This window comes from Drosophila nasuta, chromosome X (genome assembly GCF_023558535.2).
Source record: "Drosophila nasuta strain 15112-1781.00 chromosome X, ASM2355853v1, whole genome shotgun sequence".
Classification (NCBI taxonomy): domain Eukaryota; kingdom Metazoa; phylum Arthropoda; class Insecta; order Diptera; family Drosophilidae; genus Drosophila; species Drosophila nasuta.
The window spans coordinates 30,898,152-30,960,455 of NC_083459.1; the positions used below are offsets into that span (position 1 = coordinate 30,898,152).

The 62,304-nt window shown below is 40.6% G+C and overlaps 10 protein-coding genes across 13 annotated transcripts; 4 read left to right on the top strand and 6 right to left on the bottom strand.

Annotated features, from left to right (window-relative positions):
* Positions 1-5,979: 5,979 nt before the first annotated feature.
* Positions 5,980-8,147, bottom strand: LOC132796779 (protein misato). The gene is made up of 3 exons (XM_060808058.1): positions 7,988-8,147; positions 7,186-7,915; positions 5,980-7,117 (listed from the first exon to the last, which is right to left on the bottom strand). The coding sequence occupies exons 1-3, from the start codon at positions 8,066-8,068 to the stop codon at positions 6,207-6,209; spliced, it is 1,722 nt and encodes a 573-aa protein (XP_060664041.1). The 5' UTR covers positions 8,069-8,147; the 3' UTR covers positions 5,980-6,206.
* A 215-nt stretch (positions 8,148-8,362) lies between these two features.
* On the bottom strand, positions 8,363-9,080 carry LOC132796781 (mpv17-like protein). The gene has a single exon (XM_060808060.1). The coding sequence runs from the start codon at positions 8,959-8,961 to the stop codon at positions 8,452-8,454; it is 510 nt and encodes a 169-aa protein (XP_060664043.1). The 5' UTR covers positions 8,962-9,080; the 3' UTR covers positions 8,363-8,451.
* A 268-nt stretch (positions 9,081-9,348) lies between these two features.
* On the top strand, positions 9,349-11,855 carry LOC132796780 (E3 ubiquitin ligase Rnf121). The gene is made up of 6 exons (XM_060808059.1): positions 9,349-9,719; positions 9,788-9,822; positions 9,946-10,242; positions 10,995-11,223; positions 11,290-11,525; positions 11,597-11,855. The coding sequence occupies exons 1-6, from the start codon at positions 9,672-9,674 to the stop codon at positions 11,715-11,717; spliced, it is 966 nt and encodes a 321-aa protein (XP_060664042.1). The 5' UTR covers positions 9,349-9,671; the 3' UTR covers positions 11,718-11,855.
* Positions 11,856-13,518: 1,663 nt separating this feature from the next.
* LOC132795843 (uncharacterized) lies at positions 13,519-18,337 on the top strand. 2 transcript variants are annotated; one of them, XM_060806751.1, is made up of 7 exons: positions 13,519-13,734; positions 13,804-13,907; positions 13,983-14,054; positions 15,320-15,959; positions 16,446-16,833; positions 17,561-17,768; positions 17,859-18,337. In XM_060806751.1, the coding sequence occupies exons 1-7, from the start codon at positions 13,644-13,646 to the stop codon at positions 18,048-18,050; spliced, it is 1,695 nt and encodes a 564-aa protein (XP_060662734.1). In that variant the 5' UTR covers positions 13,519-13,643; the 3' UTR covers positions 18,051-18,337. The 2 variants fall into 2 exon arrangements, with proteins under 2 accessions (XP_060662734.1, XP_060662735.1); XM_060806752.1 differs by lacking the exon at positions 13,519-13,734 and having other exon boundaries at positions 13,850-13,907; positions 13,993-14,054.
* Positions 18,338-19,395: 1,058 nt separating this feature from the next.
* LOC132796750 (bifunctional 3'-5' exonuclease/ATP-dependent helicase WRN-like) lies at positions 19,396-21,480 on the bottom strand. Its single transcript, XM_060808012.1, has one exon. It carries the CDS (start codon positions 21,478-21,480, stop codon positions 19,396-19,398), a length of 2,085 nt encoding a protein of 694 aa, XP_060663995.1.
* Positions 21,481-23,954: 2,474 nt separating this feature from the next.
* LOC132796783 (uncharacterized) lies at positions 23,955-25,284 on the top strand. The gene is made up of 2 exons (XM_060808063.1): positions 23,955-24,128; positions 24,915-25,284. The coding sequence occupies exons 1-2, from the start codon at positions 24,122-24,124 to the stop codon at positions 25,259-25,261; spliced, it is 354 nt and encodes a 117-aa protein (XP_060664046.1). The 5' UTR covers positions 23,955-24,121; the 3' UTR covers positions 25,262-25,284.
* Positions 25,285-26,211: 927 nt separating this feature from the next.
* Positions 26,212-46,965, bottom strand: LOC132796782 (E3 ubiquitin-protein ligase Ubr3). 2 transcript variants are annotated; one of them, XM_060808061.1, is made up of 12 exons: positions 46,622-46,965; positions 44,923-46,168; positions 41,848-42,584; positions 41,549-41,777; positions 41,059-41,471; positions 40,834-40,992; positions 30,526-33,513; positions 29,147-29,570; positions 28,329-29,065; positions 28,127-28,258; positions 27,227-27,366; positions 26,212-27,157 (listed from the first exon to the last, which is right to left on the bottom strand). In XM_060808061.1, the coding sequence occupies exons 2-12, from the start codon at positions 45,605-45,607 to the stop codon at positions 27,040-27,042; spliced, it is 6,762 nt and encodes a 2,253-aa protein (XP_060664044.1). In that variant the 5' UTR covers positions 45,608-46,168; positions 46,622-46,965; the 3' UTR covers positions 26,212-27,039. The 2 variants fall into 2 exon arrangements, with proteins under 2 accessions (XP_060664044.1, XP_060664045.1); XM_060808062.1 differs by lacking the exon at positions 46,622-46,965 and having other exon boundaries at positions 29,147-29,567.
* LOC132795698 (uncharacterized) lies at positions 33,924-39,439 on the top strand. Of its 2 annotated transcripts, none has more exons than XM_060806561.1 (5): positions 33,924-34,341; positions 34,432-34,791; positions 37,593-38,314; positions 38,414-38,803; positions 38,885-39,439. In XM_060806561.1, exons 1-5 carry the CDS (start codon positions 34,066-34,068, stop codon positions 39,177-39,179), a joined length of 2,043 nt encoding a protein of 680 aa, XP_060662544.1. In that variant the 5' UTR covers positions 33,924-34,065; the 3' UTR covers positions 39,180-39,439. The 2 variants fall into 2 exon arrangements, with proteins under 2 accessions (XP_060662544.1, XP_060662545.1); XM_060806562.1 differs by lacking the exons at positions 33,924-34,341; positions 34,432-34,791 and adding exons at positions 36,082-36,867; positions 36,922-37,086 and having other exon boundaries at positions 38,885-39,435.
* Positions 46,966-47,347: 382 nt separating the features above from the next.
* On the bottom strand, positions 47,348-48,438 carry LOC132796626 (small ribosomal subunit protein uS11A-like). The gene is made up of 3 exons (XM_060807868.1): positions 48,382-48,438; positions 47,829-48,086; positions 47,348-47,762 (listed from the first exon to the last, which is right to left on the bottom strand). The coding sequence occupies exons 2-3, from the start codon at positions 48,063-48,065 to the stop codon at positions 47,544-47,546; spliced, it is 456 nt and encodes a 151-aa protein (XP_060663851.1). The 5' UTR covers positions 48,066-48,086; positions 48,382-48,438; the 3' UTR covers positions 47,348-47,543.
* A 702-nt stretch (positions 48,439-49,140) lies between these two features.
* Positions 49,141-58,468, bottom strand: LOC132795345 (nuclear pore complex protein Nup205). The gene is made up of 11 exons (XM_060806006.1): positions 58,326-58,468; positions 58,100-58,245; positions 57,587-58,012; positions 56,966-57,528; positions 56,406-56,897; positions 54,205-55,711; positions 52,204-53,555; positions 49,948-51,012; positions 49,731-49,888; positions 49,488-49,667; positions 49,141-49,422 (listed from the first exon to the last, which is right to left on the bottom strand). Exons 1-11 carry the CDS (start codon positions 58,330-58,332, stop codon positions 49,223-49,225), a joined length of 6,096 nt encoding a protein of 2,031 aa, XP_060661989.1. The 5' UTR covers positions 58,333-58,468; the 3' UTR covers positions 49,141-49,222.
* Between the last annotated feature and the right edge of the window lie 3,836 nt (positions 58,469-62,304).

Consider the following 62,304-nt stretch of genomic DNA (forward strand, 5'->3'; position numbering starts at 1 on the left):
GAGCCAAGCCAAGCGTTGACACTGCCGACAGCTCGCTAAGGATATCGATCACAGACTTAATTGAATGCATTCGAAATCAGCGCGGCAGAACACGAACCGAAGTAAATTATATTAGCTTAAGCAGAATATAAACGTTCGGTTCGTTATTACAAATTTCCAAATATTTGTTATTATTAAAGATTGTACTTTTTTTTTTCAAAGAATTCAAGTCATTCTAGTCTATCTTTATGTTTGGGAACCCAGATTATTATGATTTGTAGCCCAATTGCTAGGGATGACTTTAAATAACCAAAATAGTCTTTAAAACGGCGTTAACTTTTTTCAATGCTAGCAAGAAAGGGTTTTTTTATTCACATTTAAAGTAGTAGAAGAGGCTGATGAAGAGTAACAATTGCCTATGCTTCTGTAGAAGTCTCAGCTGCCTCAGTGGTAGTAGTTGCAGCCTCGGTCGTGGTAGTCGCTTCCGTTGTGCTGGTGGTGCTGGTAGTACTGGTGGTGCTTGTGGTGCGACGGTGGTGGTGGGGTCTCCTCCATGGACGACCTCCTGGACGGCCACCTGGACCGCCTGGACCACCGGGACCACCTGGACCACCGGGACCACCGGGACCACCGGGACCGCCTGGACCGCGACGACCACCAAGAGGACCACCCTGTGGTGGGCCACGACCACCACGTCCGCCACGAGGACCTTGTGCGGCAGCCACGGCAACGAGAGCGAGCAGAGTAATCAAGACGATGGCACGCATTTTAAGAAAGCTTTTTCTTCAGATGTATTTCCAAGAGAAATCCAAAGACTGTTGTGATACCTAACTCAAAGCATACGGCCGCTATATATACCAACGATTTCATTGTTTTCTATGTTTAATAGAAAGCTAACTCGTTAATGCAGCTGTTCCAATGCTGGACTCTCAATGCTTAAGTAAATTGACGTCACACAATACATTTTTATTCAAATTTACAAATATTTGTATTTATTCACAAATAACAATTTTTAGTAAAAGCAAATAAAGTATTAATTTTTTAAGAATTGTGGGATTTGAAGCAAGTAAAAAAGCTACACACATTTGGAATGTAATAGACCGATTACTTTTGTCTTTTATTAAATTTATAAACAAAAGCTTTGACAAAAATAAAATGGTAAGAGTTGTGGAAAAAAGAATATATTCTTAGTCAAAAGAAAGTGACTGTGCCGAAAACAACATGAGACACAGCTTCTCAAAAGAGCAAGGCGTACTTGACTAGAAATTTTTATTAGAAATTTTTATTATTTTTATTAAATATACAGCAACAAAAAATAACAATAAATTATATTATGGGCGCAGGGTTGCCTGATAAAATTGTACAATATATCAGATATTAAATATCTGAGATATAAGTGCTCATAAGGACAGACAGACCGACGGACATGGCAATAGCAACTCTCCCATAGATGCTCACTTAGAATATATATATGATATACATACATATAAACCTTGTGGGTTCGGAGATGTGTCCTTCTCTCTGTTACGCGCGAGTTGAAAAATACGATCATAAACCGCCAAATATTTTTTTTTAAAGGCGATAATAACAATTCAAATCTGTATGTTGTATCCAATTTTAATAACTTCCACAATTTTTATCTGATCGCAATCGCAATCGCAATTTCAGAAATCATAAATACTATAGTTATTATTGTATACACCAAAATTCGCAGCTGTAGTTTTAAAATTACGCTTGCTATTCGATTTTTTTTATTTGCGGGGGCGAAAGTGGGCGTGGCAAAAATTTGAAACAAACTTGATTTGTGTGCAAACATAACAAATGCTGTCGAAAAAAAATTATAACCCTATCTCTTATAGTCTCTGAAATCCAGTGTTTCATACGGACGGACGGACAGACGGACATGGCTAGATCGTCTCGGCTGTTGACGCTGATCAAGAATATATATACTTTATAGAGTCGGAGATGCCTCCTTCTACCTGTTACATACATTTCCTGCCGGCACAAAGTTATAATACCCTTCTACCATATGGGTAACGGGTATAAAAATCAGCACCTCTAGAATTTTCAAAATATTCCCATTTTTATAAATATTAGTTTATAGACTAAAGTTATCCGTTTTCATATTTAATAAATCTCGTAAGTAAACTAATCCGATGTTGTGTACATTTTGTTAAAAAATAGATTCCCAATGATAAAACAAATAAAATAATATTTGTTCAGTTAATTTAAATATAAATAGAAAAAAAATTTGTAAGAAATTTAAAATTAGGCAACATTATGTTATTAAAAAGAACCAAAAATTGGATTTTACATAATGTCTCATAAAATCGGTCAACGACTTTCAAGGTTTCATAGATTGAAACCCAGCTAATTTGAAAAGCTTCTAATTTTTTTTTAAACCAACCTCAAGTTCTTATCGTTTGCAAAGGTCTGTCAGTAATTTACGATATTTCGGGATAAATAACAAACTTTATATATTGAATGCTAGATACGGCTATTTTTTTATTATTGTCATTTAAAGTAGGTGTTGAAAAGGCTGATGTATAGCAGGGCAATGTAGCGCAATAATCGTCTATGCCTCTGTGGAAGACTCAGCTGCCTCAGTGGTAGTAGTTGCAGCCTCGGTCGTGGTAGTCGCTTCCGTTGTGCTGGTGGTGCTGGTAGTGCTGGTGGTGCTTGTGGTGCGACGGTGGTGGTGGGGTCTCCTCCATGGACGACCTCCTGGACGGCCACCTGGACCACCTGGACCGCCTGGACCACCGGGACCACCGGGACCGCCGGGACCACCGGGACCGCCGGGACCACCGGGACCACGACGACCACCAAGAGGACCACCCTGCGGTGGGCCACGACCACCACGTCCGCCACGAGGACCTTGAGCGGCAGCCACGGCAACGAGAGCGAGCAGAGTAATCAGGACGATGGCACGCATTTTAAGAAAGTTTTTTCTTCCGATATATTTCCAAGAGAAATCCAAAAACTGTTGTGATACCTAACTCAAAGCATACGGCCGCTATATATACCAACGATTTCATTGTTTTTTATGTTTAATAGAAAGCTAAATCGTTAATGCAGCTGTTCCAATGCTGGACTCTCAATGCTTAAGTAAATTGACGTCACACAATACATTTTTATTCAAATTTACAAATATTTGTATTTATTCACAAATAAGAATTTTTAGTAAAAGCAAATAGTGTATTAATTTTTTAAGAATTAAGGGATTTGAAGCAAGTAAAAAAGCTACACACATTTGGAATGTAATAGACCGATTACTTTTATGTCTTTTATTAAATTTATAAACAAAAGCTTTGACAAAAATAAGATGGTATGAATTGTGGAAAAAAGAATATATTCTTAGTCAAAAGAAAATGACTGTACTGAAAACAACATGAGACTTCGCTTCTCAAAAGAGCAAGGCGTACTTGACTTGAAATTTCTATTATAAAAAGAAAACTACATCAAATACAGCAACAAAAAATAATAAAATATATTATAGGCACAGGGTTGCCCGATAAAATTGTATAATATAGCAGATATTAAAAATCTGAGATATAAGTGGTCATAAGACAAGACAGACCGACGGACATGGGAATATCAACTTTGCCATTAATGCTCGCTTAGAATATATATATGATATACATACATATAAACCTTGTGGGATCGGAGATGTGTCCTTCTCTCTGTTACGCGCGATTTTGGCAAACTACACTTTTCTACTACTACATTTTTATTTTTTATAAGCCGCCAAATATTTCTTATTGAAGGGATTTAATCGACAATACAAATCTGAATGTTGTATCCACATACAAAAAAAACGAATTTTCAAAATATTCCCATTTTTATAAATATTAGTTTATAGACTAAAGTTATCCGTTATTATTTTTAACAAATCTTGTAAATAAACTACTCCGATGCTTTGTACATTTTGTGAACAAATAGATTCTAAATGATAAAACAAATAAAATAATATTTGTTCAGTTAATTTAAATATAAATAGAAAAAAAATTTGTAAGAAATTTAAAATTAGGCAACATTATGTTATTAAAAAGAACCAAAAATTGGATTTTACATTATGTCTCATAAAATCGGTCAACGTCTTTTAAGGGTTTCATAGATTGAAACCCAGCTAATTTGAAAAGCTACTAATTTTTTTTTAAACCAACCTCAAGTTATTATCGTTTGCAAGGGACTGTGAGTAATAATTACGATATTTCGGGATTAATAACAACAAACTTGATATATTGAATGCTAGCAAGATACGGCTATTTTTTTATTATTGTCATTTAAAGTAGGTGTTGAAAAGGCTGATGTATAGCAGGGAAATGTAGCGCAATAATCGTCTATGCCTCTGTGGAAGACTCAGCTGCCTCAGTGGTAGTAGTTGCAGCCTCGGTCGAGGTAGTAGCTTCCGTTGTGCTGGTGGTGCTGGTGGTGCTGGTAGTGCTGGTGGTGCTGGTGGTGCGGCGGTGGTGGTGTGGTCTCCTCCATGGGCCCCATGGACGACGACCTGGACGGCCACCGAAACCACCGAAACCACCTGGACCACCGAAACCACCTGGACCTCCGAAACCACCTGGACCACCGAAACCACCTGGTCCACCGAAACCACCTGGACCACCGCGACCACCGGGAGGACCGCCCTGTGGGCCACCCTGTGGTGGGCCACGACCACCACGTCCGCCACGAGGACCTTGAGCGGCAGCGACGGCAACGAGAGCGAGCAGAGTAATCAGGACGATGGCACGCATTTTAAGAAAGCTTGATTCTTAGATGTATTTCCAAGAGAAATCCAAAAACTGTTGTGATACCTAACACAAAGCATACGCCCGCTATATATACCAACGATTCCATTGTTTTCTATGCTTAACGGAAACTTACCTCGTCAATGCAGCTGTTTCAATGGTGGAAGCTGAACGCTAAAGTAAATTGACGTCACATCTTTGCCTTCTATTTTTTATTATTTTTGATGTTTTGGTAAATCCAAATAAAAGTCTGTCAAAGACCTTTGGTTAGAATCGAGTTGAAGAAACAATGATGAAAATAGTATGTTGTCTAAAATTAGATTTCGCATTCATACGAATAATTAACAATTGCAAATAAGGATTATAAAGCGGCACAAATAACGGTAAATTTGTGAAAAAAAAACACTAAATCACTTGCCATTCTCCTTGGCACTAGCTTTGAAAGCATGTAAACAAAAAAAAAATACATTGCAGCTTTCTCACATGCACTTATCGCGGCCGACGAAACAACAACATATGTACGCACTTATGCACAAACAACAAAAACAACACTTTCTATTACTTTCGCACACACAATGCATTTTTCACTTGCTTGCTGCACCACGAAAACAAAAAGTGAAAAAAAAGTGCACTCGTCTCTTTCTAATATTCACTTTGCTGCGTGAGCCGACGAAGCAGCCTTGCGCGCACACACACACACACACACTCGCGCACACGCACTTGTTGCTGCTTGCTTAGAACTTTTGCATTTTACGAAAATTGCATATCGTATACAAACACTATATTTGTGTTGTGATAATCACAAATACAATAATTAATTAACTACACATTTCGTCTTGCTTTGAAAATTTCTTCACGCGCAAAAACAATTTCAACACTTGGCCGCCATTAAAACGATCCTAACGGAAAGCACACACATACACTTGCACTTGTTGCTTTAGGCATTTGAAAATTGTGTTTTTTGCATTACGATTGCATTTTTGTGGCTACCCTTCAACTCCCGCATATAGCCAATCAATAATTTAATGGGAATTTACTACATTTAAGCCGTTAAATGTATTAAACAATTCGATTTAATAATTTTTTTCGCGCACTAGACGTTACGTCTCCGCCATTTAACGATCCTTTACTCAATTTGGCAATGTAATCGATATGTAAACGCTATTGTCGAAGAGTAAGCCTATCGATAATTAAGCTAAGGCTTAAATTAATATAGTATTAAAAAGAAGATACACTATAAATTATACACAATATATTTGTAACTTTTTATATTAATTTTCTCAATCGTTTTATTTTCCCCAATTGCTTTTTTATTGTTTTTTTACAAATGCGAGCAATTAACAGGCAGTCCTTTAACAGCACCGTTTACAGCACTGGCGTGGGCTAATAACAGAGGCACTTGCAGAGCTGTTAAGCTAACATAACATAGGAATGCACAATCTAAAAGTTGTCCGTGTGTATGTGTGTATTTGTGTTTGTGCCTTACAGGTAGTGTGAGTCCTCGTAATTGTCACGAAACTCAAGCAGCTTGTCCACCGCCGTCTCATACTCATCTCGTTCCAACGCCGCCTGGGAATAGCTCTGCAACTTGGCCAGCTGAACACGATGCGTCTGCGCATGCAACGCATCCAGATGTTCACCCAACTTTGAGGAATTCTGCAGCGCAGCCAATGCCGGCGCACTCGTGACACGCGTGCCCGACTCACGTTCACCCAATAAACGAAATCCGTTGCTTGAAATGTTCGCATCGAAGATTTCATAGGGGAACGGCAGCTGTGTCTTCAGCGGTAACGTTGTGGCCGTGGCATGCGACAAGCTGCCGTGATAGACACACTGATAGTAGAGCTGCAGCATTTGCGATACGCTGTCACAACGATACGCAGCCATGCGCAGCTGTTCACCCGCCTCCGCAACGGGACGTTTGAGGCGTGTCAAGGGAATGCCACGTGCGACAATCATTTGCAGCAGATGCGACGAGCCCGGCTCACAGCCAGGCGAGAGTTGTGACAACAGTTCGCCATTGGCATTCGCATCCAAGTAATCAATGAGATCCTGTTGCTCGTGTTGCATGCCCAGTGGCAGCGACATTGCAGCCGCTGTCATTGTGCGTCCCGCCGGACAAATGCGCTGACAGAAACGCGACAACGTTTCAGGCGTTTGACGCAATCGATAGCCAAGTGTCGCCGTGTCCACGAACGCAGCGAGCACCGCTGAGCTCTGATACAGATTATCCACTTGCCACTTCAGACCGGGCAGGTGTCGTGATTGCAGCGTAGTGTTGCGCCAAATCGTTGAGAGTGTGGAGAGCGGAGTAAACATGCTCGCCTGATCACTGAGATGTCCATAACTGAGCACGCTATTCACTACACGAATGTTGTGTGCGGTCCGTGGATCTGAAAGAGATCGCAGAGTTAAACTTAGAATACTTCAAAGTAGATCCTTCAAGGCATCTTTCACTCACCCGCTTGTGCATAGCCAACGTTGCGTGGATAGTGTAAAGGCAATGCCAAATTTGTGCGACTGTATTCATCATTCAAATGTTCCAGACACTTGCTGGCCATGCCACTGAAGCCATCATCGATGTCAAACAACAGCTGGAAGCCCTGCAAGCCATCACATTCCTCTGCATACAAACGAATACGATCGCAAAATTCCTCATTAAAGTCAACCGACTGCCACAGCTCAACGCCCGCTGCATGTGTGCCCAGAGCTTGGACATCTGCTTGACGCATCAAACCGGGCAGCACGTTGAAGCTGCGCGGATGATAGCGTGCATACAAATAGTCGGCCCAGCTGTTGCAACTCTCGGCCAATTTGTAATCTTTGTCCACCAAATTGACTTGATTCTTGAGTAAATCCTGTTGATACTCGGAAATGGCAGCTGTGGGTTGCTGCAACACATCCAGCTCCCCATCTGTATTCAGTTTACTCTGCTCAGCGCTTTCCTTGGTGCGTTGCAGCACATCGTCGGTTGTCTGTTCGTGCAACAGCGGCAAGTAGTTGCCATAAAGTTCACCCACCATCGGCAGATGGCCCAGAGTGCCGCCCACATCAACTGTGAGCAGCCTGGGCGTGTATGTCGTTTGATTGTATTCGTTGCGTCCCTCACGGTACAACACATCATTGTGCGGCAGCTCCTCCTCAGCCACTTGACTGTCATTGTCATCGCGATCGTACACAAAGTTCGCCTCCTAAAAGAATGCAAAACAAATGCAGGAAGTTTATAGCAACAGCTGCGCATAGAATTCATATTATTCGCTTACCTGTTGATTCCAGAAATGTGCGCCCACATAATTGGCATAGGTGCCGAACTGTAGTGTGATTATTTCTCGTGTGTGCTCCATATTTTTCAGTCAGCTAGGCTGATGACTAACAAAACCAAAATTGCCGGCGGTACAAAAGAAAACAACGCGCGCATGCAGCCTGAAAAAAAAAAACAAACAGCTGTTGCTGATTGGTATATCGATAGGCGCAGCTTTCTGGTTAGCGATGTTTAGTCACGACACTGGCCACTGCCATATCGATAGCTCCATACGTAAGCTCTACAAATCATCAATAGCTAACGTAAATAGTTTTGTTTATGTTTGAAAACTTACACGTGCTCTCACCACCAAGTAAAAATTCAATTCTTTTGTCTGCTGTCAATTGTTTAAAATACGTTTATTCGACTTTTATTTCTTATGGCACGAGCATAAATTATATATTAACTAACTAAACAATGTTTTGCTTACTTTTGCTTATTTAACGCAATAGACAAATAGCAATTCCAAATCACTGCAACCAGCTGCACATAAAACACCTGATAGTTAATTGGTATTACGCTAAAATTAATCACTTGCGCCAATGGCCACAGCATATAGCTGCGTTGCATGATCGAGAAATATTCTTCACGTATCCGTTGCACAATAGTAGTGTGTCTTTCTCCGTTCACCAAGGGCACCAAATACGACAGAAATAATGTGAATGGTGGAGCAAAACATGTCTGGTCTAGCACCATTTTTTTAATGCTACGCTTAAAGACGGGTTGTTCTCTGGCCACCAATGTGTCCAGCTTGATGTACCAACGCCGCAACACCGGACCACAGATACAAAAGCCAATTGCACTGAAGCGCGCTGTTCTTCCTAGATCGTAATCCTTAAACGATTTCTTCTCAATCGCCAGTTGGGCTATCATATCGCCAGCACCCATTATTATAGCTGCATTGCGGCCTTCACGTGCCAGCACTGCCAGTGACATTATGTGTAGGTTTTTTATATTAAACTTTGATTCAAAATTCCGCCACAACAATAACAATATGTTTGCATTCAACTAGTGTTTATTCAACTACTTCGACTAACTGCTGCTAACTACCGATTAATATGCAAAATCAACGCTGCATCAATTCTATATCAATATCGATATATAAGGCAGCAGCTACAGGGTTGTCAAATGTTTGCCAAGAATGCACATACGTGGCAACGCTTGCCACGTACGTTAAAATCACTTTTATATTTTTTTCTCATTGGCTTGAATGCAACTATTATTAATGAAACAATTTTGAAAAAAATGGAAACGTCTCAGTATGCTATTGATAGCATGTTTGGTTTTAATTTTCTTTTGTAATTGTCTGAGTTTTTAATATTCTGATAAGTGGCAGCACCTGCGCATCGAACTGGCAACGCCAGCACAACTGATAGGCAAAACACACAGAACACAGCACAGCACACAGAACACACACACACAGCATAAATATATATATAGGGGACAATATGTAATAATATTTTGGAGCATTTATTATTATTATTTGTTTTGTGCGAACGTAGCAAAATTTGCAAGTGCCACCACCACCACCACAACATCTAGTTTGTTGTTTTGGCAAAATTCTGCAACGACGACGACGTCGACGTCCAGCGCTGCCGGCAGCACACGACAACAACTACTACAACCATAACACCTACAACAACAAGATGCACCAACAACACATGGATCTTCATGCGCCCGTGGACTTGAACAAGGTAAGTAACACAGTATTCCAATAATAACCAATCTCCTTATTAATGCTTTTCACTCGATTCACAAACAGTCGCTGGACGAAATGACACCGGAGGAGCGCATGCGGTAAATATATTTCTAGTTCCAAGGTGCAGCCCAACATAAAATTCTTATCAAGCTCTTGCTATCTCACTCTTTCTCGTTCGCTCGACTCCCTTCTCGCTCTCACTCTCACTCTCTGTGGCTCAGTGCGGAGCATCAGCTGATGGTGGAGAAGCACAGAGGCCACGATGCGATGCATTCGGAAATGGTCATCATACTGTTCATGACCCTGGTGATTGTCCAAATCATACTCGTCGAATGGAAGAAGCGACACTACAGATCCTATGCATTTGTCACACTGCTTGCCATGTGGATAATACCGCTGATCATCTCGTGCAGCTTTGTCTGGCTGCGTTTCATCATCATTTGGCTTATCTTCACCACCATTACGGCGCTGGTGATGCGACGTGCGATGACCAAGCCCATTCAAGGCACAACGCCCAGGTGAATATTCAATTTGAACATAAATGCATTGCACATAAGTGCACATTGCGAAGTGTTGCCTCATTATTGAAGCATTAGTCGTATTTGTTTTGCAAGGAATATTTGCAATTAACCGCCATAGCTCTGTGTATTCATAGCAAAGTGCTGTTAAAACTTAGTGGCATTGCCCGTAAGTGCACATTGCGAAGTGTTGCCTCATTATTGAAGCATTAGTCGTATTTGTTTTGCAAGGAATATTTGCAATTAAGCGCCATGGCTCTGTGTATTCATAGCAAAGTGCTGTTAAAACTTAGTGGCATTGCCCGTAAGTGCACATTGCGGTTTATTGCCTCATTTTTTGGGATATGTTTTCCAGTTTTTAAAGCTGCAACAAACATTTAAGTATTAATCATTTCAGATACAAAGTGTATCAAAAAATTCTATTTATTTAACACTTTGCAGTTAGCATTGTTATTATCATTGTGGCATTGTTAGTGGCATTGCCCGTAAGTGCACATTGCGGTTTATTGCCTCATTTTTTGGGATATGTTTTCCAGTTTTAAAAGCTGCAACAAACATTTAAGTATTAATCATTTCAGATACAAAGTGTATCAAAAAATTCTATTTATTTGCAGTTAGCATTATTATTATCATTGATTTACTTGCATTAGTCAAAAGACAAAGCAGCTAGCGCTAGTAAATTTACTCAAAGTTATATTTTTATTTGTAATCTATGCTTTAATAACAATAATAACACTTGCATTGCTTTGCAGACTGGTCTACAAATGGTTCTATTTCATCTATAAGCTAAGCTATGGCCTCGGCATCATTGGTTATATAGTGATAATGGCCTCGTTTCTGGGCATGAACTATTTGTTCTCACAACCGCCAAACACATGGATGGACGTGGGCCTGATGTTCTGTTTTTATGGCCTCTACATTGGTGTTCTTGGTCGTGATATATCTGAGATTTGTTCCGATAAAATGGCAGCAGCCATTGGCGTAAGTTTGCATTCATTAATGTTGTAAAATGCTGTGAAATGAACGTATTATCAATCATTAATATAGTATTATACGCCGCAAGGCATGCCGACGCGACACTTGGATCAAAATGTTTGCGCCGTCTGCGGCAATCAATTGCTGGTTTCGGAGAAGGAAGAAGGCGTCATTGAGAACACCTACAAGCTGTCGTGCAATCATGTGTTCCATGAGTTTTGCATACGCGGCTGGTGCATTGTGGGCAAAAAACAAACGTGTCCGTATTGCAAAGAAAAGGTCGATCTGCAGAAAATGTTTCGCAATCCGTAAGTTGAGTCATCGTAATTTGCAATCTCAACTCAAAACTAATTATTGTCTTTCCCCCATTTTTGTTTAGCTGGGAGAAACCGCATGTCTTATATGGCCGTTTGCTGGACTGGATTCGTTGGCTGGTGGCCTGGCAGCCGCTCATCTTTTTCATTGTTAAGGGCATTAATTGGATGCTGGGCTTGGAATAATTGCAAACAAAGAACGCTGTCAGCTCTCTAGTCAAGCACTCATCAGACCACTAACAAATTGGAATATTGCTTTACACTTGTGCTTTACACTCAAATTCAAATCAATCCAAAATGAAAATACCAAACCAACAACAACAACGACGACCAACTATTTGAGCAGCAGATGCTAGTTACATTATTTGAATGGATGGACAGAAGCTATATTATCATTCCCCTCCCTCCCCAAACACAAACACACACACATAAAGATAAAGCACAAAGGTTTCCACAACTTTTGCTTAATCATCACTTTATTTTCGTCTTTGCCACTATTTGTTCTCCACCTTCAACTTTCTTTGTTCAGTGTCTCCACATACAGCATTTTAAACTTAATTAATGTTTATTACATATATTTTTTTTTTAAATTGTAAACATTAGATATACTATATATTTATATATAGATGTATGTGTGTGTGTGTATATACTGTATACATATATATATACAAAACTTGTATTACGTCTATCGTATTATGCGTTTTTTGCACTGGCTATAGAAAGATATTTAAAAAGAAGATCTTAACAAACTACCATCAACGATTTGTGTGCTTCATTTACAGCTGTTATCAGTAGTAGGTGGGAGGAGAAGAAGGCAAGGGCGGGGTCCAGCGACTGGCGTGCGTGGCAGCCATATAATTTAATTAGCAACTCGCATCGATTTTCTTCTTTTTCATTCAGCAGTCAGCATATTTACATGCCATTAATTCTACCCGGCAATCGTTGGGCTGCGAAGGGTGTAATTCGCTTGTGTGAATCGGACAAACGAAGGAAACATTTCTGAATACTTCAAATGCGAATAATTAGCAGCTGTCAAGTTGATATTATTATAGACACAGTATTCAAATTTGATAATTTGCAGTGTTGTATACATAGTATACACTTTACACTATGGTATATTTTGAATGTAATAGTATATCGATATACCAAATGGAGTCTTAGGAATGTGGTACATTTTGAATGTAATCAATATACCAAATAGCGTTTTTGGTATATTTTGTACACTATAGTATATTTTGTATGTAATTGTGTCCGACATACAAAATATAGCATTAGGTATTTGGTATATTTTATACACTGGTATATTTTAAATAAAATAGTATATGTATATACCAAATATAGTAGGTATTTGGTATCTGATTGTGTCCAGTAAAATATACCGAATTAATATAATATTATATCGATATACCAAATGGAGTCTTCGGAATCTGGTATATTTTGAATGTAATCAATATACCAAATAGCGTTTTTGGTATATTTTGTACACTATAGTATATTTTGTATGTAATTGTGTGCGACATACAAAATATAGCATTAAGTATTTGGTATATTTTATACACTATGGTATATTTTGAATAAAATAGTATATGTATATACCAAATATAGTAGGTATCAGGTATCTGATTGTGTCCAGTAAAATATACCGAATTAATATAATATTATATCGATATACCAAATATACCAAATTCGGTAAATTTAAGTTATTTTCGGTATACTAATTTTGCAAAATTTGTTAAAATTACTTTATTTTGGAAGTAATTAAATTGATAGAAAATTAGTTGAACTTTTCTTTGCAAAGTACATTTCAGTATCACCTTTAACAAGTATCCCATAGTTGAGTACACACGACTCGACACTTTTCCTACCTGTTAATTGAGCGAAAGAGAAAGAAAGAATGGCGCGTGGAAAACAAACCCCCAAATATAATATGTCAGCTCTGACTACAAACCGGTTTCCTTTTTTTGTTTTGTGTGTTTTAACTACCCGATGACGCGGAGTTGGAGTTAACTTGACAACCCCCCGTCCCCGTCCGAAGTTTAATCAATAGCGTAGTGTTGTGTGGTTTTTTGGCGAAAAACATTTGATAATAATGCGAGAGACATTTCGCAAGCAATGGCCAAGAAGGGAGGAGTTCAACAGCTCCAGGCGGACATCAGTTCCGACGAAGAGTTTGAAAAGTTTCTTCAGCGTCCCGGCCTCTTAGGTAACGAACAGTAACATAGATCTCCACTTTATACATATGTATACTTTATTCCGATCTTGACTCAACTAGTTTTGGACATTTATTCGGAGTGGTGTGGTCCATGTCTGGGCATGGTGGGCAGTCTGCGTAAGATCAAGCTCGAACTGGGCGGCGATAATCTTCAGCTAGCAATTGTACGTTTCCAGAAATTTCAGCATTCAACTTACAGTTAATCCAAATCTATATATGTATATTTCTTTTTTGATAAGTGCAAAGCAGGCTCCATTTCCTATTTGGAGAGATTCAATAAAAAGAGCGAGCCCACCTGGATGTTTGTGGCGGTAAGTTAAAGCTTTCAATTCCATTCTATTTCCAATAATGCTTTGTATTTTTTATTTCCATTTATTGTCAGTAATAGTTTCCAATAGCTGAATTTCGTATTTCATATATTTATTTCACTTAAATCGCATTTGATTTCTATATTTCTTTAATTTCCCATTCTAACTTTCTGCTTTCCATTTTCTTCGTTAGAAATACCTGCCGTTTCTTATCTATCTTAAAATTCCAATTATGGAAACCATTTTAGACTTTCTTAATTAGTTCCATTCCCAATCTTTGGATCTATCTTCATTACCAATAGAAATAAATTCACTTCATTGGAAGTACATTACTATATATAATTGAGCAACTATTTCTCATTTCAATTCTTCGGAATTATTCCATTAAACATAATTAATGAAAGGTTCACATTTCATTGGAATTGCATACCATTAATTTAAATTGTATTCCATTCGTTGGAATTGCCTTCGGTTCTATTATATTGAAGCTGTTGCAATCCTTAAAATATAATTCCTATAGTAGGCTTTCATTTTATACTGGCATTGTAGCCACCTTCCATTCATTGGAATAATGGAAGCCTCTTAATGTAATGGAACAACTTCGTATAGCCTCATTAAATCTCTCTTCTATTCATTGGAATAATGGAAGCCTCTTAATGTAATGGAACAACTTCGTATTGCCTCATTAAATCTCTCTTCCATTCATTGGAATAATGGAAGCCTCTTAATGTAATGGAACAACTTCGTATTGCCTCATTAAATCTCTTCCATTCATTGGAATAATGGAAGCCTCTTAATGTAATGGAACAACTTCGTATTGCCTCATTAAATCTCTCTTCCATTCATTGGAATAATGGAAGCCTCTTAATGTAATGGAACAACTTCGTATTTCCTCATTAAATCTCTCTTCCATTCATTGGAATAATGGAAGCCTCTTAATGTAATGGTACAACTTCGTATTGCCTCATTAAATCTCTTCCATTCATTGGAATAATGGAAGCCTCTTAATGTAATGGAACAACTTCGTATTGCCTCATTAAATCTCTCTTCCATTCATTGGAATAATGGAAGCCTCTTAATGTAATGGAACAACTTCGTATTGCCTCATTAAATCTCTCTTCCATTCATTGGAATAATGGAAGCCTCTTAATGTAATGGAACAACTTCGTATTGCCTCATTAAATCTCTCTTCCATTCATTGGAATAATAGAAGCCTCTCAATTTAATGGAATTACCTTTCATTGATTGAAATTATCTATCACTTTCAGAATGGCAAAGCCATCAACATCATGTTTGGCACCGATGTGCCCAAACTCGTGGCCATGATCACACGCGAACTGGAGCTAACGATCGCCAAGGAGCCGCACGAATGCTACGAAATCACCGAACTGCAACCGATTGAACTGGAACAGTTGAAGATCAAGAACGAAGCGTTGCAACTGGCCGAAAAGATCGAACTCGAGGAGAGCAAAAAGAAGCGCATTGAATACTTGAAATACGTAACGGATACGATCATGGAGAATCTGCCCGATATTGGCATAACAGTTTTTGGGCCGCAAGTTAATCGCGACATGTTCAAGAAACTCTCCGAACCCGCTGATCCGCTCAAAATACAATGCAAAGATCGCAAAGTGTTTGCGATCACACAAAGCGATTTCAACACCGTCAATTTTTCAGCAGAAAATCCATTGGAAAGCGATGTTATCCAGCATCTGTACGATAAGGAATTGCTCATGTGCTTCTGGAAGGTGGAGGAAACAATGGGAACGCCACCAACGGTGCTCAATCAATACGCTCACGAGCTGACCAAGGAGACCATCAAGCCGCCCGATGAGTTCAACGAGGAGGAGACAATACTGCCGCCTCTCATAGTGCCCATTGAGGTCAGCATTCAGGTTATGGTTGAGGGTATGTAGAAAAACCGTCTGTCTGTCTGTCTGACCGTGACTTTGAATAAGCAATGTTTCGAAATTAATAGAGCTAGCGATCTACAATTTGGCAAGAATATTCTTGGCTATTCGAAGCATATTTTGCATAGCTATTATCTTGATTGACTTCAACATTTACTATCTGTCTGTCTGTCTGACCGTGACTTTGAATAAGAAAAGTGCCGAAATTAATAGAGCTAGCGATCTACAATTTAGCAAGAATATTCTTGGCTATTCGAAGCATAATTTGCATAGCTATTATCTTGATTGACTTCAACATTTACAATCTGTCTGTCTGTCTGACCGTGACTTTGAATAAGAAAAGTGCCGAAATTAATAGAGCTAGCGATCTACAATTTAGCAAGAATATTCTTGGCTATTCGAATCATATTTTGCATAGCTATTATCTTGATTGACTTCAACATTTACTATCTAATCCAATTTTATGCTTATTTTCGCCTCAAAGTCGAGCCAGACGAGCCACCAGTGGAGCCATTTGAAGGAGAAGCAGAAGCAGAAGCAGCTGAAACAGCTGCCCCAGCAGAGCAGCTCATGGAAACGAAACTCATTAAAATTCCACCCATTTGGGTGCCCAGCGATCAACGCACTCATGCAGCGCTCATCTATACGTATTTCCGTGCACAAACTGCGACATTTTTGCCGCCAGATCCGACGCCGGAGCCACCGCACATTATAATGACATTTGATGCGTATAAGAAGAAGGATCTCATGAATTTGGTAGATGCCTGCCGAGACGATGTCCCGCTCTATGGTTTCTTTTCTAGTGACAATCCACAGACTGCCAATTTCATAGCAAATTCCGTGGACAAATATAATGCCAAGCCTTATGTGCCGTAAGTTTAGCATTCAAAGTTAGCTTAGAAGAGTATTATAACTTTGTAGAAAATGTATATAACAAGCAGAAGGCAGAAGGCAGAAGGAGACATCTCTGACCCCATAAATAGCCATGTCCGTCCGTCTGTCTGTCCGTCTGTAAGAACACCTTTGAAGATCTCGGAGAATATATAACATAGAAATTTATTTTTTTTTTCGACACAACTTGTAATGTTTGCACGCAGATCAAGATAAAAAATCGTAATTTTGAAGCTAGAGATTTTCGGTACATACAATAATAACATAACTATAGTTTTTATGATTCCTGAAAATTTGCTTGCAATCAGAAGTTATTTAAGAAATATTATGGGGAAATATAATATAGCTTTTGGTATATTTTGTACTTTGTGGTATATTTTGAATGTAGTACTATATCAATGTTCTTTAAGACTCTTCTCCACTTTAGGAGACTTCTTGCTTTGCCTTAGGAAGACCTCTTCTGTGATTTATTCTTGTTTTCCTAAAAAGATATCTCCCCTCAAAGGAAAATCTCTAATCGAATCTCTAACGAATTTCTAGTTTGTAAACGAACGCCAAGCGAAAGTATTAAAAATAACAATGTAATATTTGAGATATTTGTAGTATTTTTGTAGTAGATTAATTTGGTATATCTTATTGCTTTTATTCACAATGGGTAATGAGTATCTCACAGTCGAGCATTACATAGAATATTTTCTCTTTCGAAAGCACGGACAAGATTGTGCTGAAGGTGAACAAGGTGCTAGGCGAAACGATACCATTGCTAATGGAATATGGTCCCAGCTATGTGAGTCCCAACTCTGTGGTGGGTTCCAAGGAGGCTTCCAAGTTCTTTCCGCCCAGCTACAAGTCGGCGCAACAAGAAGAAGCCGAACTGCATGCTGTCAAAGCGGAAAAGCCCAAGAAACGCAAAAAGGTGAATGAAATGTATATAATATAAAGACATCGACATCTATGTTACAATACTCGTATAATAATTATAATTATATCGCCTTTCATTTTGTAGAACAAAAAGGGCGCTGATGCTGAGGACGATCAGGGCGCTGCTGGCGGTGCGGACAATCAGCAGGAAGCCGACGATGCGGCAAAGACTTCCCCAGAGGAAGGCGCCTCCACAACGAGCAGCGGCGAGGACAGTTGTGAGAGTCGTCCAGCCACAGCTGATGGCAACAATTTGTCCACTGATGCGCCACAATAAACCTAAGGCTCAACTGTCATATTTGTGAAACTCGAAACAATTCGAATTTATTTACAATACATACAAGTATAATAAAGTAACGCTCTTCTCAGCGATTCTCAAGTTATTAACTTGGCAAATGTGACTTGACTATTCAATTTCCAATTCTCATTGATTGTGTATGGATATTCTTATCGCCCCTCTCGGCGATTCTCAAATAGTTAACTTCAGAATGGTGATCAAAAATTTAGTTGTTGAATGTATTGACTTCAATTGTCGAATTAACAGTGCAGAAAAAGTTTAGCCAATTTAAAAATCTGTTTTCAAATAAATTATTTATATATGTATATACACTAAAATTTAATTGCTTGCTGCAAAATTAATCAATTAATAATCCATATAATTCAAAATATTTAATTGCATTTCTAAATTATTCAAAGCCAGAAATTCCAGCATTCAATAGACAGATAATTAATCTAAATGTCTGAATTACTTTAACGATGAATTTTAATGAATATTTCTATATAAGTTTAAAATATAAGAAACATATTAGTTGCATATTTTGTACTTCGCAGTCAATGGATTTATTTAAAAGATTAATAATTAAACTTCAAGTAAGTATTTTACAAACGAATCGAATTAATTTTTTATTGCAAATTAATTGAAAATGTTATAAATGACAACCCGGATTTTCAATTGGTTTCAAATATAAATTCTACATTTCATTGCACTTCATTTTATATAAATTTCTTATGAAATAAGTTTCTTTAGAAAATAACAAAAGATTGGTAAATATAACAAAAATTGTACATAATTATCTAATAACATGTTGTGGACAGCGTTTGTTTTTGATATACTTTATATTCAAAAATATATCATGTAAGATCGAATTTAAACTTATGTTAAATATAATTTCAAAAATGTTAATTTGCGACACTTTCAAATTAAATTAATTGAAAAGTCAATATTCAATTTACTAACAAAAAAAAAAACTAACAAAATGTAAGAAAATTTGAATCCATAAAAAATTGCAAATTTTGTTGTAAATATAAAAATTGTATAGGGCAAACTTTTAGGGCTTGGCATAATTGATATTATTATGAAATTTGGGAAATTTATATAAATTTTCTTACTTTCATATTATTGTTGTACACATACATATAACAAAATATTAGTATATGCCAATCAATTGAAAATAACAATAATTATCTAATAAAACTAAAGATTGTGTCGAACAATTATGAAAGTTGTTAATTGATGCCTAAGTAAGTAACTTTTAAGTACGTATAACAAACGATCCATAGATTGATTAATTGATGCAACAAAATATACAAAATTATCCAGCAACAATATGTTGTAAATGTGTTTAATTCGCTTTGCGAGGTTGCGAACTGTATTTGTACTTTGGTATTAAAGGCATCTTCTGATAGCTGCCCTCGAGGTATTCCCAAACCCGTTTGCGGGCTTTTAATGTGCGCGTCGCATGCTCCTGCTCCTCATGCAAGATCTTCTGGCAATCGGCCAACAACGAGGCGAGATCTTGATCCTGATGTTGATCGTTGAGCTTCGTCATCTGCTGTTGGGCAACTGCTGCATCGATTTGCTGGAAATCGATATCAATATCGGGTCCCCAAACATTGTCGGTAACTGCAGCACGCTGTTGTTCTTCCAGCTGTTGCTCCACCTTTTCATCCAGCTCCGACAGATCAATATCGGAGCCCCAATCCAGCTTCAAGTCCTTGTCCTCGTCCTTGCTCTTCCGCGGGCTCTTCGACGACTTTGACTTCTTTTTGCGCTTGAACAGCAGTTTGGCCAAACGTGGACTTGGTTCAATGAGCAGCGTCCCTTCAGTCTTATCGTTGTCCAGCCAACAGCAACCCTTCAACGTGACCTGCGGCATTAAGTAACCATAAGCGCTTGTTCCGCTCTTCTGATACTCATCCTTAATGTAACCCATCGCTTTTAGGTGCTCAGCGAGTGCCTTATACCAGGTAATCGAACGATGAGCCCCCTGGCCAAAGTGCTCGTGCTCACGGCAAGCGCTGTTCACACATTTGTTCCGGGATCCGCGCAAGGCCAAAATCAGTTTGCCATAACCCACACGGCCGTTGACATCGCGCAGCATGCCGAGTAGCAAACGCGCCTCGCGGCCCACATCGAATTGTGTGGGAAGTGGATGTTCGGTGTGTCCCCTCAGCTGTCGCGCCTTGCGACAATTGTCACAGCAATTGCCACGCCACTGCCAATTGGATAGGCTCGTCGCATCGTCAAAGTACTTGAGTATGAACTGTCGTCGGCATTCGCTGCTCTCGATGTAAGACTGCATGCTGCGGGCCAGCTGTTGCAACTCCTCGCTGCGCTCCGCGGTCAGAGCTTGACTCTGCTGCAAACGTTGATGCAATGCCGCATCGGTGTCGCCATAGAAGAGCACACATTTGGCCGGCAAACCATCGCGTCCCGCACGTCCAATCTCCTGATAGTAACGCTCCATATCACTGGGTGCACCATAATGCACCACAAGTCGCACATTGGGCTTATCAATGCCCATGCCAAACGCCGTGGTGGCCGCCATGCAACGCACTCGATCCTCACTGAACTCCTGTTGATGGCGACGCTTCTGCTCCAGCGGCAATTTGCTGTGATAACTATGACACGGCCGTCCCAGCTGTGTCAACCGCTTGGCCATCAGTTGCGTCTCCTTAATCGTATTGTTATAGATGATGACAGCGCCCGCTGCTTCGGTGGCCCAGCTCAGGTACTGCTGCAGATCGGACCACAAATCGTCGCTCTTCGGACGCACCGTCAGCTCCAGATTGGCACGATCAATGGGGCAGCATAAGAGCAACGGTTTGTGCAACTGCAGCTGCTGGCAAATGTCGAGACGCACACGCCGCGTTGCTGTCCCCGTCAGCGCCAACAGACGCACGTGCGGCACAGCGGCACGCAGCTGCTGGAGCTGCCGATAGGCGGGTCGAAACTCATGGCCCCACTTGGATATGCAGTGCGCCTCATCGATGGCGATTAGCGCCAGATTCTGGCCCAGATCGTGCAACAGTTTGAGGCCATTGCCGCGTGTTATGTACTCGGGTGTGGCATACACCAGTTTGTACTGGCGTCGCAGGATGCGCTGCTTGATGCCACGATCCTCTTGCGCTGTGCCCAACAAGCAGGCGCAATCGTTGGGCTGCGATCGCTCATTCAGCGCCGCCACCTGATCCTCCATCAGTGCAATAAGGGGCGAGATGACCAACACCACTTTATTCAGATAGAATGCCGGGTATTGATAGCTCAACGATTTACCATACCCGGTCGCAATAACGGCGCACACATCATTGCGTTCGCCTCGTGGTTCGATTATGTTGCTTATTATTTGCCATTGCAGTGGCTTGAATGCTGTTAGTCGGAAATGTTGCCACAGACAGTTCTTGTGCTTCTTTGATTTCGGCAACATTTGCCTACGCTTTTGTAATTTGCAAACGAGCAAAACAATTGCGACTAGAAACGTACGTTTCTTTCTCTTTTTCTCTTTTTCTCTTTTTTTTTTGCCGGTATTCTATTAGAGATGAGCGTTGCGCGATGTGTCAGACACGATGTAAGGCAATAATTTGACGCACGTTGCTCTGACTGCATTGTTGGTGTTTGTAAGCGCTCTTTTATGTTATCTCTCGCACTGTATTTGTTGACACAAATTTGTAACACTGATAAACTGACAACTGGCAAAGTGCATTGGCTTTGGCCGGCAAAGTGCACGCTATCGATAATTCGACGGGATTGCAATCGATAGCTGACTGCAGTTCGAAATGTGTGGTATAAAAATCGAATTAGCTCAAAATGCTAAAAATCAAAATAAGTTTATTTTAAATATTATATTTACCAATTGTATTACATATGCTTGTGAAAATCAATGTACTTCGTACTATGCTTGCTATCGATAACACAACACTACCGTTGCCGTTTGATGTACATAACTTTAGGCCGCGCTAATTTAATCGTATTTGAAACTACGCACATAGATGGCGCCTAAAAAAAACTGCTTGAATAAACTCCTTGCTCTTACTTCGCTCTGCTTACTTTTGGCATGTCGAAGTGCTCCCTTTCAATTTGTTTTTCTTTTCCACAGGATGGCATGAAATTGGAACAAAACAAAAGAAATACACAATTTATAACGCTGTTGACAGTGAAACCAAAGTTTTTTTTAGAGATACTACTTAGTTAGCTTAGAATGTACAATGCTTTGCATGTGTGTGTGTTTGTCAAAAGATAGCTTAGGTGTCGCGTATGAATAACTCATCCATAAGTTCGGCCAGGAATCGGCGGTCAACCACTTGCTGGGCCAAGGTCAATAACGGCATCTGGGAGTTGGACTTCCCAATTGTGTTTCGTGTCATGCCAAGACGGAGACTGCAAGAATTTTCTGTAGATCGTTAGATGAATCGTCTTGTAGAATGCTTCTTGCATTGAGTCTGGTGTACGCGCCCTCTTAGCGCAACGCGAAACTTCCCTAACGCCTACTTTTCTCGAATATGTGCAAGAATTTTCTGCAGATCGTTAGATGACTCGTCTTGTAGAATGCTTCTTGCATTGAGTCTGGTGTACGCGCCCTCTTAGCGCAACGCGTAATTTCCCTAACGCCTACTTTTCTCGAACATGTGCAATTTTGTGTATCATTTGTCATTTGTTTTGTGAGTGTTGTACAAGAAAGTTGATTTTTTCCTGCGCGTCTTTTATAAAACAATAAGAGGTAAGTTGTTAATATTATTAAACTACTATTCTAATCTGATTTAAATTAAAAAATATATTTGTATTTGTATTTATATTTACAGTTTTGAGGACCACGAAAGAGCTACGTTGGATGATAAAAATAGAAACTACAAGGCATTGTTCAGGGCGAAGAATATTGAAAACGGCGAAATAAATTAATTTTTTCTTTTAGCTATTATATTATTTAGTTATAAGTAAAACTGTTTAGATAATATTATATATAAATTTAAGTACTCATTGTATTAGTTTTAATAAATTTAATTTCAAGTATAATAAACATTTTATTTACTGCATATATTTTTGAGCGTATTTTTATTTTGCATATTCCGAACTACGCACTAGAATCTAAGCACAGATTTTCGGCAAGAGCTGCACCGCATATTTTCTACAAGAAACGTCGAGTACAAATTCTGCCAGCGCAGCCGAGGGAAATTTAAATTTCCCTTTGGCAAGAATTTATACTCGACGAGTCTTGTAGATAATCAGTTCCGCATATACGGCAAAACGAAGTGAGTAAGTCTTTTCGCATCTTGTGTCTACACATGACGGGACTGGAAGAAAACTTGTATATTGTCTACGAATAAAACACAATCGGGTTGCCTTGCGTTGGCCACGGCGCTGCCGTCATACAATTTTCATAGATGTATACAAATTCGCCATCTTGCAAAAAGTGCAAGTTTTCAGCTGCATTACCAAAATGCTGCACATGCGTATTCAAATTACAGCGTACTGGCGGGGAAGTCACTTGCAAGGGGTGTATGTGTAGTTGATGGCCCACCACAAGTAATTCCAATGGCGAATGCGATGTCGATGTCGACGTCGACGTCGATGTTGACGCTTGCGCAGCAGTTGTTCTGCTTTTCCCTTTGTTTACATTCTGCTTGACCGCCATTTTGGTTTTGCGCACCTGTGGTGCATTTTGATTTGATTTTGCTGAAGCTTTTGTTTTTGTATTTGCGCTTAACGCTGCTGCTGATGACAATTTTTGGTGCTTCGGCTTTGCGCCTTCGGCTGCACTCGTGCGCTGACCCGATCGCCGACCAAAACCATTCAAAGTATGTAACTGCTTCCATTGCGTCTGGTGAATTTAGTTCGCCAGTTTTTCAAAGTTTTTTTTTTGTTTACTTTTAGTTGTGGCCACAAACAAAAAATTTGATTTCCTATTGATGGGAAAAGCATCGGAATTTGTCGATTGGCAGACAAATGTCAGATCAGAAATCAATCGGTAAAGTAACGACAAAGGCACTCACAGAGTAGGCAACACTAAATTTGTTCATTTCGAGGATATATGTAAACGTCATTGGTTGTTGGAGACTCGACGCATCAACATCATGTCAGGTGAGTTTTGCTAACTGTGTGAATATTATAATAAAAGTTGTGTAATAAAATAAAAAATTTTGTGCAAGCTGCGCAAGTGTACCGCGAGCACACACACTTACATAGATATTTGCATGCGCAAGAAAATAGAATAGGTCCGCTGAGTGTGTGAGCTGTGTGCGTGAGTGAGCAGAATGAGTGTGTGTGTGTGTGTGTGTGATTAATTTTTAATGCATTTTCATGCTGTAGAAATGACTTGTAAAAAAAACTTAAGAAAACAAAATGGCCGTCACGTAAAGTGTAAAGTAAAGTTGTATGCGTAAAGTGTGAAACAAAAACTGTGTTTCGAATAAAACGCGTTCAAAGTTTTGATTTGCCATTAACGATCCCAACAAAAAACTCGAATTGAGGGTACGAATTATATGTGTGTGTATGCACATTAATACACGTACATATGTAAATACATAATATGTATATATGTATTACATATATACATACATACTTAAATACAATATGTAGCCCATGTGTGCATGCAAAATGGCGACACTGCAGAAATAGTATGAAATGTGAGGTTAAGTTCAGGCAGGCTTTGATGTTCTATTAATTTCAATTTAATTTATAAGATTATTATTATTATTATTATTATTATTATTATTATTATTATTATTATTATTATTATTATTATTATTATTATTATTATTATTATTATTATTATTATTATTATTATTATTATTATTATTATTATTATTATTATTATTATTATTATTATTATTATTAATTATTATTATTCTTAATTTTACATCGCAGACAATAATGAGACAGTGTCGCAGCAGCCACCGGATGCACAGGAGCAACGTCAAATATATTTCAACGAGTTGAAACGTATAATTATTCAAGCGCGCGTTAACCGAACGGTTGATTGGTTGGATCAAAGCTTAGGGAGTGCAAGCGATTCACTCATGGAACAAATAGATGCTAAATTGAATACGTTGGTAACACTCCTGCTAACAAATAATAGCAATGATGCTCAGCAGCAGCCGAGGGAAACAACCCTTCTATATGCGGTGACTGGAAGTGACCCTGTTCACATCGAAAATTGTATGAAAGCGGTAGAAATTTCCGGCCTTAAAACATACTTGTTACACAGAGATTAAACAGTCAGTTTAAAAATAAAAAAAAATAAAAAAACATGTTTAGATTTAGTTTTGAAATTCAATTTATTTAGGGATTGCGCTTTTGATGCACATGTGCTATAATCAATCGAAACACGTTTCGATTCGCGTGTGGTCTAAGCCAATATATATAATTATTATTTATATATATATATATATATATATATATATATATATACGTTAACATACACACTAAATATTGTTTGCATATTATTTGCTTGCTGCATATTGTTTATTTTTGTTGAAATCAACGCAAAACCTAAAAATTCGATTCGATATTAATCAAATATTATTAAAAACTAGTCGAAAAAAAATTGTTTCATTTTGTTTGCTTTTCTTTTTTTTTTTTAATATACATATATATAGATGTTCAGTTTCGTAATATATATATTCTATATATATATATATCGTAGATATTTTATAAGCTGTCATAATTTCTTTTATGACGATTTTAACTGCTGCTTAAATTTACAAAAATTGTCCATAAATCTCTATAATTGAAAGTTGAGTTAATTTCATATTTTTTTTTTTCCGTTTTTACTTAATAATATTTACAATTAGAATGCGCCACAAAAACACACACAAAAAAAAAAGATCAACAAATAACGCACAGAACTTTTAGAATAAGAAACAAAACACACACGAACACAAAAAAAAAATAAAATAAATTCCAAAATACTCTGAATTGAAAGGAAACGCAAGTATGAAAAATATATTTCTCAAGGATTCATTTACAATTGTGAAATTGACAAATTGAGATTCGAATTCGAACGGTTTTACGGTTTTAAGCGCAGACAGATAATTATTAATATCAATTAACTAATAACAAAAAAAAACATGTTGATCATTTTCTTCTTTTTTTTCTTTCCTTTCTTCGATTCTTCTCGCTTTTCTAATTTTCTACGCAATTCACAATACGCTTTTCGTTAACATTTTCTCTCGTGTTATATATTTATATATATCATTATTTTTTTTTTTTTTTGATTATATAGAATTGTTATATATGTGTGTATATATCTGTTATTTTTTTTAACTATATGAATTTCATCGTTTCATTTTTTACATGCACAAACTCATGAGGCCAAGGGTGTGTGTGTGTGTGAGTGTGTGTCTGTGTGTGTTTAAGTGTAGCTTAAATAAACCTAATCAAGGCTTAGTGACTAAATACATACAAGCACACACACATATAGTTTTTGTTTTGTTTATATAACGTATATTTATATAATTTGAGGAGCATTGCACACAGACAAAGACAGAGACGGAGACAATTATTAATCAGAGACAGAGACAGCACTTTTATACATATAGAGGCGTATGTGTGTGTATTAGTATATATATATGTCTGTATATGTTTTTGTTTTTCATTTAAATATGACTCTTAATATCAATATCAGTTGCATTTTGCATTTACTCATCACCACATATCATCGCATTAATATGCTGCTTCTTTGCCTATATACATAATGTATAAATACGTTTTATATATATATCTATATCCATATCCTTAGTCGTAATTGAAGTCGTCGTCGTCGCTTCTTTTTTCTCTCTCTTTCGTATAGCACAAATGTTGTGTGTGTGTGTGTGTGTGTGTGTGTGTGTGTGTGTGGGGGGGGGAGGAAAGTAGTTTGTTGATTGATTGATGTGTTGTTGTGGGTTTGGTTTCGTTTTCCATCTTTCTCTTTTTGTTTTGTGTCGAATTCTTGTTTAGATTAGATCTGGCCAACCAGCTCTTGGATGCTGCGCAGTAAGTCTTCCATGTTTCACAAGAGATCGCGATGAAAGACCCAAGTGTGCTTCGTGTGCGCGAATTTGTGCGACAGCCACTGTGACTCCAGCAGATTGAAGCGATCCTGGCTCAAATATAGCGGCTTGCCACGCCTACAATAAATAAAGTATATATATCATATGTTTATCTACAACATATCCTCTATCCGCATTTGAACTCACTTGAGATCACGATCCTCTTCGTCGAAATCGTCCAGATAGAGCGAACCCCAAAGGCAAGCGCGTCGCCCACGGATAACAATAATGTACGTCGAGGTGACCACCAGGAAGATGCCAATGCCGCCGCCGCAGGACAACGTGTGCTGCACAAAACACAAAACACAAAATATATATAATATTAGTAATGCATTTAGAATAAACAGTTTAAATTTCAGTTGAATTCTCCATAGCAAAACATTAACTTGCTTTTCAACTATTCTTTTTACACCGAAATCTTAAATAATTGCACTTAAAAAGAAATAATTATATGTTTTATTTTATTCCTATTTAAAATAGATTTTATTTATTTAAGTTTTTATCTTCGTTGTCAGAGAACATAGATAATATAATTATTATATTACTTCTTAATTCCTTTTTAAAATGAACTTTTTGATTTAGAACAATTTGTTCAACTATAAAGTTAAATTAAGATGCCTTATCATCGTTGTCAGAGAATATAAATAATATATAAATGTTAGTGATGAATTTGGGTATAGAAACTTTATTTAAATTCAATTCTATAGCAAAATGCATTATCTTTTGATTTATCCAACAACTTAATGTTTGTATTTGTGTATTATTTACATAAACTTCATTTAAACCGAATAATGGATAATGAAACTTAGTTTCGAATTCTTATTTTTGAGTGTGAAAGTTCGAGATCGTTTCTTCAAGTTAATTAATTAATTCAACTCACTAAATTAATGAAAACAATAAGGCAAAGATCATAATTTCTAATTTGTAGCACAACCTCATTAAAAAGCCAGTAATGAAATTTGCTTTTTAATTGTGATTTTTGAGAATGAAAATTTGAATGTTTCTTTTCTACAGTTTCTGGTTTATTGTTGTATTGTCGTCACTTACCCGCACTGCCTCGCAGCATTCTTTTTCGGCGCAACAGTTTTGCTTGAGGCACACAATCGTGCCGCACAGCAGACAAATGGAGCTCTCCTTGGGCACCTTGTAGCAGTTGAGGCAAGGTCGCTCATGGTAGTACTGCAAAAAGAAATTAGAAATTGTATTAGCAAAAGAAAGCACCGAATATTTTTGAATTTGATTCACTCACTGTGAAGAGTCGCTCGTATTCGCGTGGCAATTTGAGCAGACGCGGCTGTTGCCACAGCGAATGCTGATTCATCAGTATCAATTCGCGAACTGTATCCGTGGGAGGATGCACATCCATCAGCTGCTTGCACCAGAATTGTGGCAACGTTTGTTCCGTGCCGGGTATGAAGCACAAACCCTTCGAGGCATTGAAGCAATCCCAGTCCATGGAATCGGTGACCAATTCCAAATAGTAAACAAGTCGCACAAATTCCAAACCCGGAGCCGATATCTCAGGCATCTCGTGACGATAGAGATGCTGACGCAGCAACGCAGCGATCCGCAAAAATGGCAGGCAAAGCGATTGCAATTGCAGCTCCATTGATTTGAGATTCACCTCGCTGCTGTTTGAACTGGAGCTGGAACTGGATGTGGATGTGGAGCTGCTGCTGCTGCTGCTTGAACTGGCGCTGGCGGCGCTTGTGCTTGTGCTTGTGCTTGGGATGCTGTCGCGTCGCAGATGCGACAAGCGATTCGTTTGATTCAACACCAGAGCCATGGCGCTGCCCAATTGCGCACAACTCTGCAGCGTGCTGCGACGCGAACCTGACAACAACGACGACGATTGTTGGTGATGGCCACCACCAAAGTGTGCCAATATATAGTCGCACTCGAGATCGGTGAGTGTGACGCACAGCTGCACGACAATCTGATAGTAGAGCAGATTGTACATCACTTTGACCATGCACGTGAAATAGTCTGCAAAAGGATTAAAACGAACGTATTAATAAGATTCTACTACTCTTCTTCTCTCTCTTGGGACTGGGGCTGGAAACTTACCCTGATCCAAATGCAGCGGCGCCAGCAATATGAACTTGAGCAGCAACGCTATCGGATCCGCCAGCAGACTAGGAATGAGCTCGCGACAATGGGCGGGCAACGGCTCCGTATCGTTCACCGGCATCCCGGCCAACGAGGCCCAGCTGCTCCACAGCGGCCACTCGACGAGGACGCGCACATGCACCGACAGCACATGCAACAGCGGCACAATGCAATCCCGTTTCGGTTTGTAGCGTGTCGCATTCGAGGAGCACAACGAGCCGCCACGTTGTATGATCTCCGCCTCTAGATTGGTGCGCGCTATCGATGTCACAAAGATGAACAGCTTGCGGAACGTGATCGAGGCGCATTTCACTTTCCGTTGCGCTATGTTCGTCATCACCTCCATGGCATGGCCCATGGCCTCCGTTAGCTTTGTGGGCTGCTAAAGAATCGAGAGAGAGAGAGAGAACGAACGAAATTCGAATTAGAGGCAACACACAATGAAGCAAGTTAGATAAATACTGCAGATTGCGGTATTATTTTCAAAATATACCAAAATATATCGAATACAGGTCAGTATTATTCTTCAGAGATACCAAATTAATTCGAAATACATATATCACAGACTATATTCGGTATATCGATATGCAATTACGTTCAAAATATACCAGACATCAGATTGCGGTATTAGTTTTAAAATACTATATCGAATTATTGTTTTAAATATACCAAAATATATCAAATACAGCACAGTATTATTCTTTAGAGATACTAAATTAATACTAATACATATATCACAGACTATATTTGGTATATCTATACCATTAAGTACAAAATATACCAGACTGACTATAAAAAAGCAAGTAAGAATCGACAGCAAAGCAATGCTCTACTAATAATAATATACTGCAAAAAATTCTGAAAATATAGCTATCATTCGCTATTTGGTATATTGATATAGTACTACATACTTTATATGATATAAGAGTTATAACTCAAAGTTTACCCTAGAGTACAAACTATACTATAGAGTAAAGAATATACCATAGAGTATGAAATATACCATAGTGTACAAAATATACTATAGATTGCAAAATATACCATAGAATAAAGAATACACAATAAAGTATAAAATATACCATAGAGTACAGAAAATACCCTAGAGTACAACAAAATATACCAGATTGTCAGCCAAAGCAACTAAAACTCGTTTCTTCACATATAAAATGAATTCTTAAATAACTTCTGAGATCTAGGTGATTATAGGGATAGTCGGAAAGACTAGCTATATATCTGCTGCTGCTGCTGATGCTGATCAAGAATATATATGTATATAGTACTTGTTTTTTCCGACTGTTTTAATACCCTTCTTCTACGCTACTCAAAAAAAAACTTACCGGTATCGTTTCGTTCTCCTTGATCAGATCGGTGAGATCGGCGACGAGCTGCTCGAATGGCTGATTGCCACTGCGCACGAGATGCATCGGCCTGTCCAGCTGGGGACTGAGCGGCAGCACCGAGTTCGATAGCTGGCGACAGACGGGACAATAGAATTCACCACGATCCTGCACCGGTTGCCGTTGCGTTGTGTACAACGTTTTGAGGTACGCCTCGAGGCAACTGAGATGCACATGATGGCCACAGGATTGCACATGAACGCCATTATCGTAGGCCATGTTATTGGACAGATACCACGACTCATCGCCGAACTTCAAGCTCAAGAGATCGGTGCGTCGGGTGAATTCGGTGGCCAATCTGGTGGTCACAGCCAGACGTTCCTTGTCATCATCGTTCAGTGGCAATGGCAAACGCTCGACATTCCGCCGACGATGTCCGACAATGCCGCTGGATTCGACCAGGACGACGAGCCCGATGGGATTCGTTTCGGTGCTCGCCGTGGTGCAATTGCAGATGATGCAATCGTATTCCTTTTCCCGCGCCTGCTCCTCATACATGGCCTCCTCATCGTCATCCTCCAGTCCGTAGTCCATGTTGTTGGCCGCCGCTGCGGCCGATTGCATAAATTGCTTCTGTTTGTTGGCGAAATCCTGCATCATCTTCTGCTGACGTTCGCGTGCCTTCTTGCGTCGCTCCTCCTTCTCCTTGGTCTCCCGCGCCCTCGCCTCCGCCTGTTTCTCCCGCTGATTGGGCCACAGTCGGGTGCGTATATCGTCGATGCTCTGGGCACACTGCTCATCCCGTGTGGCAATCTTGCGCAGCAGATTCCCAATGAAGAACGGTCCGTCGCCGATGCGCGAACTCGACACCTGAATGTGCTGCTGATGATAGCTGCTCCCGGTCGAGCTGGTCGCAAAGCGTTCCGCTAGCGCCGAGCTGGTGCTCGCCTCATTGCAGTCCACATCCATGGCATCGTTGGCATTGACATGGGACGTGGAGGTGGACGAGGTGGCGCCGTTATCGCTCAGCGAGAAGCTATCGAGATTGCCGCTCAGCTGCGAGTGCAACTTGAGGAGCAGCGACAAAATGCTCTCGTCCATGTGCAGCTCATCCTTGTTGCCCGCCCCGCCGATGGCAATGTCCACCGTCCGCTTTCGGGCGCCACTCGCATCGCCACCGAGGCTGCCGCCCACTCCCGATGCAGCGCCCAGCGCATGCGATGGCACAATGTCCATGTTGGAGCTGGGCACAGCCACCGGCAAACGGACGCGTTGGAACGGCAACAACATGCCGCTGCCCGTCGGTGTGCTCGGCGAGAACATCTCATTGCCACCGGCACCGGCACCGGCACCGATGGCTGCAGCAGCAGCAGCATTGGCAGCAGCGGTGGGCGCCACAGTTGCCACAACTCTGGTGGTGTCCTCGTCCGTGATTGTTGCGGTTACGGTTGTTGTGCTCTCGGCGAGCAACAGATCCCGCCGGATGGCCACCTCCATGCCGCTCTCGGGCAGCGTTATTTGTTGCAGCGGAAAATGATGGAAATCCTGGCCAGCTGGACTCATATCCATGGCCGCATCGCGTCCATCGTGATCGTTGTCATCCTGCTGCAGCAGCACCACGCCCGTCTCCGCCACCACGGAGAGATCGGGAACAAGTGCCACCTCCATGCGCATGCGTGAAATGGCATTGTTGCGTCCCTGTTGCTGTTGTTGTTGTTGCTGCTGCTGTTGCTGGGTGCGTGCCACACTCATTGCCCCCGATGTCTCATCCAAATCATCCAGGCCATAAGTGTCGCCAATCATCCGCATTGTTTCCGTATCGACATCAAAGTCCAGATCGCTGTAAAACGGATTCGAGCGATAGCTGGAGCTGGTCACCTGCGGATCCCGGGATTTCAGCGACACTTTGCTCACCACATGCCGCAGATTGCAGCTGAGATTGTCGGTGGGATAGCAATGGAAGAGCTTCGGCGGTTCACGTCGATTGCCCCCATAGCCGTAGCCATAGCCGGACTTGTGTTGCGGCTCACACTCGACCATTGCGACAGGTGATGCGGCAGCCGCAGCTGCAGCTGCTGCTGCATTCGATGATGATGCGCCTGCGCCTACGCCTGCGCCTGCTGTGGTCATGCCAGCGTTAATGTCGCTGCTCGTCTCCACGGCAATCTCGAGGAGAAAGACGGCCAACGCGAGCAGATGTTCGGACACATCGCGCGTATGCACAGCCCGGAAGAAGATCGACAGAATGGTCGAGTGAAAGAGACGGGAGTTGAGTATGCGACACGGATCCGTGAAGGCGGCACCGACGGGCAGGGGTAAACGAAAGGGTGGCCAAAGATTGCCGCTGGCTGGCATCTTATGCTTCGACTTGACATAGTTGGTGAAGCGATCCAGCGATGATTGGAAATCGCGACGATGCACTGCACGGAGGAGCACATGCAACGGATCATAGTATTCCTCCCACACCTCGTCGATGGGCGTGAAGAGACCTTGCTCCAGATTCTCGGAGCCACTCGATGGCGCCTTGTAGACGGATAGCTTCTTGAGGAACGTCTCAAAGTTCTTGGTGTGCACGTTGCCAGAGCGCTCGGGCATCAGTTCGAGCAACTGTGAATGCGTTTTATTTTCGGTGGCCAGCAGCGCACTAATCTCAATGATGCACTGGGTCGCCTCATCGTTGCCCAGATTGGTGCGACTTGTGACCAGGGTGGCGAGGAATGTGAGAAAACCCTCCAGCATTGAGGATTGCTCCGGTTTTTGCGGTTGCTTCAGCGGTGACGTCTCCAGCCATTGGCCCACATCGAACAGTTCGATGGTGTTTTGCAGAAAGAAATATTGCGACAGATTTGTGGCACAGATTTGCAAAAAGAACAGATCCATGTCGGCCATCGAATTGCAAAAGTTCGCCTGTATATAGGTCATGGCTTGACCTTTGATCTGCAGTCCATTGCGCACCCATTTGCCAGCAAGTATTTCGTAGAAGAAACTCTAGAAGAAACAAATTTGCAAAAACAAAATTAGTTATCGATAACGTTTCGTGTATAAGTATTTCTTAACGGTCAAGCTGCAGTATTTACAAACGACTGGCAACGCTGCGGTTATTTTGAAATTCATATTGCAACCTAGTGGCAACGCTGCTGCAACAGTAGTGCCGGCTCACTCGCACTTGCGCCCTGACCTATGTGCGGCTGACATGCAACTGTAAAAATTACAACAAAGTCAACAAAGAGACAAAACATGTCTGCAGACGCTAAAGAAGTAACAACAACAACAACAACGACCACACAGCGAACTAAACGCAAGTGCGAGCGAGTGAGCACTAGAGAGCAAGTTGAGTCTGCCTGGCGACTTGAACTCTCCCATTTGACGCCAGAGCCAGACATCGCCATCATCATTCGCGTTTTGCTGCTCAACTAGCACAGTTGCTTCTAGTGCGTGTGTATGTGTGTGTGTGCTCGAGTGTGTGTGTGTGTGTGAAAAGAGCGTCGTCGTCGTCGTCGTTGTTGTTTGTTTATTTGGTTTGTGGTACAAACTTTATAAATGAAAAAAGTAAAAAACATGCAGATACTGCAGTTGTCGCTGTTGCTGCCGCTATTGCTGTTGACCGTTAGTCCTGCAACGGCGCTTATTGAAGATGTACTCGACGTTCTCCATGTGGTTAAAGAGGTGACCACAGGTGTGTTGAAAGCCTGGGACATTGTACAATCGTCGCCACTGGCAGCCAACATTGAATTTCCACTGATGCGGGAAAAACAACGCAAAGTGCTGCAGCGTCTCAACGAAGTCAGCCGTCAAATCGATCAGTCCGAAGAGACGGTGAGCAAAGTTATCTCTCCCTCCCCACTACACTACTACAACCATTCTTTTTATCGTCCATTCTTTGTGTATATTTTGTATCTATTTTAGCATTCTCAATACGTGGCGATGGCCATAGATTCGGTTAACAGTTTCGTCGGCAACAACATTCAGTTGTCGGCGAAAATGAACGACATCAGCGATACGATGAATCGAATTTCATCCCGATACCAGCAAATGAAGAGCTATGAGGCATTCAAGGATCAATTGGAGATGAGCACACTCATCCAATTCGCCGAATGGACAGTCACACCGAACGCACATTCGGTGCATCATTTGATGGATCGTTTACACTTGACACTACTGGGCAATGTGAATGGCATCGGCAATGAGCAGAAACAGAAGCTCAATGGATCGTTGTCGTTGTCGTCATCGGGAAATCTATTAAGCCAACTGGCAAGCAACTATGAGGTAAAGCTAAGCTACATATGTAAATGATATGCAGGCAGGCAAACAATCAACAAAATTTGTTGTGTATGCCTGAACACTTCCTGCATGGCTCAGTCCATGATTCATCTTGGTTTAGTTACGTTTAATGTTATTGTTGTTATAGCTGTGAGAAATCGTTCCCAGAAGTGGTCTTAATTGAACTCGACTTTCCGGTCCGGTCCTCAGTAGTCTCAGTCTCAGCAGCCAGCAAGCGTTAATCGTGTCGCCTTTGTTTTTGTCTTCTTTTTTTTTTCGCCAATTTGGCAACCCCAAAAGAAAGTCAAAGAGTTAAGTCTTACTCATCACTAATGTAACGATGAGTCCCACACATACAACCCGAAGCTTATTTGGTTACTCACACACACACACATCCACACACGTATAAATTCAAGCACGCATGCGAATTAGCGAAACGTTTCGTGCGTCGCAGAAAAATTCGTTTATTTAATCAATGAAATTGCTTTCAAATTTGCAAAAATTGCTCCCCTTCTAAATATACTAGATGTATATAAATGTATATGCATACGCACGGAGGTCAAAGGTCTGGTCTAAACAAAACAAACGGGCACAATGCAGACAACCTCTCCCCCCACCCACAAACATTGCGTGGGCATCTTTTCTTTTTGTGTCTTTGTTGTAGTTGTTAATTGCAGTGAGCGCCATCTCGTGGTGGTGGATAAATAGCACACGCGAGAGCAAGCCGCAATGTTGTGTGCAAGAGAGCGCAGTGAGAGAGAGAGAGTGAAGTGCAGGCTGCACAGCTGATAGTACTTTTGAAACTTGTGATGTCATTATTGGCAGCAGCAGAAATCGTATATCGATAACTGTCTAACGCTGATCGTGCATAAAAGTTGCAACTTTAGCTTTTTATGTATTTCTGCTTTCTGGTTTTTTGTAAATAGACATCGTCTTTGTCTCCAAATATGCCTAGCTTTGCTCACTCACACATACAAACATATGAAATAGGTGCAACAGTGTGCGTGCTCAAACAGCAGCTTTGTCGTGTCGAGTTGAGTTGAGTCGTACAACAACAAATCACGAGCTCCCCTTCAGCGAGTGAGTGCGCGAGAGAATAGAACAGCAACAGCAACAAGCAAGAACGCAATACACTCGAGTACAGCTCAAGGGAGCGAACGAAACAAACAATAACAAAATACACAACGCGACGAAAGACGAAGGCGTAGCGAGAGTGTAAATTCTGATTTTGTATGTAGTGTCGACACACACACATGCATATGAACAAAAAAAATATTTCACAAAAGCCAAGTGAGCGGCCGCAGGCAACGGACAGTATCAACACAACCAGCAAATCAGAAACGACACACAGACTTAAAAAGCTCTAAATCTAAAATAAAGAGTATCAAATTGCAAATATTCATTCAACAGCAAATAAATAGTGCAACACAAAAAGCAAAATTAAATTCTTTAACCAACAATCAAAGAGAGAAAACCTAAACTAAGTGTGAAGTAGAACGATAAAAACAAAAAAGTGCAACGCGCTTAGTCTTTGTGTCTTTCAAAAGCCTGGCAACGCTGGCGCGTGCATAAAGTTTGCTTCTTTTTTCTTTTTGTTTTTCTTTTTCTTTGCGAAACGCACGCGGAGTGACAAAGACACAAGATAGATATCAAGCACATTTAGTGAAAGAAAGGAAATCCCCCTTAAAACATTTGTTTTGGGGGGCGAACACAATGTCAACGAAAATAACGATGATGATGATGTTCATGGCGATGACGATGATGATGATGGCGAGCGTTGCCAATGCGCAGGCATCTTATGTACACCGCAATCCCCTATTGGAGGTGGATGCCCTGCGCAACGAATATATTGCATTGGAGAAATCACTGTGGGAATATTTGGACAACTCGCCGTCGAATAGTCAAAACAATCGCGATACGCTAATCAAAAAGATTTACAGTTCGCATCGCGAGTTCATTAATCGACCGCAAATCAGTCGCAAATTTGCATTGGACCACTACAAAGTACTGAATCATTATGAATGGACGTTACTCGAGATGAAATTGTTTCAATTGAGTGGTATCTATGATGATGCCTACAAGGTACACCAGTGAAGAGAATGTCCAAATCTAAATCTAACGAACCATATTTCGCAGGATAAACTAATGAGCGCACCTACAAGTCAAAATCTGGAGGAACGCGCTGTTCTCGATCTAACTGATCATGTGTTGCGCAACGATAAAACCTTTTCAATGTCACAGATATTTCAGGAAATCGAGTACATGATGGTCAAACAAGCCCTGTACTACAGGGCTATGCTGGTTAGTTAATTGTAACTTGTAATGTTTTATCGCCGGATCGACAAAACAAAACCAAACGCAGCAACAATTCCACACAAATATTTCAATTCTAACTCCCGCTCTCTTGCTCCCTCTCTGTCTCGCACTTGTATCGATTGCTTATCACAATAGTAAACGGAAGCCAAGCTACGGCGAGAGCAAGAGCGAAGAGAGCAGCAACAGAGCAGCTTTACATGGAATGAGTGTGTGGCAGGTCGTTTTGCAATTATCGATAACAACAAATGTTTGGCATGCCAGCCATGTGGTGTGGGTGTGTGTTAGAGCGAGTGCGAAATAGCGCTTTGCCAGAAACGACGTAATTGAGATGCGCTGTTTTTTCGTTATCGATAGCAGGCTCAATTACGATCATCGTTTTGCATGCAAAATATCTTGTTCTATTAATCCAGATGTCAGATGTCTATTGTTTCCACATGCCAGGAATATATAATTCTTCTAAATTCGAATTATAAAATATATATTTTTTCCAGACTGCAACCGATGAAATGTGCCGCACTATGCAATCGCCACAGCAATTTGTGTATTCACTGTACACGGATATTGCGCTCACCGAACTCAAGGGCTACATCATGATGGAGTTCTCGTGGATGATGTTGCGCGCCTATGGACGCGGCAATTTCTCCCAGGAAGCCGAACTGATGCGACGCGACTACGAGAAACGCACCGAACGCGCCGTCACCCTACTAAAGGAGGTAATGCGTCGTGCCGATCGCATTCTCTGGCGCTGTGATCCCCCCAAGCATACGCACAATGTCACCTACGATGAGGTGACGCGTCTGCTTCAGGGTTACATCGAGAACGAGGTGGATCTGAATTCAGACGAAACGTGTCGCGAGACCTGCTCGTATTATCAATCGACACGCAGCGAGGGCTGCTTCAAGGAGTACTTCTGTGCCCGACAGCCCAAGTGTTCGGGTAAATTGTACAATTGCCAGTTCATTGACTCCGACATGTGGGTGTGTCCATCGGCACAGAGCAGCATGAGACGCTACGAATACATTCAGTATGAGAACGGACGTGTGCTGGGCGAGAAGCAGCAGACTTGTGTGCGTGGCACCACCAAGGTGGACAGTTGGTGGCGTTATCTCTTCTGGCATTGCAGCTACTGCTTCTGTCTGTGCGACGAGCAGGGTCTCAAGTCCGATCGTTTCTTCAATCTACGCGAATCGGTCTCGGACATCAAGCAGAATAGGTGAGAATGTTGTTGCACCTAACAATAATACTATCGATTGTTAATCCAACAATAATACTATCGATTGTTAACGATATTTCACATTTCATCACTTTGCAGAGTGGTCACTGGATTGCGTTTTGTGAAAAAGAATCGCATCTTTCACTTGCAAATACAGGAGGGACAATTGCTGCCACGCGGCACCATCAATGCCACAACACTCGAATGGCGTCCCGTCGAGAATTACAAGATCTCCGATCGGAATGTGGCGCGAGGCGTTGACTATCATACGATGAGCTATGAGAGTCGCTCCATCGATTTGGATGACATTATGAAGACGGATGACAACAGTTTTGTGGTCACAGGCGTGCGTTTCCGTGTCCTGGGCGCCCATCTCAATCTGGAGGCGCGTCTCAGTGAATTTGACTTCAAGAAGGGTGAACTTATACAGCCGGAGGTGAACAGTGTTTGGCAGTCGAATGATAACACCGACGTTAGCGGTGAACGCAGGTGCGTAGACTAAATGACCACCTCGGGAAGATATCAACAACAACATATATCTCTCTCTCTCTCTGTTTCGTATTCGTATAGACAAAAGCTGAGTCTGCACAATCTGGATGTGCCGACACGTTCGATTGCCTATTCGCTGCCACAGTCGAAGCACAATCAGTACATTGAGTTTGTCAACACGGGCTTGGATAAGGATGCGGCACAGACAACGGTGCCGTTCATTGATATACAGGATGTGACATCGAATCCGCCGGTGCCGTTGGCTGGCATTGGCATCTATTATAAGGCTCGCACAGGCTATGGTGGCTTTGTTGCCCCCAAAATCATCACCTACGACTTTACGCCGCACGTTCAGGTGCCAAAGACCATCAATTAATGAACTAAAACAACAAACAACAATCAATCAGGGGGGATACGATCGATCAATCAAAATGGTACTCTCAGATCCATCTTCTTATAGCTTTCTCTCTATATGTAAGATCTACAACTAATTTGCATTATATCTATACAATACATAATTCTAATTAACACAAATACAAATATTTCATTTGTACGCCAAAATCGAATCACAATTGAAATACAAATAATAAAAAAAAAAAACATTGAAATTCATTCTACAAGAATTTCGTTGGTAAACAGAGTTTGAATTGTTTGATCTCTTTTTTTTTGCATTGAAGTTTGTTTTTCAGAGAGTTCAAAACATTGCTTCTTTGCTTTGATTTGACGCGCAATCTCCCTGCAAAATGTCAATACACTCTCGATAAGCAAAGGAAATTACTCACGAGATTTCAACACTAACCAACTGGACAGCCAATTTTTTTCTTTGAATCATTTTCAGTTTTATTAGAGCTTAACGCAGCTGGATGCAAAGAGTTTATAAAGTATTTTCTGCAGCTGGTTTATTTACTTCAACTTGCGTCATGGTTTTCTTGTTGTTTAGCAATAGAAAACGTTGAAAAGTGCAGATAACAATCAATAAAAGTACGTGCTTTGTCACATTTCTAAAACGTCATATAAATCATGAAATCATGAAATGTCGCAGCATTAAATATGCTTGCTGTAGATTTTATTTAGAGATATTTTTGTATTGTATATAATATACACTTTGTTTACAGATTACTGCTAATGAAGCAGCTGCCAAGTGAAATCTATCAAATCGTTTCTTTCATTTTATTCGTGAAAATGCGGAAAACTATTCTTTCTTTGAAACAATAATCATAATACTGTACATCTTTGAAAAGTTACAATTTTAATGTTATAACTTTTACATTTGCTTGGGTTTGACATTTTTTAATATTTCGACAAATAGAACAAGACATCTATAATCGAGTGTGCTCGACTGTGAGATACCCTATACTCATTATGAATAAAAGCAAAGAAATACTATATTATTCGTTAAATATGTATACCAAAATAATGTACAACAAAAATGCTAAAATTATACCAAAGGTTATATTCGGTATATTCATATAGTACTACAATCAAAATATACCAAATTGTTAGCCAAAGCTACCAAGTCTCCTAGTAGATAGGTGATGTTGCCCATACAAACGAATTTCTTATAAAACTCCTACAATTTTTATCCGATACCCGAGAATTCTAGACTCTAGCTTCAACACGACGCTTGTTATTCGAATATTATCGATTTGTGGGGGCGAAAGTGGGCGTGACAAACATTGTAAACAAATTTCATCTGCGTACAAACATAACAAGTGCTGTCGAAAACAAAACTCTTGTAGTCTCTGAGATCTAGGTGTTAATACAGACGGACAGACAGGAAGACGGATGTGGATATATTGTGAATATAGTTTATAGTATTGCTTTAGCACAGTTTTGAAAAGTTGGCATGTTATTTGGGCTTCACTATTGAAACCTTTGGACATTTGAGTTTGCACTTTTCGACAAATAGAAAAACATGTTCTAAACGAAACAATTAACTGCATTGATTTGACAATTTGTTAACCAATTTAACACACAGCCATATTCAATAAGCTGGAAAATATTTGATATTCTTTGACTTTTGAACTCACCTGCACTCGCAGCGGATGTATCATGAGTAGAGGCAATATGTCTGGACGCGAGGGCAACACTTCGCTGAGGCTGATGCCCATTTTGGTGACCGCTTGGCAAACGAATGCAGCCAGGTAACGATGGAGCGGAAAGTGAAACGAAGCCTGCATCATTTCCTCCTGCAAAACAAAGGTTTCAACAATGTTGTACACAATAATGAAAAATATTAGTTCATCTAATCATACCAGCGACAGTTTGGGCTCCTTGATGTAGATCGAGTCGAGCCATTCGTGCAGCGTTGTCACACAATAGTTGATGATCTTGCGGGCGAGATGCGCATGTGTGCCATCCTGTAGATGCGATATTATCGACCACATTGGATAGGCGCTGGCCTCCAGTTCGCAGGAGAATGCCGCATAATAGCTGTTGGGTTCGAATTCCACATGCGATGCCGTCTCGCGGACATTCACATTCATGCCCTGCAGCATTTGCAGAAACTGAAACCACATATCGATCAGATTGTCATCGCGGAGAAACACCAAAGCAACGGATTCATGCGACAGCACATTGTTAAAGTCCGAGACAAGGGGCCAATAGCAATGATCCTTCATCACTTGTCGCGTACAATCGATCACAAAATGGAAATTCTTTTTCGGATCTACAAAAAAAGCAAGCGAATCAATAATTAAACTAATTGTGAAAATGCAATTTCATTCATTTTCAGTGACGCCTTACCATGCAGCGTATTCTGTATGAGTATCTTGGACATCATGAGCTTCAGACTGATGATCATCACATGCAGCAGCGAGAGTTCGTTGACCATCTTGAGTGCCAGACTCTCGTTGGAGAAGAGCTGTACGCTCATGTGGACAACACGATTGCTGAGCGTGTCGGGATCCCGCGACATTTCCAGCACGGATGGAATGCGACTGTAGTGCATCACGAAGGTGCGTGTCAGGTGTTCCTACAAACAGAATGAATCGCAAATTAGTTAAGCTGACTGACTGCAATTAAAAAAGAATTCATCCACTTACCTTGTAGTCCTGATCCGGCAGCATGTTGAGCAGGAAGCAAACCAACGTCTGGGGAAACTCAAATTTGAACGTCCAAAAGATGAACTCCTCAAGCAGCGTAGTGTGCACCAGTTTGTTGCCCAACGCCGGCAGATCACGATACTCATCCGGTGGCTCGGGATTGGGAAATCGATTCACAGCATCCTCGTATTTCTCGCGATTCGCCTTCAGGAATCGCCCGTTGCGCGTATCCTGGCAGGGTGTTTCCATAAAATACGAATACACATCGGCATTGATCAGGGTGCGTGTCATCACCTTGCGCATTATCTCGCCCATGTTATTCAAATCGATCAGCATATTGGCGAATGCCTCACACGAATACGAGGTGACTGAGTGCGCCTGCAGTGAGGCATCGCTGTGCTCCCGGAAATGCTGCAGCAAACGGAACAGCAGCTTTGGCATTATCGCCTCCGCGACGGCCAACAGATTGTTGGGCACGGGATCACGATTCACACGATTGTTGATGCCATGGTCACTGCAAAAGCCTTCGGCCTTCATCACGGATGTGTCGCCACAATCGCAAGCGCCGCCCGCCTGCGATAAGAACATGTTGAAGTCATGGTTGGTGTGGTTGCCCTTCTTGAAGCAGTCACGGCAGATGGACATGCAGGGCGAAATGCCGCAGGTGCGACATCGATATGCCACCACATGTGGCACCCAGACCAAGCCACACTTGGCGTGATTATCATAACTTCGAACTGTAAAAATAAGAAAGAAACGAAAAATTAGTTCAGCTTCAGTTAGGTAAATTCAAATTGCGATAAAGTAACAAATCAAGTGCGATAACAACTATCGAAATCGATCAATCACACATTAAATAATACAAATACGATTTATGATCTATTTTGCAATTGACAAATGAATACGACCTCAATAAATTCGATCTCATAGTTATAAAATTACATTCGATTTCAAATTCAGACGAGCTAATTTTCATAGTTATCGAAGTATGCAAATCAATGCACCACTTTTATCGATATGAATCAGCGTTATCGTTCCTCTTAATAATTGTCATAGCGAAATTTGCGAAATAGCAAAAAGAAAAAACTGTTTTTGTTGTTGTTATGCGTGTGTGTGTGATTTGTGGTTGGGTGTCGCATTTTTATTGATTTGATTAAATGCCAAAAATAAATATGATGCACTACACACACACACACACTCATAGTGCTGCTTCTTGCTGACATATTTAATGTTTGCTCTGCTTGCGTGACTTGTCTCTTTGAGTTTTGCTTTGCTTTTTCTCCCCACTTCTCCCACTCTATCTCTTTAACCGCAGCGAAAAGGTCAACTGAATGCGGAAGGAAGGAAATCAATCGAAAGCCGGCAGCGAAAAAATAAAACAACAAATGGCATCAAGCAATACGAACGCAGTGTGAATGGCAAACGAGCAAAAATTGATTGACTATTTTGTAAAACGATCGACAAGTTGCCATGCAACTCTGCGTGGCATTCACTCTTCCAATTTATGCTGCACTATCTCCACCACACCCCCCCTACCAACAACAACGATAACATACACACACATGTGTGTGTGAGTGAGAGCGCAAAACTTTTCGACAAAATTCGATTAAATCGCCATTTGAAGAATTTTTTTTAACGAATTAAATGAACAGCAAATGTACAAAGTGTATGTATGTTATATGTATGTGTGTGTGTGTGTGAGGGGTAAACTTTTGTCAACAACAACAATAACGGTCAACAAGCAATTGCAAGGCCCCAAAAAAAAGTAGAACAAGAGCGAGTGAGCAAGAGAACGCAATACAACACTGTATGCAGATTGCTTGCACAGTGGTGCCAAAGACAGTTATTTCCATTACATACTGTGTGTGTGTGAGCGACATTTTGTGCATGTTGATTGTTTGGCATGGCATGGAGAAAGGGGAGATGAAGGTGCGCTCCACACTGTGCATAAAACATGGCGTGTCAACACAATTGTCAAATCAACAACAATGACGGTCAATAAACTTTTCCCCAGTGTACTGCCGGCCCCAAGCATATACATATGTGTGTGTGTGTGTGTGTAGATTAGTGTAGTGTAGAGCTGCAGCAGAGTGTAAAGTACTGTAGTGCAGTGTAGAGAGTTCTGTGGTGTGTTTCCATGGCACTTTAGCACGTAGCATTTTCATTTGCAATTTTGCAATTGTTTGAAATGATTTTCTTTTTACACATGCACAGCATACATACACATAAATACATACATACATATGCAGGTAGTTACTTCTTGGTAATTTTCAGAAACAACAACAATAACAGCAAGTAAAACGAACAATTCGTTCTATACTGTGCTCTTTCGCACGCATTTGATGTGTGACAAGGGTGGCACACACACATGTACGCACAGAGCAGCTGCATATGGGTGTGCGATGTATTTGGACGGATGCTGCGGAAGCATTACGCAAGGCAAAGTGAATAAAACAGCTGACACAAGCTGACAAGGTGCAACAGCTAGCCATGTGCTATGCGTGCGTATGTATGTATGTGTGTGTGTGACAAGTGGGACGAGAACGTTTAGCCGCCATTGTAAATAGATAATAACATAGCCAGATTAAATTTGCGCTACATGAGCTAAACTTTAACTGCTGTGCATGTATATATATATATATATATATACATGTGTGTGTGTGTGTATGATGTTGTTATTGCTTGTTGCCATGGCGTTGCACTGTCACGCTGCCTGCAACTTGCTTATGTACTTTGCGTGCCATACCGTGCCCTACAACCATTTTACACACATACATACATACACTCAGCAACAGCCTATTAAGGTGCACACACACACACAGATACACGCATAGCAAGCACAATTTCAGGGGCAACGAACGAGTTGAGCGATCAGCTGCTCCAACGATAACACAAAATATATCGTTTGACAGTCCAGTCGCTTATCGATAACACTGAACAGCAGCATTGTTATTACGCGCTCTCGCTTGCACTCATGTGCACTGTCCAGCACCACACACAACACACACTCATGCTAGCTCTGTCTAAGAACGCTTTTTTTTTTATATTATCGTTATTCATTTGTTAAATACTTACCAATTTTGACAAATTCCTTGGGCGTCCGACCGCCGGCAATTAGCCATCGTATCCATTCGATATTATCGGGGTTATCGATGGGCGTGCCGGGATTGAAGAGCGTATCCATAATGGAATCCAAATCCGGTGTCGGGCTGCCACGGCAGCATTCCGTATTGATCAATGCGGCGACCTCCTTGCGGCTGCGCAATATGAACGAGGAGGTGCCAAAGAAGAAGCTTGGCTTGGCGCCGCCAGCTGCAGCGGCAGCGCTGCCATCATCATCATTATTGACAGCGACGCCGCCGCCGCTGCTGCTGCGTGGCGTTTGCGTTGTTGTTGTTGTCTGTGAGTCCCAATCATGAAATGGCGAATTATCGATGCCACTACCACTTGCTGCAGTTGTTGTTGTTGTTGTAGCTGCAACTGTTGGAGCAGCTACGCTCCCGACACCGCTGCTGCTACTACTGTTGCCGCTGCCGCTGCCGCTACCACTGCGACTGGTAACATTAGCTAGCTGAAATTGCAGCGCATAAGCGGTACGCAAATCCACATCCGAGGATTCATCTTCATCGCCAGTTTGCTGTGGTTGTTGCTGCTGTTGTTGTTGTTGGTGCTGCTGCGTCGACGTCGACGTTGTCTGATCAACGCCATCGTCATCATCGATACTTATGTCAGCATTGGATATGTTGTCATCTTCATCCATGCTGAGCCCGGTGCGATTGTGTGTGTAGAATTATTGTTATTGATATCGGTGACGTCGCTCGACCCGCCTCCACACCTTCCTTCCTTCCGCACGCACTGGTCAGCTGTCTATCGTCTATCGCTATCGCTTGTATCTATGTAGCTATCTATCGTTCTATCTATCGTTCGCTATCTATTTGATATTTTCTTGCTGTGCTCTGCTCTTTGAGACAACGACGACGGACTGCAAAATGCCGTTTGCTGCTTCGCTTTTGCGTTTGCTTCGCCTTTGCCTTTTTTGCTTTGCTTTGCACGTCTCTCGCTCACGCTCTCTTTCTCTCTCGCTCTCGCGCGCTCAACTTGGAGTTAAGATTGCCTTTTAGCGTCTTGTTCGTCTTGTTTCAAACAAGTTTTCTTTTTTGGTTCTTCTTCTTATGCTGTTGCTGCCGACGTTGTTGTTGTTGTCGGTTGTTGCTGTTGCCTCGTTTTACACTGCGGGATTTTTTATTTTTTTATGTTTGGCCTTAACTTTGCATTGAAATTTTGCCAAATATGCTTTAGATTTTTATTTTTTTGCCTTTTACTGTTGTTAAAAAAAAAAAAAAATTTGTTATTGTTAAAAATGCACAGTGCAACGTTCACGCACAAAATATACAAAACAAAAAAGGAACACACACGGAAAATTTGAAATAAACACCGAAACACTTGACTCACTATTGCTCAGCCTTTTTCTTGCTGTTTTTTTTTTTTTTGGCTTTTTTTTAGCCGCTTCTCACATCTTGCTCCGCTGCTTGACGTTGCTTGCCCGACCTACTATTTTGTTGCTATTGTTGTTGTAGTATTATCTATGCACATCACAGGAATACGAATACACATCTTTTATATAGCACAACAACAAGACATAGAGATAGATAGATATAGTAGGGAATGATTGTACAACGAATTTTGCAGCATGTAGCTCGGCTGGCTTTCAACAAATTGCACGATGTTTTATTGAGTTTGCAAATTTCTTATTTCTTCTCACACACATGCTTACCACTACACTCGCACAAACTCACGCTCACGCACGCACGCACACATGCACGCTGACACACACACGCACACGCACGCACACAAATGTATAACCAAATATATTATTCGTGCAATGAACTTGCCAATTACAAATATCAGTAGGGTTTTTTAGCACGATTTAATATTAACGCGTTCTTGCCATTTTATTTGTGATTGCAATTGACAGATGGCAGTCCACACCGACTAACAATTTTCTTTTTTTGTCTTTAATTTCAACTCGATTTCGCTCGCTTGCTGCGCTGCGCTGGCTGTGTGTGGAAATTACAGTCTCTGTATATGTGAATTTTATCTCTGCAATGCTATGTGGTTCTTGTAAAACTGCCAGTCACAACGATGCGTTGGCATGCACGCCAAGAAGAAGCAGAGTTTAAACGCATTTCGGCAATCGATTATTAAAGCAGTGTAGCATTTTAATATCGGAACAGCTGTTTTGCATATTATAAATTTATGTATTTTAATCAAAGCGAATTCCTTATAACCTGTACTATTTAATGATTTAAAATATTATAATGTGGTTAAATTAAATACTTTAAGCTGAACAGCAGATGATGTATTAAATTACAGACTTGTTATCAATATGCCTACCGATGTATCGAAGGAGTCTATCGGAATGTTCGGAAGCACACACCGCACAGATATCGCACCCAAGCAAATAATCGAATATTTCTACCGCCCCAGATGAATTTCGCAATCTCGTTTAAATCATTTATTACTACATTATCAGATGTATTTTAATATATATATTTTTTTGTTTAGTAATTAGCGCATCATTTTATCGCTAACAGCACAGTATGTGCTGCATGCATTTTTACATATAACAATAAAAGACACAGCATCGATGATTTTGGCCGTTTGTTGTTGTGTTGTGGAGAGGCGCTTCCTTCTGCTTACAGACGACGACCACGGCGACCGCCCTTCCTGCGTGTGGAATCAGATGGGATGGGAGTGACATCCTCAATGCGACCGATCTTCATCGATGAACGAGCCAGAGCACGCAGCGCCGATTGAGCACCGGGTCCGGGTGTCTTTGTTTTGTTGCCACCAGTTGCACGCAATTTAATGTGCAATGCGGTGATGCCCAGAACCTTGCACCTTTCAGCGACATCCTGTATAAGATTGCAAATTGTTAATAATTGTTACGACATGATCATTGTACATTAACATTAACATACCTGAGCGGCCAACATAGCGGCGTAGGGGGAAGCCTCATCACGATCAGCCTTCACCTTCATGCCGCCGGTGACACGAGCAATAGTTTCGCGTCCCGAAAGATCGGTGACATGGACGAAAGTGTCATTGAAACTGGCATAGATGTGGGCAACGCCGAAGACATTCTCGCCATCGCGAACCTGAGGGCCCAACTGCACCTGCACTTCCTCCTTTTGCACTTTAGCCTTTCTGGGGGCCATTTTCTATTCTTCAAACAGCAACTGTGTGTGAAAAGAGTCAAGAATGAAACTAACTTTTAGTTTTATTCATGCCGAATGCCAAACGACAACATTTACGCCGCCGCGCACTGTCGCAACACAAACACAAACAATAACAAAAATAACAAAAAAATAATTCGGCAACATCAACGTTGCGTATGCACATCTGCAACATTTTATTGTTTCAGTTGATAGTCAATGGAATTTGGCACTTGTTTTGTGTTTACGTTTGCAACGTAATTTTTGCAATTTTATTATTTTTTTGTCAAAAATTGCTAGAGAAAATCGCGAAACGAACCAATTGTGTGTACCGGATATCAAAAAAGAAAGCAACACTGGCAGGGATGCCAGTAGGTATCGATATGCGCGATAGCTATCGATACATTCAATTTGATTTAATGAATATTTACATGTCGTTGTCATCGATCACTGCGCAAAGTGCGCCATTTTCCGTTAATTTTAAATTATGTGGGTGGCCAGTATTTGATTGGGACAATTCGTCATAGTGATATTACTAACAATGTTTGCCTGTTTCATTTTATGTGTATTTATTCATGTACACTTGTTTGTCTTTTCAGAATTACAGATATCTGAGGCTTCGTAATGTCTGAAGTACATATTTCATTGATGAACTGCAAAAATAAATTATATACTAAAAATATTATCAATATTATCAATATGTATATTGCAACACTTAAGAGATCCCCAATTATGGTTAATTTGCCAACGATTTTTGTACTTTTCAGTAATTGTTCCAAGTTCATTTTAGAGAAATATACCGATTTGTGCAGCCCTGAAAAAATGGCTGAACGTCAGTTCACTGTTTTGTCAGTTAACAGTGTTGTGAAATTCTGCGATCTTTTTCAAATCGAGTAACTGCACAACAAAATGCAATAAACTTGGTCATTAACATGAATGAAATAAAAGTAACTGATTCATCATTAATTAAAATATCCATAAGTAATGAAATTATAAATATGTAAGCTGCATTTACGAAAATAGCCCCCGTCATTGATTAGAGCGAGACAGCAGATTGAAAAATACGCATTCTCTCCGCAATTTGATCAATGTTTTGTAATTTATTAATATTAATGGTAACACACAAAAAATCAGTATAATAATTGTACGAAATGTTTAAATTAGGATTGTGGCGCAAATTGTACAAGAGCCTTGATGCGACGCATGAGAGATGCATTAAAGTTTTTGCATTTCATTGAATACTCTTCGCTGGCATCGAGCAATTGTGTGCAGAATGTTTCGTTGAAGGTCGAGATGAGCAATTGCTTCAGTTTCGTCACCTCATCTGGTGAAGCGTTCAACACCGATATGTTCTCTGGATCTAATAGTTATTAAAATCGGATTAACATTCATATAAAATAAAAAAGTATATGTTTATTGCCTTACCCAGCGAGGATTCATTGATGGCATTGCGATTCTCCTGCGAGTAGATGACTGCATTGCGGAAATAAAAGTCCAAGTGTATCCACAGCAAATACAAATTCTGCTCGGCTATAAAAACGGAAATCATCAGCTCGCTGCGCTTCTCATTGTGACGCTGACTGAGCTCCAAAAAGTTTTGCTTGCCTGTGTGGAAACAACAAAATTAGTTATGGAGTTATAGGAGAATAGTTCCAAATCACTTCTTACCAATTGGACCGAATGTTATGTTGGGCAGCGAAGCACGTTGCTGCAGCAGATTGTCTGCAATTGATTTCTGTGACAAATAATACGCAATTGAGCCTTTGAGCTGATTCAAAATTGTGCCCATGATAACAGTCAACTTCTTGCTGTCGCCGCTGCCAGAACTGTAATAGAGAAAGATTAAGAGATTAAGAGCTTTTAGCACAATTTTCTAGCTACTTACAGTGGTCGGACATCCGAGACCATGGTTGTGAGCAGATACTGTGAGCTCATGCCATCCTTGACGCCGCTTGTGACCGCCTTGCGGCAATAGAGGGACAAATTGGAGGCAATTTGCAAAAAGTATTTCACATGCTGACTCTTCTCCTCCTCGCTCAGATCCATTTGATTCGGATGCAGCATCCGACGTATGGTTGGCTCATTCACCGTAAACCGTCCGAAGACGACAACCATCAGCTGTTGCAAACGACTCAAGCGATTGCACATGTCCACATCGTTGTTGTGCTGCTCATCCATCTGAATGCTGACCACATCGTGCGTTGTGGTGCGTGCAAACAAATGCGTAATCGCCGCCAGCTGCTCCAGGTGACCCAAATTCATGAACGGCGATGCGGCACGCAGAATGCTCTCAATCATATCGATGTGGGCGATCATAAAGTTGAGCACTTGCAGCGATGCCGAGTTGTTGCGATCCCCCAGCGAGTCCAAAACGCTGTCGCACAGCGCCAAAGCGGGCAAAAGAATGGCACGGAATCGGGCATCGATGGCGGGCACAAATTCATCCTGTTGGTGACGCAACTCCACCTCGCTGGCCTTCAGATCCGGTTGCATATCGTAGATGCTCATGTTCGAGAGCACACCCAACGCCTTCGAGCTGAGCACCAGATGGGCGCCCACATGCGTTTGCGACATTTGCGCCAAGAATGCCATATACGATTCGTACACATATTGGGCGCGCATATTGTGCGGCGTTGGCTTCAACAGATCGCGCAGCACATGATCCAATTTGGCCAGACTCTCGAGTATGTGATTGAGATAGCCACGCGTGGTGACCACATCGCTCAATGTGCTAATCGCCCGCAGCTCGGAGATCAAATTCAACGAACTCAATGCCAACATGCTGCACACATCGTGTCCCGTGATCGCATCATGGCAAATGGTGTCGATCAGTTTATCGCCAATGCTGCCGATTATCTCCGCTGCCATCTCCTTCTGCTGCACATCGTCGGTGTGCGTTGCCTGCAGATTGCCGTACGTCTTGTTGACGTCCCAGCGTGTCGAGGCCAAGCTGAAAAGTATCGATTTAATTTAAGTAAAGCAACTTTAACAAGAAAGAACGTCGAGTGTGCTCGACTGTGAGATATCCTGTGCGGTATTACTCTTAAAGTATACCGAATTAATATACTAAAACATACAAAATATACTAAATTCATAGACTTAATTTGGTATATCTATATATATACTTTCAACGAAAACAGTTCGGCATTATTCTTAAAATAGACCGATGTTAGAAATAGAAATTCTTCTTAAAATATTCCCAATTCCCGGTATTACTCTTAAAGTATACCGAATTAATATACTAAAACATACAAAATATACTAAATTCATAGACTAAATTTGGTATATCTATATACTTTCAACGAAAACAGTTCGGCATTATTCTTAAAATAGACCGATGATAGTAATAGAAATTCTTCTTAATATATTCCCAATTAATATACTAAAAATATACCAAAGACTACATTTGGTATGTTGATCACACTATCACGATTAAAATATACTAGAATATAAACCAACACAGCTAAAACCCGACAGCGGGATACAAATATATACCGATGGATATAGTGCTGTCTTGAAATATACTAAAACATACAGAAGACTATATTTGGTATATCGATATACCATCAAGCCAATCAGTGCGGTATAATTTATAAAATATACCAACGGCTATAGTGTGGTATTATTATTTTAAAACATAACAAAGACTACATTCGGTATGTCGATATACTATCACATTTCAAATATACCAGAATGTCAATTGCCGTTTTTAATCTCGAAATATACTAAAATACTAAAACATACCGAAGACTATATTTGGTATATCGATATACCATCAAGCCAATCAGTGCGGTATAATTCATAAAATATACCAACGGCTATAGTGCGGTATTATTCTTGTAATATACCAAAGACTACATTCGGTATGTCGATATACTATCACATTTCAAATATACCAGAATGTCAATTGCCGTTTGTTGCCATGTACAACTATTTCTTAAATTACTTCTACAATTTTTATCTAGAAAATCATAAAGACTTTCGTTTGCTATTCATTGTTATATCTGCATCTCTTATAGTCTCTGCGATCTAGATGTTTATACGGACGGACAGATAAACACTCATCAAGAATAGATGCTTCCTTCTGAGTGTTACATAGAGACACAAAGCTATAATACTCTTCTATAATTAAGCAACTTACGTTTCATTGTATTCGATCTGTTCGTCGCTGCGCAGTCGCTTCACGATGCGCAAACAATTGATGAGCGATGCATAGAGATTGATGCTCATCTTCTGTGACTTGACCTCGCTGGTCATGATCCAATCGATCAAACGTTTCAGAATGAAACGCAAATTGCTGCTGTTGCACTCAGCGCTGATGCTCTGCTGATTTCCATTCTTCTGATTAATGTTGTTATTGTTGTTGTTGTTGTTGTTATTATTGCTGTTGCTGGTGCTGTTGTTGTTGCTATTGGTTTTGCTGACATCTCCTCCATTGGCATTGACATTTGCATTCGCTGTGGTGCCATCACTTAGACACACAACGCTGGCATGCTCCTCGAGAGTGCGTTGATCCTCCAGTTGATAGTAGCAATGCCGCAAGTTGACCAACAAATTGAGCACAGTATCGGTGACTTGAATGGAGATCTTGACCAGCGGCTGTGTTGGCTCCACCTTCATGAGGATCTTCTCAATGATGTCGATCATATGCTGTTTGCGCACACTCAACGGCAACAGCGAATCGGGCATCAGACCGAAAAGGATTTGAACCAATCGACACCAGGCAGTCATGAAACTATATGTGGCATAGCGACGCATGCGGACACAATTCAATTGGATGGCATGCTGCAATAGGAGCGTGATCTCATCGATGATCGCCTTGCGCTGTCCACTCGCAATTGTGCTCTGCACATGACGCAACTCATCGTGCAATATGTCGTGCAGCTTGTGCACATTGATCATCCCAGCTCGGCCCACACAGGTGGGAGCCTCGCAGTCGACGAGGAGTTTGGCAATCAACGGTTCGTCGAAGAATTGCAGCGGCGGCTGCGATAAACTTGTCGTGTCCAGCGTGAGGCAATCGAGTAGACGATTCGCATGCAAACCCAATGATGAACTGTTGTGCAAACCGACACGTGTTGGCAGCACATACATGCCATAATAGTTGCTGCTATTGGGCGGGGTCAACAGATTATTGCCCATCTCCTGGGGCAAACAATGTCCGCCATTGCGTTGGCCATCCGAATTGACGGCCAAGAGTATGTCGCTCAAGAGTTGATAGCGTGTCGTCTGGCCATACGAAGCGGCCAGCTTAATCTCAATGCAAACGCAGTTCATCAGGTGACTCATCGCATGGAGTACATGATCCTCGCCATGCTGACGGAAGGGCATCGCGCTCAGGTGACGCACGAGGAAATCGTTGCAGGTGAGTCGGAAGTAGCGGAGAATCGGTTCCGAGGTGCGACGATTCACGCAGAGGCCGTGGAACAAATGATAGATGCGCTCCACAATGTGCGCTGTGTGCTCGCAATACGCATCCGAGTGGCGTTGTTGCTGCAACGAGGGAGAAAAACAGAGCTCATTAATTTGCATTTCATAGTTACCCAGAGCCACAGATAGATTGTTAGTTTATGTAATCGCTACTTAATTCGAAAACCAATTCAGACTGCAAAGTTAAAGTCATTAGCTCTTATAACAACAGAGTTCTACACGTTTGAAAGCGCAGTCAGACAGACAGCAGGATTTTGAATTCGCTTTTGCGCTCAACTCACCGCTAGATGGCGCTGAAATAACCGCACCAGCGAATTGGATGCACAAACAAATGAAGAAGAGACACAGTTTGAATATTGTACCAATAAATTATTCGTTTCTTATTTCATTGCAACTTCAACTGCAAATTTAATGTCGTTAGCTCGTTTGACAGCTGAGTTTCAGACACTTAAAAGAACAGACAGACAGACAGCCAGTTTTGAATTGGCTTTTGTGATCATTCACCGCTAGATGTCGCTTGAGCAGTCGCAAATGAAAAAGAGAGACAACAAATTTTGTTAGTTTCTTATCTCATCCCGAAAACCGAATTTAAACTGCAAGTTAGCTCTTTTAAAAGCGCAGTCAGACAGACAGACATATTATGAATTTGTTATTGCCCTCACTCCCCGCTAAATATCACACGGATTTTGTATTTACTGTTGCTACTACTCACCTCCAGATGTCGCTCCAGCAGCAGCACCAGCGAGTTGATGCACGAACAGTTAATGTCGAGACCCAACTGTTGCTTCTCGCTTGCCGTAAAATCGCGTATCACATCGATGCCCAGCAGAAAGTAGACGAAATTTGGCAACGGTTGATTCAAATTCAATTCGAAGAGCTGCACAATTGCCTCTTTAATTTGCAGCTCAATGCGTTGCGGCTTGCGCTCCTCCAAAGCCATGAGATCGACTTGGGAATCCGTTTCATTCAGCTGCCCGTTGCCATCAAACTCATCGTGGGCATTAGCCACACTTAGAACATTATTTTCATCCGTTTGTTGACTGCGCGGCACTTCCATTTCCAAGCACTCGACAAAACGCTGTCGAATCTCCAGCTTCTCGTTGCTGCCATGCGCATACATATTCAAGATCTGGGTAATGACATCGGGCAACAGAGTGACAGCCGTTAGAATCTTGATGGCAGCGAGCGTGTGACGCGGTAACCAACTGTTGTAGGTGACAAATTTGATGATATTGATGACATAGTCTGGGGCACGAGTGCGTGGATTCAAATCGAGGAGCATGCGATTCAATCCCGGCAACAGGATCGAACAATTGGCGGTGGCATGCGCCTCAAAGAAAGCATTCTGCTTGGCCAGCGCCACCTCGAGCAACAGTAAAGCGTAGAGGGCACACTCCTCGAGGAGTTCCTTGCCATTGAATTGATTGTAATCGTCGAGACGTTCGCGTGCCTCCTCAATGATGCGCAACAGCAGACGCAGCATATCCGATTTTACGTGCAGCTGCAGCATGATGTGATAACCGGGATACGGATGCTCGTCGCGTTGCTCCATGAAATCGGAAACCTTCGGCCGATAGCTGGCCAACAAATAGTACATAAGCTTCAAGCATTTGGCGCCCACTTCCCATTTCTCGGTTGGATCTTTGTACGACCGATTGTAGAATTTCAACAATATCGAATCGAGGACAAACTTCAGATACGGATCAAAGCCTGGCAGTCGGGGTCCGGCGCCCAAGCTGCTCGGCATGTGAGTGGTCATCAGGGTGTAGAGCAATTGCAGAATGCCGCGACTCAATTTGTACGTCTCCATGCGACTCTCGTTCTGATCGATTTCCTCGGCCAAACTGAATTCGGGATATTGCGTTTGACGCGGCGGCAACGTGGGAATGATCTGTGATTCCTCCAAATGAAACCAAATTGTGCGTGCCGTTTCCTTTGATTTACTCAGTGCAGCGAGGGTGAAAAGTATCTCGCCCTTGAGAACCACGGGCGTGGTGCATGCCACCAGACCGAGCAGCACTTGTGGTGTCTGCCAAGTGGTCTGATCACAGATCATAATGCGTGAGATTTCATCGTGATTGGCAACCGCTTGTATCACCGACATCACTGCCACCATGTGCTCCGTTTCGCGTGGCGTCATGTTGCGGGGCATCGAGCGACCGCGATAAATTGAATCGCTCGTATTATAAAGTGACACATCAAAGTCGGTGCGCATGTTACTAAAAGAGAAAGAAATTAATAAATTAGAGCAATGTATTAAAGTATTAAAAGCAGTTTATTGGGAATTGGTTCGTATACATGCTAAGCATTGGTTTAAATACATGCTTTAAACACTTTTTACCAAGCCGAAGCTTTTTCCATCGCTTTTGAAATTCGTTAGTGTAAATACATTTTTTTTTTATTAAGTCGCTCTCAGGAGACATGATTACTTAGCCTCATATCTTTAAGTGTTATAAGTGTAATATCCAGAAAAGCACTGGTTAAAATACTTGCTTAGGTTTGTGTCTTATCTGATTCTAATTTTAAATTATTTTGTCAAATTGTTAAACTTTCCTATTATTATTATTAATGAAGTGCTTCAATCTAAAAATTAAAATTGTATTATTAGCCGCATCAATTTAAATAGTTGTAAATTCTAACTGAGTATTAAAAGCAGTTTGCAATTGGTTTGTGTCCATGCTAAGCATTGGTTTAAATACATGCTTTAAATAAAACTTTCTTGTATTAAATTGACCCTGGAGGCGATCTAATCTTAAATGATGTTCCTCACATTCAAATTTACTTTCCTATTATTCTAATAAAGTGTTTTAATCTAAAAAAAAAAGTTGTGCTATTTACTGAATGTAATGCAAAATAACTATTCTGCCAGAATTGATAAATATGTATATAGTAAATGAAAGTTAAGTAACTCACTTGAAGTAGTTGTTAAGCGCATTGAAAAAGTGATCCCAACTGACGGCACACGACGACGACAAGTTTGGTGAGTTCTTCAACAAGTTGAAAGCACAACGTGCCGAAAATTCGGAGCGCGTTAGGCCCGCAATCATATTGAGATACGATTTGAACAGTGTCTGTGGCAGCAAATCGCTCGCCAGACGTATGAACTTGAACAGCGAAATGGCGCGCGATGTGTTCGTCTGTTGATCGGCCGAATCGGTGGGTCCCCAATACTCGTTGCAGAGTGTGATCACTGCTCGCTTGTCGCCATACAACTTGGCCACGCACAGCATGAGCAGCTCAAAGTTCACATCCAGATGCGGTGGAGGCTCGAGGCCCTCGTTCAGAAAGCTGACCATGGTGCGTGCGGTTTCATCGGCGCGTCCACGCAGCTCGGAAACCTTTGCGTGCATAAAGTCAATGAAGTCGGTGATGAGCACGTGCAGGCGACGATAAATGAACTCGGTGCTGTCAAGAGATTCAAATTAGTATGTTAAATGTTAAATGCATTCATTCCATCTCCATCTCCATCTCACCTGTAGCAAATGTTCTTCTCGAGCAGATTGCGATAAAGAAAGCCAAAGACATTGCCGACCAGCGCCTCGTCAATTAGCTGCTCATCCCGATTGATAATAGCGCCCACATTCGTTTGCACCTCACTTGGCGCCTGACGCAGACTAGCCAATGTCAAGCCAAAGCTGTACTTAATAATCGCATCCAACTGTGGCGTTTGCCAGCTGCTCTGTGCGTAGATGGCCTCATAGAAGCATTTGGCATACTCGCCGTCACACAAAATGGGCAAACGTGCTGTGTACGGACTGTCACAGTCGGTCATCAGGAGCACCGAAGTGTCGTAAGCGTAGAGCAGGGTCATCAGCAGAATGACGGTGACATCATCGAGATTTCCATTGGAATCGGTGGACTTCACATTGGCCAAATACTGGAGCAAACGTATGGCAATGTTTTTGGGCAGACCACGCTGTGCGGACCAATTGAACATGGCCATGGCAATCGTTTTGCGCGTATCCTCATACAAGCCAAGCACTTGATTCTGATGCTTCTTTGAGCCAAAGGCGCGATTCTTGGTCAACAAACCAATCTGGCAAAAATAAATATTAAATTGATTATTTAAAACCTCCGCGTTAATTCAAACTTACCTCCTTCTCCACATTCATATCACCGATGAGCTCCAGCAGGCGACCCAATATATTGGAATCATCGACCAGATTCTGCGCATAGTTATTAATCAAGCCTGTAATCTCTCGGGGCAAATCGGTGCTCCATGCGACGCCGCTAACAGCTTGAAACATGTCGCGCAGCGTGCATGAAATTGCCTTGCGACCATCGTAGTAAAGCAGTACAGCGACCAGGCCACGTGACAAGCCTGGATGATGGATCTGTTGACGCTGTGCTGTGCAGAGCAGCTCCAAGGCAAAGATCTCGTCCAAATCAAACATATCCGATATGATGATCGCCTCATCGATCAACTCGTGTGACAATTCCACTTTGTGTGTCTGACCGGCGAGCAGAACACCCTCGGTGAGCGCATTGCGCAGATGTGTGCGACTCTTCTCGCTCTTTGGCTGCAACAGAAGAGAAGGAGAAGGATGCAAAGCGAGGTTATGTTTACAGCTGTTGGCCTAGGGCAACTGCATTGGCATTACACTTACCGGATTGCGCAGAAAGTTGGTAAAGTTCTGTTTGTACTTTTTGAGGCACAGCTCCAGATCGGAGGTGACATCGCTCGGATTTGTGATGGCCAATTGAAATATGTTGTACAAACGCTTGTAAGGCGTCCACATGTCCTCGACTACACCTGCGAGCGGAGCGACATTAAAATGCATATGCTTTCAAGTTACTCTACACACAGAAAAAACAACAACTTTAACTACATACCTTCCATTTTGCTTAATTTACTTGCACTAACAAATCACTGACAATCACTGTTTTGACAAAACGCGGCAAAATTTGTTAGTGGCGACGGCTGCTTGCCTGCTGTAATGCCGGCTTGTGTGACCACAAATTGATGAGCAAAAAAATAATCACAAACATTTGAGGCAGTTCTCAAATATATGCTAGACTTGGTCACACAGGCTGAAGAAATTTGAACATGCTCTAGACAATAGTGATGTGCGTCAAGATAGCTCCGCAACTTTAGCGTCACATATCGATAAAAAAATATCGGCTAAAAAAAACTTTTTATTTTCGTCTTTTTACGTGGTATTTAAACTAAAATTAAAAAAGTTTGAATGCAAAACAATAGAAAATTAAATTATCTTTCTATTAAATCCATGTTCGTCAAATTTCATGTAGTATTTATGCACTAAAATCGTGATTGAAAAATTGGGGTAGCAACATTTTTGCAAATATCTCGGCTTTGACGAGTTGTCGGCCAAATCGGCTTATAACAAGTTATAGAGTATTGTATTATAAATATACCCTCAAAAATTCATAATTTTAAAACTTTTCGTTTTTGAGATATTTGAGAAAAAGTACGATAACCTCAGCTCCAGCCCCATACAAAATGAGCACAAAAAATCAATGCTACCGATTAATGACCGTAACTTTTTTTTGACTTTCTTGTCGGCCATAGCGCACATTATACTTTCGTAGATACAACTATAAGGAAGATATATAGCAATTTTGGTTGCAATCCAATTTTCTGTTTTTGAGAAAATTGACCTTTTCTAACCCGCAAAAACAAGTTCATTTCGCAGGTGCATCAAATCACTGGAACCAGCGTGGAACCAGTCAGTGTTAAATAACACCATTTGGACTTTGGCGGGACTTCAAATACTTGCAGAAAATAACTAAATGAAACAAATATTACTATAATTTAAAATTACATTTAAATACTCTATTTATATATATATTACTTTGTTATAATTAATAAATATACGCAATTAAATATTCTTATTTAAATCGTAATTTTGCAGTTTACTTGATCACTGTTAGCGGCAAAACTTTATGTTAACGCTATCATCAAATTATTCTTAATATTTGCAGAACTTATAGGCCATGTCGCGCTATTTCATTCTATTCGAATCAAATAGATAAATATTTTGCTTTTGTTTTATTCAAATCGGTTAAGCCGTTTTCGAGAAAATTCAATTTTTGTGATTATTGCGAAAATTACAAATAAATTTCAATTTGGCATGGCAACGCTTAACATCTGCGAAGCTAGTAAAAGTTAGCGTCGAATTTTTGTTTTGCAGATTTTTCAACATTTTGACTATGTACATAATTGGTCAATACTTTAAAAATAGATAATTAACATATGTATCATTTCCCAATATATACTACATAGCAAATTATCATAGTTTCCGAGAAAATTCAAAATAACATCTACATTTTTCGATTATACGCTCTCCTAGACTTTGTCTGAGAAGGCGCGCATTGTTATAATATAAACATAAAAAATTCGAATGCTTTGCAATTTGTTTTATTCAAATCGTGATTTTCCTTTTCGAGAAAATCGCATTTTAGTAGAATAGTACACATTTTTGAATTTTTGCGCAATACCTAAAGTAGTCAAAGCGTTGCCAAATTTAAAAAATGGCGATCATGTACATACCTATTTATCATATTTATTACCCATATATATCCCCAACTTATTGGCCATGTCGCGCTATTTCATTCTATTCGAATCAAATAGACAAATATTTTGCTTTTTGTTTTATTCAAATCGGTTAAGCCGTTTTCGAGAAAATTCAATTCTTCTTGTGATTATTGCCAAAATAATATTACCATGGTGGCAACACGTGTTACGGCCGAAAGTTGGGCCACCCTTTATGAACTTGGTGGCAACTCTGGAACATAACTATCTACCCAGCAGAACTGGAGGTGTCGATTGGCCATGGGTAAGTACTTACCTCGCCGATCACTACATGGGTACATTTCATACAAAAACGGAAATTAAAGAACGCGTTGCTAGGTGCCACTTTGTAAGTAGTGGTGGTCTGCTAGTATGTGCTTATTTCCCCAGCAACGAACTAGCGCTCAGAACTGCAGGGCAATCATTTTGAATAATTATAAAACTATGAACATATGTATATTAGAGCATAATTGAAGAGCTATATTATGACTGCAACTCTTCTGAATTTACATATATATATCTTTTTGAATAATTATAAAACTATGAACATATGTATATTAGAGCATAATTGAAGAGCTATATTATGACTGCAACTCTTCTGAATTTACATATATATATATATATATATATGTGTACTATTCTACTAAAATGCGATTTTCTCGAAAAGGAAAATCACGATTTGAATAAAACAAATTGCAAAGCATTCGAATTTTTTATGTTTATATTATAACAATGCGCGCCTTCTCAGACAAAGTCTAGGAGAGCGTATAATCGAAAAATGTAGATGTTATTTTGAATTTTCTCGGAAACTATGATAATTTGCTATGTAGTATATATTGGGAAATGATACATATGTTAATTATCTATTTTTTAAAGTATTGACCAATTATGTACATAGTCAAAATGTTGAAAAATCTGCAAAACAAAAATTCGACGCTAACTTTTACTAGCTTCGCAGATGTTAAGCGTTGCCATGCCAAATTGAAATTTATTTGTAATTTTCGCAATAATCACAAAAATTGAATTTTCTCGAAAACGGCTTAACCGATTTGAATAAAACAAAAGCAAAATATTTATCTATTTGATTCGAATAGAATGAAATAGCGCGACATGGCCAATAAGTTGGGGATATATATGGGTAATAAATATGATAAATAGGTATGTACATGATCGCCATTTTTTAAATTTGGCAACGCTTTGACTACTTTAGGTATTGCGCAAAAATTCAAAAATGTGTACTATTCTACTAAAATGCGATTTTCTCGAAAAGGAAAATCACGATTTGAATAAAACAAATTGCAAAGCATTCGAATTTTTATGTTTATATTATAACAATGCGCGCCTTCTCAGACAAAGTCTAGGAGAGCGTATAATCGAAAAATGTAGATGTTATTTTGAATTTTCTCGGAAACTATGATAATTTGCTATGTAGTATATATTGGGAAATGATACATATGTTAATTATCTATTTTTAAAGTATTGACCAATTATGTACATAGTCAAAATGTTGAAAAATCTGCAAAACAAAAATTCGACGCTAACTTTTACTAGCTTCGCAGATGTTAAGCGTTGCCATGCCAAATTGAAATTTATTTGTAATTTTCGCAATAATCACAAAAATTGAATTTTCTCGAAAACGGCTTAACCGATTTGAATAAAACAAAAGCAAAATATTTATCTATTTGATTCGAATAGAATGAAATAGCGCGACATGGCCTATAAGTTCTGCAAATATTAAGAATAATTTGATGATAGCGTTAACATAAAGTTTTGCCGCTAACAGTGATCAAGTAAACTGCAAAATTACGATTTAAATAAGAATATTTAATTGCGTATATTTATTAATTATAACAAAGTAATATATATATAAATAGAGTATTTAAATGTAATTTTAAATTATAGTAATATTTGTTTCATTTAGTTATTTTCTGCAAGTATTTGAAGTCCCGCCAAAGTCCAAATGGTGTTATTTAACACTGACTGGTTCCACGCTGGTTCCAGTGATTTGATGCACCTGCGAAATGAACTTGTTTTTGCGGGTTAGAAAAAGGTCAATTTTCTCAAAAGCAGAAAATTGGATTGCAACCAAAATTGCTATATATCTTCCTTATAGTTATATCTACGAAAGTATAATGTGCGCTATGGCCGACAAGAAAGTCAAAAAAAAGTTACGGTCATTAATCGGTAGCATTGATTTTTTGTGCTCATTTTGTATGGGGCTGGAGCTGAGGTTATCGTACTTTTTCTCAAATATCTCAAAAACGAAAAGTTTTAAAATTA

Bases quoted from the DNA above. Each gene is read 5' to 3' on its own strand.
- LOC132796626 (XM_060807868.1), bottom strand. From the start codon at position 48,065: ATGGCCCCCAGAAAGGCTAAAGTGCAAAAGGAGGAAGTGCAGGTGCAG. The intron at 47,763-47,828 runs GTATGTTAATGT...AATCTTATACAG, and splicing joins CCGCTATGTTGGCCGCTCAG to GATGTCGCTGAAAGGTGCAA.
- LOC132796779 (XM_060808058.1), bottom strand. From the start codon at position 8,068: ATGGAGCACACACGAGAAATAATCACACTACAGTTCGGCACCTATGCC. The intron at 7,916-7,987 runs GTAAGCGAATAA...GCATTCTTTTAG, and splicing joins CACATTTCTGGAATCAACAG to GAGGCGAACTTTGTGTACGA. The intron at 7,118-7,185 runs GTGAGTGAAAGA...GATCTCTTTCAG, and splicing joins CGTTGGCTATGCACAAGCGG to ATCCACGGACCGCACACAAC.
- LOC132796780 (XM_060808059.1), top strand. From the start codon at position 9,672: ATGCACCAACAACACATGGATCTTCATGCGCCCGTGGACTTGAACAAG. The intron at 9,720-9,787 runs GTAAGTAACACA...ATTCACAAACAG, and splicing joins CGCCCGTGGACTTGAACAAG to TCGCTGGACGAAATGACACC. The intron at 9,823-9,945 runs GTAAATATATTT...TCTGTGGCTCAG, and splicing joins ACACCGGAGGAGCGCATGCG to TGCGGAGCATCAGCTGATGG.
- LOC132796781 (XM_060808060.1), bottom strand. From the start codon at position 8,961: ATGTCACTGGCAGTGCTGGCACGTGAAGGCCGCAATGCAGCTATAATA.
- LOC132796782 (XM_060808061.1), bottom strand. From the start codon at position 45,607: ATGGATGAAGATGACAACATATCCAATGCTGACATAAGTATCGATGAT. The intron at 42,585-44,922 runs GTAAGTATTTAA...TTATTTTTACAG, and splicing joins CAAGGAATTTGTCAAAATTG to TTCGAAGTTATGATAATCAC. The intron at 27,158-27,226 runs GTGAGTTCAAAT...TATTTATTGTAG, and splicing joins GAAGAGGATCGTGATCTCAA to GCGTGGCAAGCCGCTATATT.
- LOC132795698 (XM_060806561.1), top strand. From the start codon at position 34,066: ATGAAAAAAGTAAAAAACATGCAGATACTGCAGTTGTCGCTGTTGCTG. The intron at 34,342-34,431 runs GTGAGCAAAGTT...TATCTATTTTAG, and splicing joins TCGATCAGTCCGAAGAGACG to CATTCTCAATACGTGGCGAT. The intron at 38,315-38,413 runs GTGAGAATGTTG...ATCACTTTGCAG, and splicing joins TCGGACATCAAGCAGAATAG to AGTGGTCACTGGATTGCGTT.
- LOC132796750 (XM_060808012.1), bottom strand. From the start codon at position 21,480: ATGTTGCCGAAATCAAAGAAGCACAAGAACTGTCTGTGGCAACATTTC.
- LOC132795843 (XM_060806751.1), top strand. From the start codon at position 13,644: ATGGCCAAGAAGGGAGGAGTTCAACAGCTCCAGGCGGACATCAGTTCC. The intron at 13,908-13,982 runs GTACGTTTCCAG...TTTTTTGATAAG, and splicing joins ATAATCTTCAGCTAGCAATT to TGCAAAGCAGGCTCCATTTC. The intron at 17,769-17,858 runs GTGAATGAAATG...TTCATTTTGTAG, and splicing joins AGCCCAAGAAACGCAAAAAG to AACAAAAAGGGCGCTGATGC.
- LOC132795345 (XM_060806006.1), bottom strand. The intron at 55,712-56,405 runs GTGAGTTACTTA...TTTCTCTTTTAG, and splicing joins GCGCTTAACAACTACTTCAA to TAACATGCGCACCGACTTTG. The intron at 51,013-52,203 runs GTAAGTTGCTTA...GATACTTTTCAG, and splicing joins CAGATCGAATACAATGAAAC to CTTGGCCTCGACACGCTGGG.